General features: G+C 34.3%; 7 protein-coding genes across 11 annotated transcripts; 4 read left to right on the top strand and 3 right to left on the bottom strand.

Moving 5' to 3' along the window:
• The first annotated feature begins 3,413 nt into the window (after positions 1-3,413).
• On the top strand, positions 3,414-14,633 carry LOC115440080 (regulator of nonsense transcripts 1 homolog). The gene is given in 11 exon segments (XM_030164236.2): positions 3,414-3,753; positions 3,849-4,036; positions 6,542-6,742; positions 7,849-7,919; positions 8,188-8,255; positions 8,588-8,703; positions 8,977-9,186; positions 9,339-9,509; positions 10,190-10,349; positions 10,464-11,984; positions 11,987-14,633. Coding segments are annotated over 11 exon segments (3,108 nt in total). The 5' UTR covers positions 3,414-3,573; the 3' UTR covers positions 12,209-14,633.
• A 1,146-nt stretch (positions 14,634-15,779) lies between these two features.
• Positions 15,780-25,003, bottom strand: LOC115440082 (arrestin domain-containing protein 17). Its single transcript, XM_030164239.2, has 8 exons — positions 24,799-25,003; positions 24,516-24,671; positions 23,611-23,822; positions 23,234-23,416; positions 22,498-22,686; positions 18,680-18,868; positions 18,329-18,428; positions 15,780-18,029 (listed from the first exon to the last, which is right to left on the bottom strand). Exons 1-8 carry the CDS (start codon positions 24,911-24,913, stop codon positions 17,884-17,886), a joined length of 1,290 nt encoding a protein of 429 aa, XP_030020099.1. The 5' UTR covers positions 24,914-25,003; the 3' UTR covers positions 15,780-17,883.
• Positions 25,004-25,181: 178 nt separating this feature from the next.
• On the top strand, positions 25,182-26,832 carry LOC115440081 (UDP-GlcNAc:betaGal beta-1,3-N-acetylglucosaminyltransferase-like protein 1). Its single transcript, XM_030164238.2, has one exon. The coding sequence runs from the start codon at positions 25,534-25,536 to the stop codon at positions 26,569-26,571; it is 1,038 nt and encodes a 345-aa protein (XP_030020098.1). The 5' UTR covers positions 25,182-25,533; the 3' UTR covers positions 26,572-26,832.
• A 687-nt stretch (positions 26,833-27,519) lies between these two features.
• On the top strand, positions 27,520-33,715 carry LOC115440079 (stress-induced-phosphoprotein 1). Its single transcript, XM_030164235.2, has 5 exons — positions 27,520-27,989; positions 29,757-29,910; positions 31,015-31,115; positions 31,910-32,033; positions 33,279-33,715. The coding sequence occupies exons 1-5, from the start codon at positions 27,750-27,752 to the stop codon at positions 33,377-33,379; spliced, it is 720 nt and encodes a 239-aa protein (XP_030020095.1). The 5' UTR covers positions 27,520-27,749; the 3' UTR covers positions 33,380-33,715.
• Positions 33,716-33,773: 58 nt separating this feature from the next.
• Positions 33,774-39,019, bottom strand: LOC115440077 (integrator complex subunit 3 homolog). 2 transcript variants are annotated; one of them, XM_030164233.2, is made up of 5 exons: positions 38,771-39,019; positions 36,004-38,607; positions 35,545-35,670; positions 34,955-35,083; positions 33,774-34,600 (listed from the first exon to the last, which is right to left on the bottom strand). In XM_030164233.2, exons 1-5 carry the CDS (start codon positions 38,843-38,845, stop codon positions 34,532-34,534), a joined length of 3,003 nt encoding a protein of 1,000 aa, XP_030020093.1. In that variant the 5' UTR covers positions 38,846-39,019; the 3' UTR covers positions 33,774-34,531. The 2 variants fall into 2 exon arrangements, with proteins under 2 accessions (XP_030020093.1, XP_030020094.1); XM_030164234.2 differs by lacking the exon at positions 34,955-35,083 and having other exon boundaries at positions 34,363-34,600.
• Positions 39,020-39,963: 944 nt separating this feature from the next.
• LOC115440088 (heterogeneous nuclear ribonucleoprotein M) lies at positions 39,964-48,936 on the top strand. 4 transcript variants are annotated; one of them, XR_003938333.2, is made up of 14 exons: positions 39,964-40,160; positions 40,300-40,494; positions 41,788-41,950; positions 42,480-42,561; positions 42,689-42,806; positions 42,917-43,063; positions 43,146-43,487; positions 43,705-43,924; positions 44,079-44,203; positions 44,670-44,805; positions 45,235-45,298; positions 48,456-48,565; positions 48,643-48,781; positions 48,863-48,936. XR_003938333.2 is itself a non-coding variant. In XM_030164245.1 (12 exons), the coding sequence occupies exons 2-11, from the start codon at positions 40,309-40,311 to the stop codon at positions 45,288-45,290; spliced, it is 1,575 nt and encodes a 524-aa protein (XP_030020105.1). In that variant the 5' UTR covers positions 39,964-40,160; positions 40,300-40,308; the 3' UTR covers positions 45,291-45,298; positions 45,730-45,981. The 4 variants fall into 4 exon arrangements, 2 of the variants coding, with proteins under 2 accessions (XP_030020105.1, XP_030020107.1); XR_003938334.2 differs by having other exon boundaries at positions 44,091-44,203; XM_030164245.1 differs by lacking the exons at positions 48,456-48,565; positions 48,643-48,781; positions 48,863-48,936 and adding an exon at positions 45,730-45,981.
• LOC115440089 (sodium channel protein Nach) lies at positions 48,918-56,922 on the bottom strand. The gene is made up of 10 exons (XM_030164248.2): positions 55,987-56,922; positions 54,100-54,178; positions 53,898-54,016; positions 53,498-53,609; positions 52,704-52,873; positions 51,487-51,592; positions 50,648-50,799; positions 49,994-50,118; positions 49,464-49,754; positions 48,918-49,099 (listed from the first exon to the last, which is right to left on the bottom strand). Exons 1-10 carry the CDS (start codon positions 56,157-56,159, stop codon positions 48,918-48,920), a joined length of 1,509 nt encoding a protein of 502 aa, XP_030020108.2. The 5' UTR covers positions 56,160-56,922.
• Between the last annotated feature and the right edge of the window lie 14,919 nt (positions 56,923-71,841).

The raw sequence follows: 71,841 nt of genomic DNA on the forward strand, positions 1-71,841 counted from the left end.
CGGGAGTTACATGTGTTATTGTGAGTCAACCATAAAAGATAGACAGATGCTGTCGTGGGATATTTTTACATAATTTTAAGGAGAACATTTCCGTCATACATGATTTCTGTGTAGCTTTAACCATTAAGGTTGCACACGCGACGGAAGCTTAAAAAATGGAGTAACTTCTCCCGTTTTCCCAACATTTCCCTTCACTGCTCTGCTCCTATTAATTGTAGCGTGATAAAAAGTATATTATAACCAGCACAGGAGTATGACAAATAATTGTACCAAGTTTCGTTAAAATCCGTCGAGTAGTTTTTGTTTCTATAACGGTTATACAGACAGACAGACAGACAGACAAAAATTTTACTAATTGCATTTTTGGCATCAGTATCGATCCCTAATCACAACCTGATAGTTATTTTGGAAATATATTTCATGTACAGAATTGACTTCTCTACAGATTTATTATAAGTATAGATAGAAGAAGATAACAGACTCGGAGGTAATACCTAATAATAATAATAATATTTTTTTATTGTAAATAACAGAATTTGTTTACAATTTCAATGGTTACAAATTACAAACTTACTATAAAAACAAAAGTTAACATATTTGCCAGGGGTACCCAAACTAGGCTAGGCCTGTACCTTGGGATACCAGAAACAATTTAAATATAAAACACAAATTAGGTTTTCTATAATTTGTTTGCTAGGTGTGCACTAACAGTAAATAAAATTAAATAAATAACAAAATTGAGTGAGGTTAGAACTTCTTTAAAACATAATATGGTAAAAAGGTAGCAAAATAATAATAACTTATAATTTATTTATGATGTTACATAACAATAATTCCGTTTCTTCATAATTCAAATTAAATAGCCAGCTAACAATTGTATTTTTTATTTTATTAGGGCTATCGTTCTTGATGTTACAGTGTTTTGAGACGTTGTTATAGATAAACGAATGTGAGTAATTCGGAAATCTTTTAGCAAAGATGGATTTAACTGACGGAAGACCTAACCTGTAAACTCTCCCCGCCAACACGACATTATAATCATGGGAGTTATAAATATTTTTGTGTGCAGATACACAAGCTTTAAGTATGTATAATTGTCGAACCCTGAGAAGCTTCAATTCTTTATACAACGCATCCGTGGGGGACCTAAACGGTTTGGACAGCATGACCTTCAGAACGGCACGTTGTGCTCTTTCAATAAGTAGCATGTGTGATTTGGCTGCACCACCCCAAACACCAATGCAATACGCAATTAGGGACTGACAGAGAGAATAATAAATAAGTTTTACCTAAGTAATTATCCTTTGAAAATCTTCCCATCAAAACGTGCAAGTTTACCTCTAACTTAGATGGTTTATACGTCTACCTATTTATTTTTTCTAATCGAAAAAACTCGATTAGTACCTATTTTCATGAACGTAGCTTGTAGAATTTATATGTATAGGTTACGCTTTGCGGATTTGCTAAAATATACATACTTAGATTTATATTAAATATGTTATTATTGGTACGAAAATTCATTATTCTATAATTGATATTACCATAATGCATTCAGTTGGGTCATAAAATATAATTTGCATAGGCATTTTACATTCATTAGTCATTTGGTACCTACCAATTTCTATATAGTGTTACATGAAACAAACCCGCTTTAAAACCTTAGTTTATGCATAAGCTGCTTTGTATCGAACTTCATTATGATTGTTGAGACGTTGATTGACTTATTGTTTCACTTTCAGACCACGCCTTAATCATACCAACTGAAAATAGAACAAGTGAACCAGAACCAGACAGCCAGACTCGCCAAATTAACTATAGTCAAGTGTAGGTAGGTTAATCTTATCAAGTGCTTGTTGAGCGGTCGTGGGCTATGGCACCGCTAATATTTATAAATTATAACTTTGTTGATTTCTTTTTAGCAAGTAGATATTATACTTGTCTATAGAATAAAATAAACGTACTTACATTTTTCCTATTAGGTGGTAGTAAATCTTGTAGGTAAGTATCTTTAATATGCTGAAATTATTATTATGGAACTATAAATAAGTCATCAGGCAGGCATGATCGCAATAGATTAGGCAGTGTTGTAGCGTGGGTTCTTGTTGCCCGGAGGCCGAAACAGAACCAAAGTTTGCCTCCCAAATGCATCGGGCGAATGCAAAAAAGGTGATGTCACAAAATAGGAATCATGCATGTACCTAGCCACTTATACATGAATAGATGTATATGTACGCGGTAGAATAATGGTCAATGGGTTTATGCGACAAAAGTTAAAAAAAATAGTTTTATTTTACGCACTTTCACGTCGACTATTGGTTGACTTAAGAAAACGGCTTATGGAAACGACTATTAGTACAATATGTAGCGGATTTTTCAGCATGACGTGTAATTATTGTCGTCGCGAGGCAGTCGATTGCAACATGTTTTCTATTTTCATAATAATTATTTTAGACAGATTTCGACTAGACGTAAGGTTCAATTTTGTAAAACACTAGCGCCATCTCTGTTGTACTTATGGGACACTAGTAACCGCTTGACGTTGAAAGAAAGGAAATATTTAATGTTTTTTATGTATAAGAACTTACGTAAAAGGCCGCGACAACATTAGATTTTTTATTTATTTTAGACAAGGTGATTTAGTACCTAAACAGAGATTTAGTAACTATACAACAGTACAATATGGTTCGGCTCGGCTTGCTCGACGCTCAACTTTACATAGTTGAGTGTCAGCGTTGGGTCGCCGTCCCGCCCATCTTATTTGATGTTTGATCAAACCATTAGGCCTCATTTCAACAGTAATTAATAGTTTTATAGTCATCGTAATTATCAAACTTTCTATACCTACCCTAATATTTTCTTTTCTACTTGTTGTACACAGGGGGGACGAATTACGTATCATATAGCGGAACCTCGCACCCCCCCCCCCCCCCCCGCCCTCTCACCCGATGTGAAACACTATAGTTTAACCATTTTCGATTGTACTCCTATTTGGAAACATTAGTGAATATTTTTTTTTGAAAACAGTAAATGTGTAATTCTTTTAGGTAAGTAGTCTTATTTTTAATTTACTGAACCGTTACGCGATATTTCACGGTTAAAAAGAAGCGGAATTACGTTTCTCAATTTAGAACATAAGTGAGCATTTTATTATTTCAAATCAAACACTTCACTCCATAATATTTCTTCCTCAAAGAATATAAAAAAAATTAATAATAAATTTGTTACCTTAAATTCCACCTTCGTTTACTATCCAAGATTTTTTAAATATGTCAACATTATTGCATCTATGGTCAATGTTTTCTTTAATTTTGATTGGTGCTCACGTTTCTGCAATGAATAGAATTCTTATGGGACTGGTTAGATTACAATACGCCATAAAAGTAACCAATAACGGTTGAGCTTGTGGACGGAAACAACCAGAAACAATCCAACTGTTAACATGGCGATTTTCGTCATTCCCCGCATGTCATTTGGTAATTATTGCGTGGCTGTTATGGGAAAATATTACAATTGTGCAATATTTTTTTCTTTTTGACACATTTTCTTTGTTTTATTAACTATTGACACTGAAAAATGAGCGTCGACGCCTACGGTCCGAGCTCCCAAACTTTAACATTTTTGGATACTGAAGAAGCTGATATTATCGGTGCGGATACACAAGGATCGCAATATGAGTTTACTGACTACACGCTTCCTTCGCAAAGCCAAACACAGGCCTCACAACATGACTATGGACTGTCAACATCGAATCAGGTGTTTAAAATATCCCCGTTCTGTTTATCTGTCATAACCTAATTAGACAACTTTTTACTCTGCATACTAAATGCCCTTGACGCCTTGTCTTTCAGGTAAACGGTTTAGGTCGTGTGGATCTCACATCCAAAATATCGAATGTGACTAACGCTATAGCGGAGCTACAGTTTGAAGAGGAAGATGAGGCTTTGTATAGCAGCAAGGAGCTTCCAGAGCATGCATGCAAGTATTGTGGCATTCACGACCCAGCCACTGTGGTCATGTGCAACATCTGCAACAAGTGGTGAGTCATATGAGGGAAAAAATGCAAATATATTTACCTAGCCACTATTTTTGTGTTGTAGTTTGCCAAATGTTCAGTGAGTAATGATTTTGTGAATTAAATTGTTTACTACTAGGTAAATCACTTTTCGATGCGATTGTTTGTATAGTGAATAACACTATACAAACAATTGCAACACATTACATTGAAAACTGGTGATTAATGATGTTTTTATTATGAATAGAATTATACTCTATATCTATTATTATGCACTTATATATATATGAAACTGTGGCCCAATGTTTTTCAATTAAGTTCTTAAGTTCTTTAATGCTCTTGGATTCATATGCAGGAATTATGTTCATACTAGCTTTTGCCCGCGGCTCCGCCCGCGTTATAAAGTTTTTCAGGCTAAAGTTTTCCGTTATAAAAGTAGTAGTTTCCCGGGAGCCTATGTTCTTCCCAGAGTCTCAAACTGTCTCCAAACCAAATTTCATCTTAATACGTTGGGTAGTTTTTGAGTTTAATACGTTCAGGCAGACAGATGCAGCGGGGGACTTTGTTTTATAATATATGTTTTAGAACTTTTTTAGAGGCACAATCCCGTCATATATTATTGTTGCATAACTTTAACCGTTTACGCAGCGCACGCAACGGAAGCTCTCAAAACTAATAATTTTTCCCGTTTTTGCAACATGTTTCATTACTGCTCCGCTCCTATTGGTCATAGCGTGATGATATATAGCCTATAGCACTCCAGGAACAAAGGGCTATCCAACACAAAAAGATTTTTTTCAGTTCAAACCGGTAGTTCCTGAGATTAGCCATTACTGCTCCGCTCCTATTGGTCATAGCGTGATGATATATAGCCTATAGCGCTCCACAAATAAAGGGCTATCCAACACAAAACGATTTTTTTAGTTGAAACCGGTAGTTTCTGAGATTAGCCATTACTGCTCCGCTCCTATTGGTCATAGTGTGATGATATATAACTTTGAGCACTCCACAAACAAAGGACTATTCAACACAAAAATATTTTTTCAATTCGAATCGGTAGTTCCCGAGATTAGCCAGTACTGCTTCGCTCCTATGGGGTATAGCGTGATGATATATAACTTTGAGCACTCCACAAACAAAGGACTATTAAACACAAAAATATTTTTTCAGTTCGAATCGGTAGTTCCCGAGATTAGCCATTACTGCTCCGCTCCTATTGGGTATAGCGTGATGATATATAGCCTATAGCACTCCACGAACAAAGGGTTATCCAACGCAAAAAGATTTTTTAAGTTTGGACCGGTAGTTCCTGAGATTAGCCATTACTGCTCCGCTCCTATTGGGTATAGCGTGATGATATATAGCCTATAGCACTCCACGAACAAAGGGCTATCCAACGCAAAAAGAATTTTTCAGTTTGGACCGGTAGTTCCTGAGATTAGCCATTACTGCTCCGCTCCTATTGGGTATAGCGTGATGATATATAGCCTATAGCACTCCACGAACAAAGGGCTATCCAACGCAAAAAGAATTTTTCAATTTGGACCGGTAGTTCCTGAGATTAGCGCGTTCAAACAAACAAACAAACAAACAAACTCTTCAGCTTTATATAATAGTATAGATAACCAATAATATTACATTTCAGCACAATACTACATGGATTACACCATTTTGAGTTACTTACATTTAATACTGAAATTTTAATAACCATTTGAATGCTTCATTTTCAATTCAAATGCAATAAAATATTAGTTGTTGTAGGAATTTTGTTCTATCACAGGATATAATAAAAACTATCAGTTACTAACAATTTATGATGTCCAATTTTCTCATGCTTATTAAAATTTTAATAATTTTTATATTTTGTTTAATGATTAATATTCTAAAATGCTGGTATATATATTTTATAATGAATAAAAGTTATTTTCCTGTCCCCTAACTTGAGCTTGGGCCTTATTTTTATTTATTTAATACACAGAAGGCATACAGTTTGGGAAAAATCATTGTTATGGACAAATCTGAGAGCTAAAACTAGTGTATTACTTATAATTATATATACATTTTGTTTTCTGAGATAAAACTCGCCTATTAAGGAAAATACAGGCTGACATAATACTGAACATAAAAGGAAAACAATTTAATTATTTTGTTCATTCAAATGTAAATTTTTAGGAAGCTATAATTTGTATGTTGTATTATTTTTTAATAATATTTATTTGATGATTAATTACATAAAAAAATGCTAAAGATAATTGGTGAAACTTAATGTAATATAAATCCAAAAAAAAGTTTATAAAAATATATATTTTGGTTTTTAAACTGGAACAAGGAAATTTTTTTAGCAAGCTTTTGCAGATAACACTTTTGGGTACAAAACTTAATCACCTAGTTCCAGTCCATTACTTGTAACTACATATCTCCAAAAGATTTAAGTTACTTTTGAGATACAATTCTAATAAGAGAATGATCCACATCAGTATACATAGTGTAAATGATGAGCCATTATTTAGTACCACTATATCTTTTAAGGTTCTGCAATGGACGAGGAAATACTTCCGGATCTCATATTATAAACCACTTGGTCCGGGCAAAACATAAGGAGGCTGCTTTACATCGTGATGGCCCTCTAGGAGAGACATTGCTTGAGTGCTACTCTTGTGGTGCTCGCAATGTCTTTGTTCTTGGTTTCATACCTGCCAAGGCTGATTCTGTCGTGGTCCTATTGTGCCGGTATGTAAATGCTTTTTAACATTACAACACTCTAAAGTCATTATAATTATGAAACAATATATTATGTTGAAAATGAAAATGATTTTATTTACAGCATCATTATGACATTGTGTTACTAAATGACAAGTATATATATATTCTTGAAAACAATAAAATAAAAAGTATGCTTCTAATAAATACAATGAATATCAATAAAAAGTAATTTTAATTTTACACACCTTACAGCCATTACTACTGTAAGAGAAATTGTTGCAGCGGCAACATCACACTTTCATTCAAAAATTACACAGGCACAGGCTATATTCGCGTTAAACTACAAAATGATCAAAAAATCAGTCAAGTAAAACCTGGATTTTACTTGTCAGATTTTTTTATCATTTTGGTCATTTATTCATGGATGATATTTGACATTATGTTGGTTGCCATAAAGATGATTATATTGTTTCATATATTAAGGTGGTAGCTCAAGGTCCATTTTCATACATTTTGTTTCGGCTTTAATCTGGGTAACTAAACAAGTATTGGCAAGTAAAGAATTTAAATTCACGTCTAGTTAGTGATTAGTTCTCGCAGTTGAAAGAAAAACGTAAAAATAATTAATAATCATGGATATTTCGGCCTTTAAAATTTAATATGACGAAATTTTAAAGGCAGAAATATCCATGAATATTAATTATTTTTACATTTTTCTTTCAACTGCGAGAACTAATCACTAACTAGACGTGAATTTAAATTCTTTACTTGCCAATACTTGTTTAGTTACCCAGATTAAAGCCGAAACAAAATGTATGAAAATGGACCTTGAGCTACCACCTTAACATAATGTAAAAATAACCCTGTATACATACTGCACAATATGTAACATTGTGCTATCAAGCAAGCAAGTTTGGTAATATTCAGTAGCGTAACATGGGTTTTTTCCATTCAGACCTAACCTAAAATTTGCCACACCTAGGGCGAGAGCAGAAAAAATATCATACTGGGAAAATATTAAATACAGGATAGTGCAAATTTTTTAACGCATTTATTTTTGATATTTTGACGTCCCTTCCGCCCCAATTACGCTACGCCCATAGTAATATATATATATATATTTTACATTTTAGCCAACCTTGTGCAGCTCAAAGTTCATTGAAAGACATGAATTGGGACCAAGAACAATGGAAACCACTGATAGGTAAGCTTTATAATATTATAATGATATAATATTGATTAATAAGTATGACGCACAGTACCACACGAAATCCTGTTATTTTGGTTTTAATTATTTTAAAATAATATACTATGTCAATGATTTAGAACTCCCATAGGACAGACTTGATCTTTTGTGAGAGTCATTTTATGAAATATCTCTATTACATAATTTTTTTTCTTGCGAACTTCCATTAATAATTACCATCGATATATATGTACTACATATTTAATAACTGACTTTACTCTTTTAGCTGACCGCGCGTTCTTGTCTTGGTTGGTGAAGGTTCCATCGGAAGCTGAACAAATGAGAGCTCGTCAGGTATGAGATGTTCATACTATTTTGATTATCATTAATGAAGCTCTAACACTTTTTCTTTTTAATATGTTTAATTTACATTATTATTTTTTTTCTTTATAAGCAGATGAGTAAGCTTACTATTATAATCATCAATGCCAAAAAATGTTTAACATGGTTGGATGTTTATTTATAACTAAGTTCAGAGGCCATGTCTTAGTTTAATATAATATAGACTATTTTATTTATCCGAAAAAGAAAACCTGTATCTAGCAAAGTTTTACTATGCGGCCATACAAGCTATACCTGTATATACCAAATATAAATATTGTAAAATTTCATTTACACTATTTTAGGTGACTCCTCAACAAATAGGACGCTTAGAAGAACTGTGGCGGGATAATGTTGATGCTACGTTTCAAGATTTAGAAAAACCTGGAGTGGACGAGGAACCTCATCAAGTGTTGTTGAGGTACAGACCTAATATTTAAGCATTACCTCTTAGCTAAATCTTATCGGACAAACCATTATGAATATTAAATTGTTGTTAAAAATAAACCTCTCGAAACCTGAGTGCAATTAATTATAATTATAGCTCAACAATTTGCATTGCTAATTGAATTGAATGAATATTCATTATTTAATTGCACTCAGCCATGACTTGGTTGGACTGTGCCAAACAATTTATCCATTGATGAATACTTGTGTGTGAAATTGATTAATCAGCCATTCATATTTGTTATAGATATGAAGATGGTTATCAATATCAAAACATCTTTGGTCCCTTAGTCAAGCTGGAAGCTGATTATGACAAGCGTCTGAAAGAGTCTCAGACTCAAGAGGGTATTGAAGTCCGCTGGGATGTTGGTCTCAACAAGAAGACAATTGCGTACTTCACATTGGCCAAAACTGATAGTGACATGAAACTCATGCATGGAGATGAGCTAAGATTGAGGTAAATTTTGTTATAGTTATTATTTACGTAATAGTAGACCGACTTGCACGTGAATATTACAGTCGGTTTATAGCACACATTACATTAAAAACACTTCTCTTTTCTCATTTGATTTTTTTACACTACAAAAATTTTTGATATTTTTTTTTTAGATATGTTGGTGAAATGCAGAAGCCCTGGTCTGGCGTTGGTCACGTGATCAAGGTGCCTGATAACTACGGAGACGATGTCGGTCTTGAGCTCAAAAACGGCGCCGGAGCACCGCTCGACTGCACCTCTAACTTCGCAGTCGATTTCATCTGGAAGAGCACGTCATTCGACAGGTTCGTCAAATTTCATCAAACATACAAAGCAGTAGCTATAAATTAGTTTACTTTTTATAGCAGTTAAATGACGAGACAAGCATGTCAATCGCCTGATTATAACCTATAGGACTCCCCATAAACAGTAGCAACAATATATACAACTTTGAACTACAAGATACTGCGTGGGACTCCACTGCGCTCCAGTAATAACGCTGGCTACAATAGTTTCCAAATCAGAACACAACAGTGCATACTAACTACTCCTTAGTGGTAGAAATAAGCATTGCAGTGGTACCTACCCAAACAGCCCCTTTTACATATATGTGAGACCTACAGTAATATACAGTTACTGAACATAATATAAACAACTGTGCCATTGGTGGTTTTGTATAGAACGTTATATTTTTAACAAGCTGCATATTTAATCATGTTGCTCACCTGAGGGTAACTGCCACAATTTCCCATAGATTAACATTTTATAATTTTTGACAATAAGAAATATTTTTCATCTTATTATGTATATCTATAGTTCTATAACATGAAATAAATTATAATATAAATACTTTACTTATATTATAAATTCTGATGACTATGATTTTTATACAGTGCGATGTTATTTAACTACTGGATTTATTGTGACATAACCAATATTATAATTTGTACTAAAAGATTTTTTTATTCCTCCCAATTCATTTCAGAATGCAGTTGGCTCTGCGTAAGTTTGCTGTGGACGATTCATCTGTATCGGGCTACATCTATCGTCGCTTATTAGGTCATGAAGTCGAAGAAGTGCTGTTCCGCGTACACTTGCCAAAGCATTTCAGTGCGCCTAATCTACCTGATCTCAATCGCTCTCAGGTAATATACTACTTACATAAATATTAGGCCCTTTTTGAAAAAATGAAATATAAATAAAAGAGTAGATGAGTTATAAAATTGACTAATATATTTATTATTTTATTGTTATTATAGGTGTATGCAGTTAAACATGCCCTTCAACGCCCTCTCTCGCTGATCCAAGGGCCTCCTGGCACTGGCAAAACGGTTACTTCCGCAACTATCGTTTACCAATTGGTGAGGCAAAATGGAAGTCCTGTCCTCGTTTGTGCACCGTCTAATACTGCCGTCGACCAGCTGACGGAAAAAATCCACAGAACAGGGTTGAAAGTAGTGAGGTTATGTGCCAAGTCACGTGAAGCAATGGAATCCTCAGTTTCTTTCTTGGCACTACACGAGCAAGCCCGCGCCCTTGGCTCAGCAGACAGCGAACTGCGAAAGCTAACCAGACTAAAGGAAGAAGCTGGGGAGTTGTCTGCAGCAGATGAGAGAAGATACCGTGCTCTACGTCGCGCAGCAGAGAGGCGTCTATTGGATGCTGCAGATGTCATTTGTACCACCTGTGTGGGTGCCGGAGACCCTAGAGTTGCTCGTATGCGTTTCCAATCTATCCTTATCGATGAAGGTATGCAATCTACGGAGCCTGAATGCATGGTCCCCGTGGTACTGGGGGCGAGACAACTTATCCTCGTCGGCGACCACTGCCAACTCGGCCCTGTTGTGATGTGCAAGAAAGCTGCCAAGGCTGGTCTTAGCCAAAGCCTTTTTGAGCGTCTGGTCGTTCTGGGTATTCGCCCATTCCGTCTTGAAGTTCAATACCGTATGCATCCAGAACTGTCGCGATTCCCGTCCGATTTCTTTTATGAAGGGTCATTGCAAAACGGAGTGAGCGCCGAGGAGCGACGTCTTCATAAGATTGATTTTCCATGGCCAAGACCCGATCGGCCTATGTTCTTCTATGTAACACAGGGCCAGGAAGAAATTGCCGGGTCTGGCACATCATACCTAAATAGGACTGAAGCAGCCAACGTAGAGAAATTGACGACGCGTTTCCTTAAAGCAGGCGTCCGTCCAGAACAGATAGGCATCATCACGCCGTATGAGGGCCAACGTTCTTACCTGGTCCAGCATATGCAATACCAAGGGAGCCTGCACGCAAAATTGTATCAAGAAATCGAAGTCGCCAGCGTCGACGCATTCCAAGGCAGAGAAAAAGATATAATCATAATGTCTTGTGTACGATCCAACGAGCATCAGGGCATCGGTTTTCTCAGTGATCCGAGGCGTCTGAACGTCGCGCTCACTCGCGCCAAGTACGGTCTCATCGTCGTCGGTAACCCGAAAGTGCTGAGCAAGCAACCTTTATGGAACCATCTGTTGGCCTTCTACAAAGAGCGGAGAGTGCTAACTGAGGGCCCGCTGTCCAACTTGAAGGAGTCTGCGATCCAATTCGCCAAACCAAAGAAGCTGGTGAACGCGCAGAACCCCGGCTCGCACTTCATGTCGACGTCGATGTTCGACGCGCGCGAGGCGATGGTGCCGGGCTCGGTGTACGACCGCGCGCGGCCGCCGCGCGACCCGCTGGCGTACGTGGCGCCGGAGCGCGCGGCGCTGCTGCACGGGCCCGTGCCGCCCGCCGCCTTCCCGCTGGCGCGCGCGCCGCGCCCGCCCCGCCGCGCCGCGACCCGCGCCGCCGCCCGCCGCGCCTGTCGCAGGAGCCGCTGTCGCAGCAGCCGCCGCTGTCGCTATCGCAGGGCGCGTCGCAGCCAGACTTCAGCCAGGAGTCGACGGCGCCGGAGTGTCCGTCGCAGCCGGACGGTCTGCTGTCGCAGGACTCGACGTACCAGGGCGGGTTCCGGGCGCGGTGCAGCCAGTACTGAGAGCGGCCGAGGCGGCGCGCCGACCTCTCGCCCGCGGGGTGAAGCAGCCGCGGCGCTGAGCCCCCGCCCCGCCGACGACGGCCCCGCCGGCGGACTCCCACCGCGACTGGAACGTTAGTCTTCGCCCGTCGACGCTCGAACCGTAGAATGACGCGCGGGGGACGCTCGCGCGGTAGATGCGTGGGTGAATTGTAACCATACAGGGATAGTATTTTATAGGGTGTTCGATCAAGCCGAGAACGGAAATTGTACAACGATCGTCATATCAGCATTCGAGTACCGCTCGACTCGTGGCAAGAGACCGCTAGATATCAGACACGTGATACTGTAAAATCGACATTTCTATAAATTCATTACCTTACTATCCTTTTAAAGATTTAACAACTAATTTGAAAACGAGTGGATTATAAGGTAGTACAGTGTCGTCAAACCACATTGTAGATTTCTTGATTGTGATGAAGCCTTCATTACTGAGTCAAATAAATTCAAATGTACCTATTAAAAAATATGTAGTTCAAACCATTCTTAAATGTGTTGTATATTTTCGAACTTTTTCTATATTGATAATATCATGATACAAATATTAAGTGACTGCATGAATATATTCAATAAAAAAATAAATATTAGGACATTTTTGCAGACAACCTTTGACTTTTTGTCGTGTCGTCCTCTCGTTTTTAGGTCTATACTACAACCACTCATGGTACTTTTCACAAAGAGTACGCAATACGACCATCTGTATTAGCATGAAGTATATATTTTTACATTAAATTAAAAATCAGAAATTTGTTAACCACAACGTGTTAGTGAATATATTGTTTATTAGGCGATACATACAATAATTATTGTAATGGTTTGTTTTCGTCATAGGGGATTTAAATGTTCACAAAATTTCATTATAAATCATCAACTACATCCAACAGTGTTAGATCTAAAACTGTCTTACTATTAGACGAAAAATCGAAAAACATCTTTATTGTTTTTCCTTCCTTCAAATACACATTTTAATATTATATACAGTATAAACGTATTTTTAAATTGGAAACAAATATATGTAGCACTATGTTGTAACAAGTATGCGTAAATTTTTGGAAGTTACCATTTCAGACATTATACTTTGGAAGATTTTGTATGAGCCTTGTGACAACTGTTAAAGTAATAGATCAGTGATTGGAAGCATGTTTTAAATAGATAATTAATATCGATAATTGTTATAATTTTTATCCATTAAAAACATGTGATAATGAATAGTACCTAACTAATAATATTTCAAAGAAATAAACCAGCGGTAATGTGTAGTAAGTTTTCTATTTGTTTAAAGGTTTTGGGTTGTACACATTATTATTTACATTCAAATAAATATTTCGATTAGTTTTGTTTGCTAAATCGATAACTTATGATCGGTGCTAAGATTAAAGGCTGCTTACTATTACTGCAGTTGCACCAATAAAAAAATATATTTTCGCGTACGTCGTAACGTTCACGAATACGGAAATCATAGTTGTGATTCTAATGACAGCTGCCACAGGACTTGTCCAAGTCATTATGAAATTTATGTCTTGACGCACACGAGCGTCCAAAATCTAAGGGTAGATTCTGATCACAAACGGGATGTCAGACAGGTAACATCAAAATTCTTGTGAAGTATTATATGAGTAATAACTTTCGTAATATACTTGTGTAGCATCTTTTGTTTCTTATCTTACGCTATAAACGACGGCATGTGATCAAAGCTATCCTGCATAGATTGTTCGAAAATAAAACAATGATATAGTAAAAAAGTAATAAAAATGTTTTATAGCAAGCCTTTATGCAAAAGGAAGCTGTTCTAGATTAGTAAATTTTCCACATTAAAGTATAATATTTCACTAAAATGTATGAAGTCAAGTCACTTTTACTGTAATAAGCGTAAACACAATGCATTGCTATACTTGTATTTATTAATACGGTTTTTCTGTTCTGTTCCAAATCTGTTACTCAACTCACATTACCAAATTTACCTCTGATATTGAAATTCTATTTTCAGATATACGATTTACCGCCGTTTTCAATAAACGATCCTATATATAATTTTTTCCTATCTGCCGCAAAAGTGGACCAATAGAACAAAGGTTTTTGGACATGCTTACAAATTACTTTTTTAATTGGTTTACGCTTCGGATCGGCCGAGAATTAAAATTGAGATCATTTATTGAAAACTGTTGTTAGAAGATTTTCTGGTAATTTAATTCAAACTTATTAATTTAAAGAAATTCTTGTTTACTTATACTCTTTCAAAAACACTTAAGGCTATTAAGATTATTCTCACTGTCAATTGTAAATTATGAACACAAATCTCAATGTCATTAGATTGTATTATTTATTATTATATTCTTTCTTGTTTTTGTTTGTGAAGGAAAATCAATAAAGTTGTTATGATTTAATACTTGGTTTATTTTATTTTTCTAATATCCATATGCATATAAATACTTAGATAAGTAGAGATTATGCTTTAAATAAAAAGCCTTAAAAATATTTATGTGGTATACTCCACTTACAGAACATGAATCAATGAAAAAATAAGTACCGAAAATTACACTTTTATAATATAAATATTAATTAAAAATAAAACCAAGCGTGTAATGGCAAGAACCCCGACTCACCCCGTGTGGCATCGATGATTTTCGCGCCACACAGCACACACACAAAGTGCTTTGACTCGCGCCGCGGCCGTCGCGACTAGCCGTGTCTATTGCAAACAGCTGGTACCGTCTGTGTGTGTATGAGCTATTCGCGTTGCCGTGGGGTCCTACTCTGACGTGCACGTGCACGTTAGAATTAACCTAAATCATCGTAAAATAATTTAATTAAATATTCGGATTCCAGTTTGAGGTAGGACTTACATTGTATTATTGCGGGGACGCAAAACAACACCTTGTATATACAAAAACAGTAAAGTAAAATTCTGTTCGATTTTTTCAATCAGAATGTTCAATTGATAGCGATATCGAAAAGTTAATAAATGAAACTAGCAAACCGCATTGTAATAATTCTATAGACATTATGGATCAACAAATACTACAATTCATTACTTAGTAGCCTTTCTTTCCAATGATATACCTGGCAGCTTATTCTTGGCACATTTTAATTCTAGTTCAATCGAGTACGATTCGGCTTCAAGCGTTTTGGTATCGGTAATTGGAATTTGATAATTCGAAATCTACACTAATGCACGATCGACCCAGGCTTCAAAATGGAAATAACTGGGATAAAAAAAATCCTCTACTCTTTCGTACGGCCGTGAATCGAGTTCTTATTTTGTCAATTTTATTACAATTATGTGTTACACAATAAATTCCATTACTTTCCTTTATAGGCATTAAGGAATTATATATATATATTTTTAATTAGTCGATGTAAAACATCGATATTCATATTTGAAATCAATTTTGTTAACTGATATAAGCACTTATAGAACAATTTTACTATTAAATTGAGACTACGTCGGCACTATTTGAATTACATAGCTTTAAATGATAATTTTTCTAATCAACCACACAGGACAATCACAACACAAATAAAAATAACGTACAAATTTTGATCACCATTTTAATAAAAATAAAATACATATAATAAGCAACTGCTTTTCGCCTTTAGACACTTCAATCAAAAACATGAATATAAAATTGTCTTAAAATTAAACAATGTATATGAATAGTATATTAAAATTTGAGATACATGAAGTCCATCGTTAGTAACATAGTAACTATAATTGCAAATAAATTAATATCTTTCAATTATAAAATATCTTTATTATTAATTTAAGCTTCTCATAACGAGTTTTAAGTTATATCAATACTTATTTTAGCAATTAGCTGTTTTTTCCTGTGCCGCATAATGGCACATCGAGTTTATCTAATATCTAATTTTGAAAGCTACTGCACCTAACATTGATATTTATGGCAGCATGAAGTTAGTACATCTGTGCCCTTGATTTTTTTATCACCCCTGCAATAAATTACATGCCACTTGCGGCTAACTTTATGCCGCTTATAAAGACGAATATCAATTAATATCTTGACAATAATAACTAACGTCATATCATGTGGCAACTTTCTATATTTTTATAATTAGACATTATTTAACACGCAATAGACAATAATACTAAAAGGAAATCTTACTGTGAAAATTGCGTCAAAATGTCTGAAATGCGGTTCATTTATTGGTACTAAGAGCAAGAGCGGGCGCATAATTGGAATATCGTGCTGCCTCTCTCGCCTCTGAATTGAAATAGCGGTGACGTCAGGAAAATCCAAAGTGTGAAATGTGCATGTTTATCAGTAATTTGATGATGAAAAAAATATTTTTCCTATATTTGAGATGCTTATAACTTATACTAATTAATTGAGAAAGGAATTGTGAAATACTATTTATTATAAATCTTTTAATAAAAAAAAATAATATATATAAAAAAATTCGAGACAACACATAAGGGATTAGTAATATTTCAGAGTAAAAAGTGTATAAGGCAGTAAGGCAGAGATTAATGTCTCCGTAGTTATTTGAGCGGTTTAATTTTTTTTAGCAAAAAGTTTTCTAAAAATGTAGTATTTTGTACAGTGTAGATACTGATAACCCTGTCTTATGTCTTTCAAGCACCAAAGCCATTACTGACACTACACATAGATCAAACTACATACTAAATGCGTAACGTCTAATAAAGTCACATAATATCCTTTTAACAATGAAATTTAAATGCCATATTATAAGTAAGCATTTCTGTACTAAAGTTCCACACTTTACTCATACATAACGAAATTACGCGAAAAATTATCATCGCAACATATAATCTGATTTTGTGTAAATAATTTGAAAAGGCATGATATAACCAATTAATACCCTCATGAAGCTATAAAATAACTGTTCAAAACCTAGTAATCCAAAGTAACATTCACAACTTACATAACATGCTTTCATAAAAGTTAAAACTTATTGCCGAAAGATTAGGAAATACATATTATATTATACATTTTTTAAAACAATTTATAAACATTAATGTGCGTTATATGCGTACTTGTTTCTTACATAAAATGTGTGCGCTTGGTAGATATTTGCACTAATTTGTCAGATTGTCGGTTGAAACTTAAATTTCATGAATATGGCTCAAAATGGCAACATAATATTATATACCTCTTTCATTGAAAAATTTTATATGAGGGTGTACACAAGATTATATTATAAATGTTGCCAGTTCAAATCACATTGTATAACTTTAGAAATTGTAAAGAATTAGCGAAACAAGTCGTTTACTCTGTAGCGCTAGGTCGAGCTCATAAGCTGTGCATGTTGTTATCCACTTTGTAAAATTATGAAAACACATTGTTTGGAAATGTGTGCCACTGTTTAACATGGACAAATAGTATTGCCGCCATATAACTTTTACCTTATTTGGGGACGGTATTTGGACGGTGTTAAATTAATGGCATCGACATGAGATAAAGCGCGAGAAAGCCGGGTGATGCTATGATTACCGGCAGTGTAAATGCGTTCATACATACATTCATATTCGTGATATACGAAATGACGTACTAGGATTTTTTATTAACTTGATAACTGGAAAATTGGCAGCTTATATCTGGTGTGCATGAGCGTATTTACGTAGGCAAAGGACTTGTTTCGCTAATAGTGTTACAAGTTTATTGCGGTAACGGAGGCGGCTGGACTGCTGCGTATGTAGGGTAGAACGGCGCGAAATTCCCTCCTCTTATCATTGTGTGGCTGTTGTCGCCACGGTCCTGGATTGTGCGAGCCGTATACGGAGATTCCTTGTAGACGGGTTCAGCTGGAAAATAATATCTAGTAAGTACCCTGCCACTGAAGTCGAGAAAAAATCGCACATGTGATAAAGAAGAATGTTGCTACTAGAATAAAGAGGAAATTAATTAATAAGTATTCTATACCATTTATTTGTTTTATTCATATCTATCTAGTCTCCGTAATACTTAGACGGAACCTATTAAAAATTATATGGGAAAATAAAATCACTTGACTGGAAGGGAAAGGTTAAAGTGTTGAACTTTTAATCTCGTTTTCAGTTGTGCGTAGTAAAGACTGCCGTGGTTTAATATATGCGATACTTACTAAGTGTCGGGTAAAGTGCTTGGTAAGGCGGCGCCGAGGGCGCAGCGCCCGGCGCCACCCACCCGCCCGGACCTGCATCACCGCCCGCCGGCGAAGGCACCTGCACACCATAAAACTAAACAATCGACTCATGAAAATTAGCTACCATACCTACTATTATTTTCCTGCACGTAATTACAGTTTACTTCCAATATCATTAGACTTTAAACCTGTCGACTGTATCTCTGTTTGCAAGAAGAATTTCCGTTTTACAATAGTAAGGCACTAACCGCAGTTCCAGTCTTATTTTATAAGATATGCAGAAGATAATATATAAAAATGTTAAAAGTTATTACAGTAAAGTATACAAACCGGTTGAGCAGGTTGTCCCGGCCCCACTGGTAACACGGCGGGCTGACTCGGCGAGTACTGCCCGTTGCTGGCGGTAGGGGAAGGCGCAGGCGCAGGTTGACCCGCCATACCGACGAGCGGCACCGTGCCGATCGTCACATACTTCTTGTCATGCATGTTCAGATGCATGCCGGACACCACGCATTCCACCTGCAGATATAAATATTAATGTGTTAAATAATATTTTTTTCCTACAATTATTTTATAAATACATATTCTGTATGTATATGAAATATTAATAGTAACAGCAAAACAGGTTTATCTAAGTCTATATTTAAATAGTTGTTGTTAATAATATCTATTTTGAAATAGTCAAGGAACAAATGTGTCACAACAGAGAGCAAATATTAGGTTTGTGGTATCACTCCTTCATTGGAAATGAGACAGTTTGATAACATACCCAACTATACATAAACAATTGTACTGAGTAAGTAACTAATAACTATATCCAAAAATATATTCTGAGTAATAACAATCAAAGAGCTACTCGTTTATTAAACATGACCTACAAATGTAATTCTTTCAATGTTATCTTAAGATTTGCAGGCAATTTCTGCTAATTTAATAATTAATTATATGTAATTTTCAGCAAATCTGTCCGTTCCATAGATACATTAAGTTTAAAGAAAACAATATTTTTCATACAACAACAACAACAAAGATTTAAGTACTACATTTTATTCGTGTAGTATTGCAGTATATCGTGGTCCATTGGAATACTCATAGCATTTCGACACAAAAAGACATGCGACCTTGGCGGCCATTACATCATCACACAATAATAGTCGTGAGATAATATCACACTGGATGTGTGCATGTTCAGCGTGTTAGTAACCTTCAATAGAATTAACTGAATTGGATTTAAAGATTTTTATTTAAAAAACATCAAAGAGTTTCGTTTCAGAAACTGCGGTTTGATATTTATGGCATGTTATGATGTACTATTTGCGGATAGTGATAAAAAGTATGCTTCATAAGATTTTATTAAATTATCCAATATATCTTGTATATTAGATTACAAATAGTGTGTTATTTATTCATTTATATTTATAAATTTTACTTTCAGTTCCGCCTACGTAAATTCTTTTCCAAGAACGTGATGCAAAAAAAAATAGCCTCTCCTACCCGAGAGTGGACTTACCTATCGCCATATGCTTCCTCTACCAGTAGATACTTGAGTAGAATTTCGAAAGGCCAATAATCCGTTGTTATTATGTGAGAATTTAACGATAGAAAAAAACGACAGCGAAAAGCCGGCCCACATTTGATCACTTCTGGCGCCTACCCATTTCTCAGAAGACTATCTATCTCTATTTGTAGTAACCGGAGGCAATAAATAACAATCTGGTTCATCCAATAAAAAAACCATTAAAAGTAGTTATTTTATAGATCTTGCTGAGTCTAAATAGATATCCCCATTTCTAATATTTTGTTCCCTAAACAGCAGCATTTAAGCACTGTTGTATTGCAGAATATACGAAGTCGGTGTTATTGAGTTATTAACGGACATCTAGACTTTCGATAAAATAAATAAAATTAAAAATAAATTATTTATTTATCACGTAGGCCAACAATGTTGCACTTATGATACGTCAAAACAAGTTATAAGAATAGTTATTATTACCAAAATACATTCAAATCCATAATATAACAACAGCCATTTTAAATTATGGATAAAATTAATAAAAACAACACAAAGTAAACCGAAGAAGCCAGCTTTAACTGGCAGGTAAAAGAAAATAAAAAGATAACGCATCGCGATCCTCACTGGTGAAGTCGATATAAGCCCTAGCCTAGCTAACCTGCCAACCTTTCATTAGCTAAGTGATGGCTATCCGAAGAAGAAAGGTAAAAGGATTTCATTTCATTTCATCAATTGTCTTTTTCTTGTATACAGTCACATTAGTTATGTATAGGTTAGCTGACACACGCATATCACTGCTAACACAGAATGATTTCGATGAGAAACCTAGACGTACATGATGATAATCTTGTCAAGCATAAGATGTACATATTTGGCAATGTTGAGCGTCTTTATTAATAACTCAGATAAGGTGCGCAACAAGTAGGACCTTTCGTGATAACAACGCTGTTGTGATTTGTAACTATAATCAGCATTACTCTTGCAATAATAAAACAAAACAAACAAACATCACACCTTTATCTCCGAGGAGGTACACAAGAGGACACAAGATATAGGTCTTATAACCTCCTCCTAGCCGAATTTCGACCACGGCGGCCAATCTCAACGAAGATCAGCCAGCTACGCAGGATATATTATAGTGCGCAAGTGTGTGCGCAATACACAGGTGCACGCTCTGTTCCTTCACTTTCATAGTTCGGTGAGACGGCAAGCCGACATTAGCGGAGAGAGATCAGGCGCAGGACCAACGGGTTTACGTGCTTTCCGAGGCACGGGGGTATCACACCGCCAACTTCCTGACTCCGAGCTGCGACTGAGTAATTTTTAAGATGGAAAAACCCAGTCACAATTATTTTGGCCCGACCGGGGATTCGAACCCAGGACCTTAGCGCGGCAGTCGTACTTGTACCGTGTACAATTGCAACTACGCCACCGAGGCAGTAGGTCTAATAATATGTATTAATGTGGTCTGCAAATCGTTTTACTGATAATTAGATTATACATAAATTAAGAAAGGGAAGTCGGCGGGAATCGGGTAATGCGGACCGTTCGCCATTGGTAGGCAAAGATGTAACCAGCAAAGGCGAAGGTTGAAATATTTCAAAAACATGCTTTAGTTAACATATCGCGTCCAATTTTATAGAAAACAAAAACTAAGACAAACGTCAATTAACCTAAAGGGAAGCCGATAGGAATCGGGTTGTATGGAGGCTTCGCCACTGGTAACCAGTTTTCGCCTGCGTGTTCCGTCCCATGATGTGATAGGAGGCGAACCTATCGCGATATCAGGCACAAATTTCAGACAAACTACCACAGTAATTTGAAATTACAACAAAACCCAATATCACGTTGCAATAATATTTTTCTATAAACTAGTAATACTTTATGATACTGTGAATGTGATGTACTTGTGAAGAATATACTAACAACGGAATAACTAGACAAGTGCAAATTCATTGCTGCACTGCACTACGGGCGGAACCGCGAACAAAACCTAGTGTTACCATAAAGTTGTAATTAATCCACGAAATTTCCGCTAAAACAACATGTGATCTAGTTTAAAATATAAAACCTGTTTTCGCACATATTTACATTTCAAAATGTCATCGTATCATTATACAATACGATGACACGCTCTGTAGAGCGTTTACGCACGAGTAATAATACTGCATGATACTCGTCATTCGTAACGGAAGACTATAATATTATAGTTCATTTGTATAAACGAAGGCATGATAGTTATTATAATCTTATACAAAAGCAAAAACTTGTGCCTAAGATGATTTATTGTCGACGATTTTAGTATCCATGAACATTAAATAAGAAACCCGCGTACATAATATCGTGTTTTTAGACCAAGTCTCGCCAAACAATGTCGATCTCATAGCATTTTATTGTGTAGCTAAGGCCTCCATGAGGTCGTTGTAAATTACTGTTATTGCTTTTGATTGGCAATTAGCGATTTCCTACTTCCAAACAATGAAGACTTAATGATAAAATTGGGACTTAAAAATTACGCAATTTATCAAGAAAAGGCGATCACAGTCAGGAATTTGAAAAATGGAGCGACATTGTTAAAAACACGCAAAGCTATTGAAATAAAAAAAAAACTATTTTTACAAAAATGTAAGCATACCTTGAGGTCATAATCCAGATCGATAATATTGCAGTTGACGAGATTCGATGGCGGTATTGGTGGTATCTCCATATTAAGACTCCAGTGTTTAGTGGTGCCTGCTGGCGCGGGACCTTCTTGCACAGTCAAAATAACACTTTTTATCTTCTTTGTTGCTGTAGATGGAGATGTTGCTCTGTATGTTACAACCTACATGGAAAATAATGCACAAAATAATAAAAGATATCTATCGAAATATTGATGATTAGAATATTTTGTTATATTTTTACTTGTATATTTTTAATTCTGAACTTGAATGTGCAAACATTTTTTTTGAAATACAATGCATTTAATTTTTATGTTGCTATTAGATAGCAGAGCAATTATTATCAACTTAGTAGTAGATTATTTATTACTTGGTTCTCTTCATTCTTGAATGGTTATTTTACCAGAATAAAAATAGACTCTATGTACTTTTTCAGAACAAAATTATGTTATATTACTCCTATATGCCACAACATAGTCTATGTGTGTGCTAAATTCATATTATGAATCATTCACAAATACTCTTCATTGTAACCATTGTTAAAAAAACACTCAAGCAAGATTTATACATCTTCTTAATCTATGTAAATTTATGGAATCATTTACTTGTTAACAAATATCTAAACATCGACACAAACTTTTACATTTATTTTATATAACTACTAAGAATAAGCAGTAGGATATGAAATACATTTAATATATCCAAACTTACCTTTCTTAAGAATATCTTGACAAGGTGTAGTTGCACATTACTTTTATTTTCAATGTCAATTGTTAAAGGTATCACCTGTCCAGGACAATATCCTGACACAGGGGCTTGAACATCCACTGATAAGGGAGGTGATGCACAGCAGAAACAGCAAAAAGTCTTTTCTAACTGAATGTGTATAGGTTCCTAAAAATTACAAAATGTTTTATTTGTATACAAAAAATAGTCAATGTTCCCATTATGTGATATTTTTTTTTACTATGCCATTATAAAAACTTGATCATATTATGTTTATTAAAGCTTTGGAAAACGCTCAAATAATTAATTTGATTTTTATAATATATTTTTTTAAATAAAAAATGAAGACCCATTTCCATTACCTTGTAATTAGGATTGAGATTCAAATCCAGTGCATTGATGACTGTAAATGCCATTTTAGTTTCCTGGTCAAACTTCCATGGTCTGTCAAGTGTGACTTTGACAGTGTACCTAATGTACCCATGTTCACCTTCAAAAGAAGATGGCAGCACAGGTGGGAGTGTGAAAGTGAAGTTATATGTGTGCTTCCCTTCAGGGATTTCTATTTCATTTCCTGAATATGGAAAATAATAATACTTAATATCATTGATTTTTGGAATAAAATATTTATATTGCACAATAATCTGTAAAGTACTGATATTTAACATAGAGAAAAAATATTTTGCCTCAATATCCCAAAACCAAAACCAAAAAAAAATCAATATACATTCCATTACTATTTATTGTACTTTGCACTACTATTTAATATCAAAAATACATTTGATAGACTTATTTACATGAATATATTTTTGTAATCCTTCTTTAGGGAACTTGTTTTTTAAGTTACAACTATGTTGTCCCATACATCCAGTTTGATTGGTGCCTACATATTTCTCCTTATTCTTTTAAAATATTATTTAACCAAAACCCTAGCCCCCTGTGACACAGGACCATACCATAGATATTTCTTATATATTTTAAATTTTTTACTATAAACAATATTTCAAACTATATAATCTATTGGAAACTATAAACAAATATTAATGTTACTTTTTTTCATAATTAAATACAAAAAATTAAGGCTGGAAGGGAGTTTTACAGTTGACGGAAGTAAACCCTACTCAGTCATCACTTGGTGACCTCATTTTCCAGGAGCATAATTACATTGTTGACCTAGTCTATGGAATATGCAACACTTTCTAGTCACTACTTTTCTTTACAAGTGGGACACCTATATTGAATTTTAAATCAGAATTAAGTAGTTTACCTGAGTTACTGCCAAGCAAATAGTACGATATTTGGAAATATTCCTCATTGCCACTGTGCATAGTATCCGAAGATTCGGTCTTGCCTTCAGAATTTTCTTGTTGCTTACTTTCATACCACTCAGTGTGGGCCTCTCCCTTGAACTTAACGTGGATACCTAAAAATGTTATTTAGTATAGATGTATGATAGAATACTATAGGTTCCATATGATTACGAACTTTTATTTACATTATATATCAAAGTATGAGTCACATCTATAGTCCGAAATAAAAACTAGGCTTACCTCGAACTTTTTTTGGGCTATCAAAAACATATTCTATTCTACCGTTAACTGTTTGTCCGGCATAATAAGTATTCCACTGGTTGTCCAAATAAATATTAGCTTCCTTAAGACCCATTTTCAAATTCGAAATAGGATTTAAATCAATCCAATCAAATAGCAGTCGGCGATGCACAATTTACATTCCACAAATGACAATTTTGACATATGTTTCCAGTGTTACAAAAGGAAAATTATAAAAATACAGAGAAAAACCAGAAAATAGTGAGAAATCGGATCGATTTTATTACTTAATTTGTTATATTCTACGTTTGGAAAACTAATGAGGGTTACTCCTTATAATTCAGGATTTAATTTTTCTTTTTTTAAGTATCATTACCTCAGAATCATTACTCACGGTAAAAAAAGCTTTTGACAGCTGTACAGCGATTGAAACTTATAGCATGACAGTTGACACATTACTTATTTATTTATTTACGGAATTTATTATAAAAGAAAATTGTAATTTGAAAACTAAAAAGTTGTAAAATATTGTAAACAATTAATACAAAATATTATATTTTTTGTAGAGTACTTGTCTTCCCTACTATACTTTATTTAGGCTTTGTGTATATAATACCATTGTATTTATATTATAAGATTTCTTTATTGGAAGAAAATTTTGAAAATCTACAATAAATTATGGCATTAAGATAAAGATTTAGTAGCTATCATCTAATATAAGAGAAGAAAGACGCAATGGTTGATGTATCCATAATTATACCAGTATATAATGGTGAAAAGTGGATAGACAACTGTATGAGTTCAATCGCCACTCAGACTGCATTCGATGCCGGATTAAATATAGAAATTGTGGTCTTTAATGATGGCAGTACTGATAGATCAGAGTTAATATTGGAAAATTGGGCTAACTACTATAAAACACGTAACATATTGTTTAATTTCACTAGCTCTGGTAATTCAGGTGTTGGTGCAGCTAAGAATGGCGCTGTTAAAATAAGTCGAGGAAATTATTTATGTTTTCAAGATATTGATGATGTGATGCACCCTGACAGAATAATTTTGCAATATGAAGCTGCTAAGGGTAACCATAATGCTCTTATTGGTAGCAGAATATCTAGGGTACCTGCTAATTCTACGCCACGTCTTGTTCGCTGGGCAAATAATCTCTCGCCAGCACAACTTAAAACTCAAATATATACTGCAAATGGTCCTACACTCCTCATGCCTACATGGTTTTGTCATAGATCTGTGTTTAAAAAAGTTGGTGGTTTTACTGAGCAAGGCCATGGAACTCCGGAAGATCTCATATTTTTTTATTCTCACATTGATTTGGGAGGAGATCTGCACAGAGTTGATAAAGAGTTAGTTGTTTACACATATCATGAAGATGCAGCTACATTTTCTGTGACAAGGAAAAAAATTTGGCAAGTTCAATTAGATAGACTTGAAAAATATGTGATATCTAATTGGAAATCATTTATGGTTTGGAATGCTGGTAAATGGGGAAGAAGGCTACTCCGCTCTCTAACTCCAGAAAACCTTCATAAAGTGACAGCAGTCTGTGATGTTGATAAAAATAAAATAGGCACAATGCTGGAGTTATACAGTCCAGTAGAAAGAATAGTAAAAAATAGATTGCCTATAATACACTTTTTAGATGCAAAGCCTCCTTTATTAATTTGTGTTAAATTAGATCTAACTAATGGACAGTTTGAAAAGAATCTCAACTCATTGAATCTCACAGAAGGTGTTGATTATGTATTATTTAATTAATATGGAAATATTTCAATTGTTTTATAGTGACAAAATAACCAGTGACCTGATAATTTCAACTATTTATTAGATTTTATTTAAAGTATTTAATATAAATAACTAAATTAAACAACTAAAAAGGATTAAAATGTGCATTTTGATTAACCATGTTTAGACAAATTGCATTCTGCTGTACCAATAAATATTGAACATACACAATATAAGGTCCTATTTAAAATTATTAAATAAAAGCAGAAATATAGTGAATGAAAAGAACCCATACATAGTTACTAGTAAGTCTTATCAAAATGGAATTTTATCGTAATTATTAAAGTTTTTTTTTTGTTTGCATGTAACCCTTCGGAATAAAATATTACTAACACTCGGCGACAGCTGTTTCACAGTTCCAGCTATTTCAAAGTTTGGCGCTCCGGAAACCAGAATTCGTAACTGATAAGTTATTATTTATTTGTTTTCATGCAAGTAAAGGTGCAAAAAATTATACTCGAAGATATACAAATACTTCGGTCAAGTATATTTATTGTAATTTCGATTTTCGAAGTATGAAATTAATTGCCGAACAGATCTTGATGTCCATAATTTTAATCTCAATCATAATTTTTATATGTAGGTACTCTTTATATTCTATTCTATTATACTACTTTGTATTCTACTCAGGAAAATCCATAAAAGAATAATCTGAGGAAAAATCATCGACTGGATAGCATAACAGGCATAACCTGCTTTATAAAATGCCTTGATAGTAGATTTATATTATTCTCGAAAATACTCCCTAACAAATGATCGCTTAGATTATTTGCATGTATATTTTTTCTTTATTATTATTATTTATAACATACGAACACCTACTTTCTATATATATTCTAATTCTCTTTGACCTACAATTTCTACCTACTATGAATTATTTTTATAATTTCTCTTTATGTATTAAACATTAATACTAGCAACATTGATGATGACAGTTTCGAATTGACAAGCACTGATAAACACAAGATTTCCTCCAAAAATTACCACAATTTTTACATAAATAGGTACTGGAGGTATTGCTTTGCATTACGCGTTTACGAGTGTATTTTACTTTTTAAGCTAAAACCATTAGGTATGTTATGTATGGTCAATATTTGTGATTGAAAATATTTGTACATTTATCATAAAATTACTTTATTATTTGTAATAAAATGGATGAAACAAAGAAAGCGCAACCAACGGTAGAAGAACTAAAAAATAAGGGGAATGAATGTGTTAAGGATGAGAAATTTATCGAAGCCGTATTGCATTATACGCAGGCTATTAAAATGGATCCCAATAATTACGTTTTATACAGCAATAGATCATTTGCCTTCTTGAAGTTGGATCAACATTATCTGTCACTGCAAGATGCAAATGAAACTGTTAGACTACAACCTAATTGGGCTAAGGTATGTTTTGAACATTTTTGGCTCAGCTTAGTAATAATATAATTTCTTTAATGTATCAATTGGACCTACTTATGCAAACAGGAACCAATACACACATGTGCCAAAATCGAGTTAAGTATGTAGAGAGCTTTCAAAATGTACCTTCTATCCTCTCTGTAAAGATCAAAATGATATGACAATTTTTACTGAACAAACCGTTTTCAACACAAGTTTACCAACCCACATAACACTAGTTGTTCAATAAACTAACAAGATCCAAGCCCCATGGTAACCGGAAAATCTAAAAAAATTACGAAATTGTTTTGTTTTTACAAAGAACCATCCCATAAGACTTCGCATGATTTTTCACGTCAAGCTTGGACGGAAATGCAAATATAGAAGAGCGATCTGGAAGGTTTTTCGGGGTCAGTCTGATTTTGAAGTAGAATAATTTTTTTACAATATTGTAAATATTTTTCGTCCAAAATAACAAACAATTGTCTTGTATACAAAAATTGGACAAAAACAGCTTTTTCTCAAAACTATCATTGTGTGGGTTGATTCCCTTTTGCGTAAGTAGGTCCAATTAATGTTGAGTACACATGACATGACATGACGTCAAAATGTAAGAGTGGCTCAAAATTATATATTGTACTACTTCAAATTTTATGTCGCGGCAGTCGCGTTACTTATTCTCCGTCTCTGGTAAACTGTAGGACGAAGACAATGAGGTAGAGAACCGCATGCTACAAATTACAATAGGACGTTATTTTACAATGCACATTACATTACGGCGTTTTGAGTCGCGAGCGAGAGGGAAATATTTTGAGGGTTAACATTACAAAATACTGTAAGATACGCATTGAAGCACCGAGCCTCACTACGCCTCGCATCATTTGAAGTAGGACGTTGTACCGGCTCTATGCTAAAAAGAGGCTACTCTTACAAACTCTTTTTTATGTCATGTCCTACCCAACTCTAGTATCAATAGACAAAGTAACAGTCTAAATTATCACTATGAGAAGTTTTAAATAATTTAAACTGTTGATAGGAATAACACACAGTAAATATTAGGTATTCATCTTAATATAAGTTTTCATAGGTATATCACAAAAAACAGCCCAAAGCCAATCTTCACTGTTTACTGTCACTGTAGAACCTAGATTGTGATAGTTACAGTAGCTGCAATAGGAAATAAAAGGCTGCAATGTCTAAAAAAACAACATGTATTACTAAGTAATATGTTGAACCCATTATCATTATCTCGTGGTCTTATTTCTTAATCTGTAAAAAACATGTTAAATATATTGTTGAGTAAAATTAATTCAAAGTATATCAATGGTCCCCATGAACAAAATCTCATCTGCAAAATGCTCTAGTTGCAGTATGAAGCTTTTAAGTTAAGTGAAAATATAAATAACAATTACTCATTTCAAAACTATTGATTGTTAGCAAGAATAAATTTAATTTATATTTTGAAGTCAGTAATTGATATTTAATAAAAGAAATATGTAATATGAAAATATAAATAACAATTACTCATTTCAAAACTATTGATTGTTAGCAAGAATAAATTTAATTTATATTTTGAAGTCAGTAATTGATATTTAATAAAAGAAATATGTAATATGAAAATATAAATAACAATTACTCATTTCAAAACTATTGATTGTTAGCAAGAATAAATTTAATTTATATTTTGAAGTCAGTAATTGATATTTAATAAAAGAAATATGTAATGTAATATGAATTTAGAGCCATAGTTGAACACAAAATATTTATTTATAGGGTTATTTCCGAAGAGCAGAAGTGGAAGCAGCCAGTGAATTATATGATGAAGCCATTATATCTTACACAAGGGCTTTGCAACTCGAACCTCATAATGTAAAATTAATGGAATCCATAAAAAACATTACCAATATGCAGGAAAAGAAATTAAAAGGTATGAATCTCTTTTGACACAGCCATGAAATGAATTGGCTTTAACCAATGTATTTACCTAGCACTGAAATGGAGTGTTGAGATTGAATTTGAAAAGTCTGAAAATATAATTAAACCTGCTTTAAAAGATCTGATGATTCAAGATATAAAAAATAATCCATGAATAATCAATGTATGCTACATGAAGTTACAGTTTTTATTTTATATTTTTAATGTTGTAGATAATTTAATAATCATCTAATATCATTAGATATGTTTTGTAAAGTCATGGATGGCATGTCATATGTGACTAATTTAATATACAAATATCATTAGTTGTTTGTTCATATTTTATGTGGTGTCATATCATTTGTCTGCTTGAGATATAAAGGCTACACGCATATTACAATCAACTTACTGTAAATGGTGCAATAATGATTTCTTATGTTTATGCAAATGTAAGACATTTAAATTAAACAATGTTTTCTCCCAATGTTTTGAAGACTTTGAAGCCTTCATGGTCATGTAGGGGGCCTGACCACTAAATCATTACAACCACAATAAAATCTGAAAAATAGTTTAATTTTAAAATAATGCAATGTCATCCCAGCTAATCTCAGAAAAAACTCAACCAATAATAATTAAAATTTTCTGAATCTTTATGGTTAGTACCAATTTGAAAGGCAGGATAGTTTTGGACTCAACAGATGGTGCTGTTTTTGAAATCTAAAAAGTTGATCATACTTCATATACAATGCAGCCTTTGTAGAAGGTGGTCTCTAGCACAACATCTGCTGGGCACATAGTAATAATAGGCAAACCTTTTATTAATTATTGAATACAAAATTAGTTATGACCTATTGTAATAATTCTATAATTAAAATGATTTAAGTGTCTTAATATAGGTGAGCGTTGAAAAGTGTAAATCCAATTTTTTTTTTCAACATAGTTTTTCAGTACTAATTCTCTAGAGAGGTTAAAGTCAGACAGTTGTATAAACATAGTCTAATTTTTGTTTTTAATATGATTGGTCATTTTTTTTGCACCACCAGTTTGAGTGGGATGTGTGCAGGTGGAAGAAGAATCTAATTCTTAATGTAATTACCATGATCTTTTTTATTTTCAGATAGTCAAAATACAATATGGATTTGTACATGTGTGGGTCTCATCACTGGGATTGCTGTGGTCATATTAGATTATAGTTTTACTGCCAACCCTACTTTAACTGTAAGTACATAAACTACTTAAACCTGAATGTCCTTTGTTTTCCATTCTAAGAATTATATTTAAATTGTTAAAACTGTAAAGTGTGTAAAAAAATAACCTGTATGGTTACTGAGTACAAGAAATAATCAAGGCCTTTAATTTACCAACTGTCAATCCACCTATTTTGTCTTTACTCTCTACTTGTATACTGTAACTTTTATTTATGGTTCTTAATTACCCTCAACAAATAACAATAGGAATAGAATATTTTACAAAATATTTTTACTAGACTTGTGCCAGAAATGACCTTAGGTGAAATTCAACAAACAGTTTGAAAAAATACATTGTGTTTTGTAATCTTGGCAGTTTTCCTTCTTACAACATTTCTTTAGGCTTATCACGAAGAAGACTTTCACGCAGGCAGGACCGTAAGGTAACGCCAGAAAAGAATACCAAATTCGACTACTATTAGTTTGGAATTTCTTAGACTGGCGTGGCGTGGTTGGCGCGTGCGCCAAATGTAACATAATTTATAGTTTAAAACATTTAATCGACATTGCTGTAGTTTTGGGCCAATCTATTAATACTTCTAAATATCCAATAATTTTTCCTCAAGCTACCATGTTTATAACATTAGTAAGATTAAATTGTTTCATAGTTTGAGTGAAATTGGATTCCTGGGAAACTGAAATAATTGTCGCAGACTTTTATTATATGAATATATTAAAATTATTTCATGGATTGGAACACTAATTTTAATTTATCGTATTTTTAGTATTCATTTTGTGTAATAACCTTTGTTCTTTTTATTTTAGCATCCATTCAGTATGATTGCATTCTCAATGGCACTATCTGGTATTGGATTTGCTGTTGGTAAAACGGCAGCTATGATGAACACATGGAGTGCAGGGAAATCTCTTCAACCACCAGAAGACTTAGGTAATTATTATTTGATTACGGCGATTGTCTTCCACTTATTAAATGAGTTGAAAGGCGAATTTTGAAGGTATTACCACAACATTAACCCCTTTATTCATAGACATTATTTATCTAAGGACGGAGCATTGCTGTGATAACAAGTCTGTTTCTCAGTGCTGACGGCATGGCAGCCTTCGCAGTGCGTAAACACACGGCTGTTGTGATTGGCTTATATTGAGATACAACTTGAATAAAATTGGCTGCCAGATAAACAAAGCTGAGAAACAGACTTCTTATCATAGAAATGCTCCGTCCTTAGATAAGTAACGGTAAAAAATAAAATATAGATAAACATGTATGTTTCATATCCAAAGAAGGCGCATGAGAGCAAACGCATACGTTTTCGGGGCTGGTTAATTAACTTCAAATGTTACTGCCATTGCAACCTTAGCCAACGATATGGTAGTCTTCTTTCATACCCCAAGCAATGCCGCTAAGCAGCAGTGTATAGTCACTGTTGTGTTCCGGTTTGAAGGACATTGTAGCCAGTGTAACTACAAGACATAATAAGACGTTAATACCTCATGTCTCAGGATGGCGAGCACAGTGGAATACCTAACAATATTTTATAATTCAAGGTGTTAGATGGTATTTCTACTGTTTATAGGCGGTCGTATCGCTTACCGTCAGGCGAACGGCAAGCTCGTCTAGCCATTCAAAGCAATAAATAAAATGTACTTACCATAATATTGTGGTGCATTTCTGAATCAATTGCAAAGCGGATCAATATAACTTGATGGACCCATAGACTTAATAATAACGCACATATTTGTGCACTGACCAAGCACATTGTAGGAGGAAACACACTATCTTCTTTTATTTAAACACCACATTAAAATAAATCTCTTTGTGCATCTGCGTAGATAACTGATAGGCCTCGCCAGTGTGACGCCTTACTCATATGATTAATTAGAGACAAGACATTCAAAGCTCAAGGTACTCCGTGAAAAGGCAAGCTTTATGTATGTGTTTCCGTGACAATCGATAGAAGAAAATCATTTGCTCAACTCCTTACACTACAAAATATAACAATGACGGTCCGCCATATTTCAAGTTCTGATTTGAACAAAAATAGTAACAGATCGTACAATCATACGGTTTTAATAACACCATACGTAATGTAGACTTGTAAATTCTTACCATAGAATATTTCTCTCTTCCTTTATTATTCATAAATGCATAATGAATGTTTATTTTTCGTTTCAGGAAATGACAATTCGAATGAAAAAGACAACACAATGCCTGAAAAGAAAACTAAATATAGCAAAGCACAAGCCCGACAAAGATATAAGCAAGGGAAACTATAGTTTTAAGAATGTTCATTTTCTCTAGTAGATTATAAGCTTGCATATTCCACATTTGGGTGGCGGTTCTCTTTCATCAAAGAGATGTGTTGTGTTCAGGGCTTAGGTAATTCAGAGTTTGTTACTGAAAAAGACAATTTTATAAATGTGATTAATAAGCAAGGCCAAAAAGTTTCCATCATACCTGAAAGTTTATTAATATTTGATAATGTTTATAATATTATGTTGTTTTATATCCAGATGAATCGAATTTGTTGTGTGGGAATAGTTAAAAAATTGTAAAAGTTAAATTATCCTTATATTCCTCCAGTTAAAAAAATATATCAAGTTCTAAACAAAGTTCGTTTTTAATTAATCCTATTAAAGTTTTTGATGCCAGTTAAAGAAAAGTAAGAAAGAAAGGGGGAAATACTTTATTGATCCTAGTGTAAAATGTTTTTCGAAAATTGCATCAATACAATAATATATCTTTTGAATAAAATCTTGGTCTCATACCTTACACTTAAAATAAGTCAAACACTGTATTGGGGTTAAAAAAAACTGTACAACAATAAGGTACCTACTTTACAATAAATGACTATTAACTGCGCCAAATTTACATTGCATGTTTGATAACTCTAGAACACTTTTTCTGATTTTACAGCTATATGTATTTAAATAACGAAGGAGCTTCAGAATTTAAGTTTACATATTGTTCTTTAGCACATCATGACATGCTAACTTCATGGTTTTTGATTTACTCGTGAAAACATTCATTGAGCAAAGAAACATGTTCAGTGATACCAAAGTATGTATGATTTTCAAAATATGCAGTTACAACTTATGTAAATATTAAATTATTTCTTACTATAACAACTTATTTATTAGGATTTTAGGCAAATAATGAATATTCTCTTATATAAATATCTCAATGAAAGTCGTTATTAACCGAAACTAAAGTACATACTAAAAACCATGGAAGCCGAATTTTAAAACATAAAATGTAACGTTTACACAACACAAAATGACGTAATGGATCAGGGTGCGATTCTTAGAATGTCACCCGCGTAACAACGTAAGGTAACCAACAATGTATTGTTACATGTACTAAGATTTATTGTATTGTAGAGTTGCACTTTGGTGTTTAAAATTACAGTTCTTTTTACTCGAGATATGTCAATCACTGTCCGAAATAGCCTTCTTTCGTCGCTTGGCTTGTTTGGGTTTTACTACTATTTCCTCTTCCTGGAAAAAAATATATGGTTTATTATCGAAACAGCTTTACGGATTATATTGTTATAATTATTAAAAACTGTAAATGAAATGTATGTACAATAGGATTATTTACATAAACTAGCAGGGATTCTAGAAATAAGCAACGAAAAATCGGATAATTTGTATTTCTGCCAGTCTATCACCACATCAAACACTAATCTAATAGCATTCAAACTCGGGACCACAATTAGATTGCGCATCAACATGAAAACATAGCTACTTGTATAGAAAGCTGAATTGTAACAAAATAAAGCGTGCACGCGTTTGGGACTCCAACCTTGGCGGAGTCGCTGGAAAAGCTAATATATTAAAAAGGAAATTTACCTCACTGTCTTCATTGGAAGAATGTAAGTTTTGATTGATTGGTAAGGAATTAGAAACTAACTTTCTAGCTCTTCTGGATATGGGCAATTCATCTTCCCATGCCAACGAAAATAATTCACTATATTGTCTCTGAAATTAAAAGGAGTACGATTTAGTACTACCTTATACTTTCACTATTCATGAAAATATTTTTTGATGATGGGATGATAGTATAATCAAAATTCGCGAAGCCGTTAGCTTTGAAATAAACCATGATTATAGGAATACAAAACTTCACAAAGATGTTTTCGTATTCGCAAATTGGCATAATACATCTTCGTATGATGTGAGTGAATCATAATTATGTTCATGAGTAACATAAAAAAAATCATTTGCATACAAATTTTAAGCAATAAGAATAATTGTATCACATGCGTGTTTAAAAATAACATGGAATATACGTAATACCAGCAGAAACTTTCTTATCAAATATCCTGTACGGTGTTGGAATTACAAAAGGCTGTATTGTAATAAAACATAACATATGATAGCACTACGCTTATCAATGGGAGCTACAGTACAAAAAGAAACTGGTGTGAAGTTACACTTACCCTTAAATTATCGCTACTATTCGACTGTGCTTGTTGTAAAGCCTTCTGCATACACTCCATGTTAAAAATTGACATATCATCTTGCTCTACACAGCATACCCTCATTTGCTCCAAATGCCCCAGCACCTTTTCATAAGGAAATAAACAACGATAGTTTATATAATTGTATCGACACATGTTATGATGCTCATTGTGAATACAAACATTTCCTTAGGTGCAAGTAAATAAATTTGTTCCTTATTATATCATTAAACTAGGGTTCAAGCTAGAAAAGTTCCGTTTGCCGATAGATGTATTTATCTTTACTTTTACTTACCTAAAATACACTAATATAATTTGTTAATTTAAACTTTTTCATTTCAATCCAAAATGTTATTGTATGTTTTCGCTTCCTAACAAGATATCTGGCGGAATGTGTTAGACTATTATAATAATAATAGTATTAATTAAAAAGCTTACCAATTCCGCGGATGGTGGAGCATTTGGTGGGATACTGTGTTTCCCCGGGCGTTTTCTCTTGTTGGGGCTAGTGCCTGGATATCTTGTACTCAACAGAGTTGCCACCAAATCACCAACTTTGTCTTCGAAGTCTTGGCACCAATACATAAGGGTTGAAACAACAGATGTATCGTCCTCATCGAGTGTTCTGCAGAATAACTGTCGCAGAACCTCGGCAGTCGGCCGCTCTTGTTTCAGCATTAGGAGCACCGACGTGAGCGCTTCGGCGTGATCTTTATACGATAATTTAGGAATGATAGGTAAAACATCTTCGACTGATATATCATGCGCAGTTAAGAGTTGCCAAAGGCAGTACTGCTCGAACGTCTCCCAATTCAGGCTTGTTGATAACATTGTCGTGATATCATCGGATTTAAACATCATCAAGTTGCCCTGCAAGGTTAAACACACTAATCTCTGCAGTTGTCGTGCATCTAACGTGGATACAATAGCGTGTAGTAACCTTATATGGTTTTGAGCTTGATCTTTAAACTCCCTGTACACGTCGGGTATCAACCACACTAAAACGTTTGAGTCGCAATCCTGACATCTTTCAAAATCATCCGCTAAACTTTCTCCTATTTTTAATTCTAAATAACTACAATATTCTTTATATATGTCTGCTTTGAATTTCACATTTCTTCTTTTGGCGGCATTGCGTTCAGCGCGCCGGTCTCGCTCGTAACATACTTTTAGATAAAACAGCAAACAGTAACCAACACAGTGTAGGGTATTTTGAGAGTGTATTTCCTTAAAGGTTTCTAATACGAGTTTCCTCTTTGCTTCGTCGCTGTTCGGCGTCAGGTAGGTGAACATACCGAATATTGGTGAATTTAATGCAGATTCGAGTTCGGCAGGTGTCGGATTACAACTTATACGTAGTGGCGGTACTTCTTGCACCGTTGCTGTAAAGAGATCAGCGAGCGCGGTGGCAGTCGGTGTTGGGGAACCACACGCATCGAGCAGAGCAGTGGCGGAGGCGGACGTACGGTCGTCTAACAAGGTTTCTGCCAGCGGTCGCAGAACTAACGGAAGCGCGGCAGCTAATTCAGGACGTTCTCGTGCCCTAACTTCGGATAACGGTAAATCGTCGTCATCAGTGTCCTCAGCTATGGTTGGTGGAATATTATCGTCTTCGTCGTCAGAAAATGCTGGTTCGTCAGGTCCGCCTTTGGGCATAAGTTCGTCGTTACCTTCTTCTCTTAAGCCGGAAACCCCCTCACCATTGCCGTTTGTGCAAAATTCTTTGAAAGTATCTCTCACAGTGGCACGTAATTCACGATCCAATTTCGGTGAGTCAAACAATGGATGCAAGTTAGGTAATACTCTTTTCTCAATAATTTGTTGTAGTGAGTTGAATATGCCTTGCCTGACTTTATCAGCATATGGAGGGTAAAAATTTGGAATTATCCTGCATAGAAAATCTAACAATGTTGCAGTGACAGCAGGATGGGATCTCATTGAATGATGCATAACAAGTATTGCCGGTTCAATATTCATTATGTTGTCTTTTTCAGGGTCGTAGAACAACCAATCATAAAATAGTGCTAGCTTAGCATTGGATGCTGCTACATTTGAAGTACATGTGGTAAGAAGCCATCCAATGACTGCCCATCTTGGTATTATATCAGAGCATAACAGTTCATTGGTTGGATGTATGACACCAACTATGAAACGGATCATATCACTTCTGAGAGATTGTGACTCCGGGGTTGCAAGGTACTGTCTTTGAAACCACTCTTGATATTTTTTGTGGTGACCAAACCTAACTTGTGATGTAAGAAAAACAAGTTTCCTTTCCATATCTGGTGTTAGCCTGGACTGAAGATATCTCCGGGATGTCCTTGTTTGCAACAGTTGTAGTACATTAGTAAAAGTAGGGCAAAGCATTTTGGGATTCATTAATATATCTTGCCACAATTGATTGAATTCAGGAATGCGGGCAACATTTTGCAGTAAACGAACTAAATCTCTACCTAAAGTTAACACATCTGAAAAGCGCTCCCTTATAAGAGTGATAACAAAATTAACTTCCTTTTGCCTTAAACTCATCAATTGTGCAATATTATGATCTTCTATTAACCTTAAGTATGTATATACCACCATACATATAAGTACAGGAAATTTGTCCAACCATGACCGATTTTCTATATAAATATCCAAAAGAGATTCCACCAATATTATATTTTTGGGCGTTATGTCTCCTCCTGAAGCATAACGCATCAAGTTCCAGCACACACTGTCCACTCCAGTGACTGCATTTCTTATCATTTCCTTAATAAGCCACAAAAGTTGATTGCGTGTTGTATCTTGGAACTTTAAGTACCTTTCTAGTATTAAATTGGATAAATTGTTAAGCACGCATGTTAAGCCATCTCTGGTGACAAGAGTGAGATCTCTGTAACATTTAGTGGCGTTGTGGGGCTCTGTTAGGATCGACATGAGCATGCCAAGCGACACTTCCTCGTGATTCTTACATACTGCGTTGTTGAGAGCATCGTGCGCTTCTTTTTCACTGCAGTCGGCCACCAGTGATTGAAAATAGTTGTAAGCTCTTTCATATCTCTGAAATAATAAAAAAAAACTCTTATAAGAAAATGATAACCAACAAATCAAAAATTCGCGCCATGTAAACAACAGCGCCACCACTGTCAATGTTGGAAATTACGACTTTACATGGCCGACTAAACGATTCTTTGTTGGAAAACTGCAATAATTTAGACAGTACCTCTTCTACTTCGTCCTTGTTTTCTATAGCGGTGCTCACGAATAGTTTCGGTGAATTAGATTTACACTGCTCCATAATTTGTGGATTGTTAAAACTACTTATTTTATTGAAAATGCAGCACAAGTTGCCTCCTGCATGGCTATCGTAAGCGAAAAATATTTATGAAGCAATACAATCAAAAACATGAATGTGTGCGTGTATATGTCAGGCGTCAGCGTTTCGAGAAAACAAAGGTTTAAATACCGCTAGAGAGCGCTGTATGGTACAGCGTGACATTTAAATACCTATCTATAGTTGTAGTATCTTTTTTTAACATAGCAACATTATACAGAAACAATTTTTCATTGGTTAAAATTTGGTTTATCATTCGCTCCATCTACCCGGATTCGTTTTCGCAAACATCAAATTGGTAAGTTTGTTATCCACAAATCCACGAATAAAAGATGACATTCTCGCTTAGTATAAAGATGAATTCTTTTGTGTAAATTGTATACTGAAATAAAAAAATACTGTAATAATAGTTTCGTATCATAAACTAATGATCAATCTCAAGCATATTTAAAGCAGTTTTCATGCATGTTTTAAGTTGCATATTATGTTCTGCGACATACCGCGCTCTATCATCACCATAGGCATAAAAAAATCATGGTCTATTAGGGATGAAAGTATAAAACTAGTATCGATATGTTTAAAAAGTTATCGATGAAGAATTTAGTTATACAAAAATAATAATATGATTCTTTAAATTTACTGTTAGACTAGATGTTAATAGTTAATATTCTGTGGTACTAACGACCCTACGTGATCTTTAGTCTTGTTTGTATATTTTATCTTACAAAAGCGTAAATTTGCCATGTCTGCAAAATTTCATATTTTTGAAAACAAAAGGCATAGAACCGAATGCAAACAATCAGTAATTAAAACTTAAAAATATAATACATTTTCAAATGTTGGTATTTTTGTATATATGTGTGCTTGTTTAATGTTTGCTCAAATCTTCATTGGCGTGTCACGCCAAATACAATTCTGTGGATTCAAATTCGCATAACTGAGAAATATAAGTCTTTATTTTGTGTAAGATAACATAGTTCTCATGCTATTTTTCAAATTGTTAAACATGTGCCAGGCGTCAAAAACAATAATTATTTATTTTACCTCATTTTGCAATATAAAAAAAAACACCTCGATATGTCATATTTCCTCCCTAGTTTACTTAACGCGGCATAGAGGAAACGCGGCTCTGCTTATGGCATCCATTTAGTTCGTTCACTTGCAAATTGGTATCTCGGAAAATCAACAATAATTAGTTTATAAATGTTGAGTTAGCCATAAGAATAACATTACGCAATACAAATAATATAAAACACTAGCTACGTCGTTTATCGCCCACGTAAGTTAATTGAATACGCATTTAAGGATATCTACAGAATTGTTGATGTTTGCAATGAAATCAGTGGCAAACGCATGGAGATTGGTTCTCGTATGTAGGAAAATTTGTATATTAAAGATGCAAATGTGTTATTTCACAGATTTCCAATATGATGGACGCACAGCGTGAAAAAGAACGCGACCGGTCTAGACGCGGGGACAGACCTTCAAGATTTTCTGATGTGACGCGTGACCGGTCTTCGGATCGCGATCGTCCAGAGGGCAAACGCTTGTTCGTGTCTAATATACCATACGAGTTCCGCTGGACGGAATTAAAGGACTTGTTCAAAGAAAAGGTAAGATTATTGTTTCGTGCAGTCATATGCGTGTGAAAAAATATTGTTGCGAATATAATTCGCCGCAATACTCTAGTATGCATATTAATTTTAATTCTAAATGAAATTGTCATGAATATACTGTATATCTATAATATAAAAATGAATCGCTAAATGTGTTGGTAAGCGCATAACTCAGGAACGCCTGGACCAATTTGGCCAATTCTTTTTTTTTAATATTCGTCGAAGCTCAAGGATGGTTTTTACGGCGAGAAAATATCAAATAATTGCCGGAAAAACCCTAAAAACAGTCCTTTTCTTTATCCCATACAAACGTTTTCTAACTAATACGTAGAGTAAATTTGAGCTTTATTGCTATTATATAAAGTTCACTGTTGTCTAAGCAATGTAGGTGTATTCCTAACATCAAAGCAGTGTGTGTTGGAGCAAAGAATATAATAATGTAATGTCGCGTTCTGAAACTCAACAAAAGTGATATCGCGCACTCGACTAAATTGAACAGTCACAAAATTTATTATATCATTAGTTATTTGGTTGGCGTCGCGATTTTATTTCTTTTGTTTTACTTTAAAATGCATGTTTTCCCGTCATTACATCATTCAAACACAACTGTTACCAAAAGTCGTAATCTTCAATTCAATTTGTCAAATTAACAAGTCCCAGGGGCAATCATTAAGTGTTTGTGGTATTAATCTGGAAAACCCATGTTTCTCCCATGGTCAATTGTATGTTGCCTGTTCCCGTGTTGGAAAACCATCAGATTTATTTGTCTATGCGCCAGGGAATCAAACAAAAAATATTGTATATCATAAAGCACTAAAATGAAAATAAAACTGATTTTTGTTAATAATTATGATGATTACCAATAAAGCGATTACTTACTTTTAAATGCTTATATCTGTTTTATTTAATAATTATTTTTTATTCACAACGCCCTATCACTAGGGTGAAGGTTCTGTTCAGGAGAATTTTTGCCCCGACAATAAAATATATAGGAACCAGAGACCAATAAACTAGAATAGGAACAAAAAACTGTCATATTACAAATCTTTTTGACAGGACGAAGTCTGTCGGGTCCGCTAGTTTAAGATAAAATAAAGCTTTTGCAGTAATTTGTGTTTAAAATAAGATGGCAGTATCAGTAAAGAGACATGGTTGATTTGTAATAGTTAACTTTTGTTGCCATATTACATTCTTCTTTACCAAGCACTAAAAATTTAATTATTTTATAATGATGTTATTTTTTTAGTTAATCACACAGCTTGTGATTTCATTTTACATAATTTATTTAAGGTTGGAGATGTTGCTTATGTTGAGCTCTTTAATGATGAGAATGGTAAGGCGAGAGGTTGTGGTGTTGTGGAGTTCACAAACTCTGAAGCCATGAAAAAAGCCCTTTTTGTAATGCACCGCTATGAGCTGAATGGACGCAAACTTGTATTAAAAGAAGAAACTGGTATGTAAACTTCTTTGTAATCTACCTTCACACTTAACATATACCCTTATCCATACATACATACACACAAACACACAAATGTATATGTAATGGTCTTCACAATTTTACACATCTATTTATACTTAGATCCTTAATTTATCATATATTGGGTCTTAAGTAGATAGCAAACCATAACACATTCGGTCTGTATACAATAATATAATTTACTGTGCACAACTTGTAAGGGTATTTGTACCCACAACACAAGTTAAATCTTACCTTGGGTATTCAATATACTTACTACAATTTTTTTGTTATAATGCATTTTACGACTGAGCATATTTATTGTCAGTTTCATATTTATAACATACTTTGTTTTTTTTGAAAATAAATAAAATAAAATATTAAATGTTAGAGTAAGATTTCCCAGTCTTATAACTTTCATATAAAAAAGGGTAATTTTTTAAACTTCTCTTCATCCACATAAGTCTTAAAATTACATGCTTTTATCCAGTAGAAATAAAATGACTATGCTTGGTTTATCTTACAGGTAATGAACGTAATCGCCTTAACTCTACAAGATCCACTGGAGGTGGTGGTGGTGGGAGAATCAACAGAGATGATAAAGACAAGTAAGGACACGTTATGCTTGTATTTGTGCTTGCAATATGTTCTCTAATATTGACTAAGTTTATTTTCACTGATGAATACTTACTTACTTACTTACTTTGGTGTGTAAATTGACAATTCCATTTTCAGTTGGGGTATTAATAAACCAAGGGAACCAGAAAACTTTAACACATATGGGTTGAGTTTGCAATTCCTGGAGTCTATCAATGTCCAACCACCTCTTGTGAAGAAAGTATTTGTAGCCAATGTAAGTAAATATGTCATATATATTGTATACTCATAAATATTACTTATAATGAATAAAAATTTGCTTCTGAAATAGGTTTGTGTACTTATTTTATATTTTTTATTTTTCAGCTTGATTACAAAGCAGATCGTGCTAAAATAAAGGAAGTTTTCAAAATGGCAGGAAAAGTGCGTAACATTGATTTAGCAGTTGACAAGGATGGTAATAGTAGAGGATTTGCAGTTATTGAATATGATCATCCTGTTGAGGCTGTCCAGGTGTGTTTTATGCAATTCACTATGATAGTTGTTCTGGTTTGTGCTTTTTAAATAAAGTATTATAATTTTTTTCATATTGCAGGCTATTTCAATGTTCGACAAGCAAATGCTTTATGACAGAAGAATGACTGTTCGCATGGACAGGGGAGTGACAGACAAAAGTGAAGTGAGGCTACCAGAAGGGTTGAAAAGTGTTGGTCTAGGATTAGGGCCAAATGGTGAACCTCTAAGAGATGTTGCCAGAAATTTGGCACACACTACCCCCACCAATAATTTGAATCTGACAGGAACGGCTCCCACTTTGGGTGCTGGTGTGTTGGGAGCAGTGCCAGCCACCAGTGTCACTTTGAATGGTCTTGGCACAGGATTGACAGCAAATACATTGAACACTAACACAGCATTAGGAGGTGGTCTTGGATTGCAGGTATAACTTTATATTTGATACTGGTGGAAATATTGAATTATGAAATTATTTTTTGTTAAAAACCTATTGGTATAATGTGGTTGAAAAAAAAATAGGTTTATTTTTTGGGATAGAGTGAATTAAAACATAAATAATTTGTACAAATGGCTAATAAGGATGCATATAACAATAGCTTTATATTTTTAAACTATACTAATATTGAATATTTTTTACTCAGGCTCTGGGCTTAACTGGATTAGGAGCACTACAGAACCAACTTTTGCAACAAGGGTTGACTGCTAACGATTTAGCAACAGTCTTAACAGCACAGGCGGCCAATGTGAACCAAGCTAATTTGAACCTTGGCAATTCGGATTTAAATACAAATGTGCTTAACAACACTGGTCTATCATCTAATTTGTTGGGGACAAACTCTTTGAGTTCAGGACCATTGTCAGGTATGAGGTCATTTCATTTTGCTTTTAGATAAAAAAGTATTTAAGGTTTATTTTATATTAAACAGATCCCTTGTCAATTTTGAATGAGAGTTGTGTAATATTTGTTGGCATAGTTTTTATTTTATTGTCATATATTTTTCTTCCAAAAATATAGAATTTTCTTTAGGCAACAGCAGACAGCTGGGCGGAGTGTCGGTTCCCAATCAGGGATACGGTCGCGACCCGGGAATGCAGCAAAATACAAGGGAGAAAACTTCCGACATGGTTATTATTACAAATGTAAGTAATTCATTTATATAATAATAATAGCCCTAGCAATTTTAAGACCAGAATAATGAGCCAAGAAACTACTGGCGTAAAGTTACTGGTGTTAGGTCTCTCAGATGTGAGAGTTCACCTGGTTAGGTACCACCGCATTGTCTATTTCTGCCGCCAAGCAGCAATCACTGTTGTGTTCCAATTAGAAGGACATTGTAGCCAGTGTAACTACTGGACATAATGAGACTTAACATCTTATGTCTCAGGATGGCGAGTGCAGTGGAATACCAAACAATAATTTGTTATTCTAGGTGTTCGATGGTGTTTCTACTGTTTATGGGTGGGCGTATCGCTTATCATCAGGCGAACGGCAAGCTCGTCTCGTCATACAAATGAATAAAAAAAGGCATTTATGGGCACTTCTGCCCAATATATGCTGTCAAAGAAAAGTGACATAAATGTGACTAATGAATATTTATTGTTATAGCTTCCACCGACGGTAACGTGGCAGTTGATTCGTGAAAAGTTCAGTGAGTGTGGGGACGTGAAGTTTGCAGAGATGACAGCGCCGGACACCGCCATAGTTCGCTTCCACAAGGAATGGGATGCGGAGAGGGCGATCAGTATCCTTTTACAAACTATTTTTAATTTTATTCTCATAGAGAAATTAACAGATAGGTTATTTAAATTAATATATATTTATACAAATTTAGAATCAATTAAAATTTTCCACAAATAAGTAATGAATATACATAAAGTTACGGTGGGGTGAAAGATAGCACAACAACGGCCAGTTTACTTATCAACTGCAAAGGCATAAGTTATTAGTTATTACTTGAAAGTTTTATCGCATGCATCGTGCTAACATTTTTTTAGTTTTACGTCGATGCTTGAGTGACCGCAGCTGTAGCACGGTTCTCACTCTTAACGTGAAGTTGTATATTAGGTTCAATATTATATGAATTGGAGATAAGTAGGTAATTGGACTTCCATTTAACTTATTTAGCATGTTTACTGCGATATTAGCAATATTTCCTTAGCATTGTTTTCAGAAATGTTTGACAGAACACGCATCGAAGGCAGGACCATTGACGTCCGTTACTTCTGATTGCAATGGTGAGTCTAGGATAGTGAATTTATTCCAGTTCTCTTTTTCGCGTAGTGAAGTTGTAGCAAAAGTTATTTTGTAACGTAGGCGGAGTCATTTGTAATGTTTATGAGTAGATTTTTCTGAAACATTACGGCAAAATTGCACAAAGCGGAAAAAGGTACAAAACATATTGTTGTTCTTTCCAGTTATATAGTAATGATTTGTATTTTCCTGCTATGGCTCCCTCGTTCAGTAGTTGACTCGCGGACCTACGGCATTGTTGTTTGGCAGAACTCTTGTTCGACTAACATGAGCGCGCATGCGTCGCACGTCATCATTATTTGCATATTATCATTGAAAAATCTACTCATCGTACTAGATTTATAAACTTAACATCACTGATCGGCAGTTATTTCCAAATGTTGCCAAATGAAATTGTAAATTTTTGTGCTTTCAGGAATATCGCTATTGAAGTCGTTCTGTTGTGGGGTTTGTATAAGATCGGCTGCCTGGATAATTGCTGCTTTTCATTTTATATTCAACTTCGTTTCAAATCGAGTCTGGTGATAAGACGTGCTGACATTTTGTTTCCATTGATGTTTATCTTCCGACAAATACTTGTATTGTAGGATAATTTAGTATAAGCGTGTCAATGTTTGCTGTACTCTTAATGATGTATTTCAATAAATTTCTCTTTATAGATGCGATATTATTTGGTGTGATTTGTCCAGATATCTTTACTGACACATAGCGCGGTAGTCGAAATGGTTTCTATTGAATATGTCGAACATTTTAACAGTTGTCTTTCTCTGGCTGGGCACATATCATGCTATTTATAGTAGGAGTATCAATTTATCGAACTCACAAACATTTATGCTAAACACTACTATTGGCCTGTATTAATAAATTTAATTTTGTCACGGTAATCAGTTATTGCAGTAGTGAAAGTATAATGAATAGCCCTATCAGTTGGCAATTGATTGTGTATTTTGGATTGGCAGCAATTTCTTGTGGTGCTTAAAAGATAGGTGTCCCAAAATTGTATATCTGGTTTTGGATATTTATTTAATGTGACTTATCTGATGTGGCACTATTAACGGACGATTTTAAACGACCTCAATCGATAGCAAAACTGGACCAATCAGAAGTTTGTGTGACGTGTCCATTACAATTGGTATTTCTTTCGATCAATCCAAAGATAGCGATTGGGATCGTTCATTGATTTTGATCGAAAACATGTTGTGTCACATTCATTTTAGCGCTCCGGTTGTGCTGTTTATATTGTTTCTTCAAGATGAGTTCTGACTTCTCTACACAGTGATGTGTAATAGAACAACGCCGTTCTATGTTTGTGTGTATGTTCAGTGCCACCTTGGCTTGCGTAGTTTTATAACGTAGACTGATTAGTTTCAAACGCTAGGCCGTTTATCTGGTTTCCGAGATAGCGTGATGTTAACTTTACTTGCGCCCTAGTGTCTTGTTTAAAAATGTATGATTTATTACAATATCATTTACCCATAAAAGTGATTAACAATAACTGTAAATATAAGTGTTATTTTTGGTAGTTCATCAATAAAGAAAAAAAAATCATCAACCCAATAGTAGTTTTTGATATTTTTTTTTGTTTGGTTTTATTGTCTTGTAACTGGTATGTAGCGTATAGCAATTTTGCCACTGCCAAGTAACTACGTAGCAAATGGGTCAAATACGTTTACGACGATGATTTTATATTTACTATTATTTTATAATCGCTTTTCTGATTTGATTTTTTTTGTGTTATTAGGTACTATTAAACTACGGAGCATCCCCCCTTTAGGTTTTTTTTATACTATGTTTCGGCAACACCCTGTAGACATTTTTGAGATTCGCACAAAGTATGTTGATTTCCATTATTATATTATAATTATGAATTACGAGTGGGTCACTCACTGCATCCTGAAGCCCGAGTCATCCTGCTATCTTGGAAACCGTCTCAGAAAAATGGTAGGCATCTTTCACGGGACTTTAATACAAAAATCTTACCGCCTATCCAAAATGCATAATTCGTATATATTTTTTTATCAACTTGGTTGGACTGGAGTTTGTTTGGCACAGTCTCCTACCGACGGAGTGAAATACTTATATTATGAAATGTATTTCAGTCTGATGCATTGGTCTTGATATATTAAGTTTTACTTCACATCTTTCACTGGTTTTTAACGATTTGATACATTACGGGCACGTATTGCGTTTATAATTAGGGCTTTACTTCTGATGGTTTATGGAATGTTAAATAGTTGAAAACGGTGCCTTCATTAGCTGCATTCATTATATAGATTTGGTTTGTTTATCGACAAAAGCGTTAGCCCGAAGAGCTAGCGTTGTCTAAAACACTGCTTTAAATTGTACATATATCCAAAATTTTGTTATTTGTTTCGCTTACTTGATTCACACACTGAGAACCTCTCGCATAACGTGTTATTTATTTGTGTAATTTTAAAACAACTCATTAGATTTTTATGGCAATGGTTTGTAATTGAAAAACTGCGGAGTAATCTCCGCTTCTCGGTCAGCCGTTCTGTTGGGAGTTTCCAAATCTACAATCCGTAATTTAACTTGTAAAGGAGATATTCAAGATCGCAAAATCATATCGAATGATGCAATGGCGTTGTTGTCGAATGGCTTGTGGCATTTTCGTATCGAATGGTAAGTCATGATAATCGAACATGGTCTTTGTTTTCCTGGATATGCATGGGGTTTTTTTGTAGTTCCTACGTAGGGTGTTACGGCTAGTAACATCTTGATTTTGATCTAAGTTAAATTGAATTTTGTTTATATCGCTGACAATTTATTTATATACGACAAATCTTCTATGCAGTTTAACTGTTACGGACGTGGTTGGTTGTCCTGTGTTAAGTTTAGAAGATTTGTTGGGTCGGCTGAAACTAGCTCGCCAATTGGAACGCCAATTGTGATTGCATCCCGTCCTGTTGAGAACTTTGTCGCATTAGATTCCCGACCAACATATGCGATTTTCCAGCGATTCCTTTGTCAAATTGACGTAGGTCTCGCAGGTGCGTGGGTTTCGTGGTCCATAGAAATATCGAAACTTCTACCTCCTTTAACTAGGGAAATGTGTATACATTTTTTGACAATTGCTTGGCGCGATTTGTTATTTGGATATAATAATAGTTTAATTTTCAGGGATGAGTATGAGGATTTTTTTATGAGAGAATCATGAATCTGACTCTACACATCCATAAAATTGATTGAGCCAACCTTCAATGAGCAAGCTTGTAGTGAAAAAGTATTTGGTAAGTATTGTGGTGCCTTGTGTTTTTCAATATTTTTTGCATAATGTACAAGGTACTCAATTTATTGTTGATTTTAGTGATAGAAAGAGGACAGTTTTGGTTATAAGGAAAGAGGGTAAAAAGGAGGTAGATCTATAGAAAGAGGACATGGTGATAAATAACAATAGTTTTATCTACTAACGAAAATCAATTTATTGCACGCACTGAATACATCAGGTAAATATTTTTCGTGGATAATCTTAAGATTATCGTTGCACAAATGTCAATTTATTCTACAAAAAAAGATTATCTTTTCAGGTCTTCAGAAGAAAGAAGACGACAACTTGACACGCGAATTTGCAATAATAAAAATTTATTTAATTTTGACTTTCTTTGATTTTTTAACTAAAGCTTTTCCCTTTCTACTATTCTTTCGCCACATTTGTATCAGCTGTACTACTCCGTAAATCGGAATTCTTATAGCAGTTAATAGTAGCTCCATTATTGAGATGACTGAAGTACCAATGCATAAATTCACTACACCTCCACTTCTGACTGAAAAATAGTCATATTGAAAATTATTTGAGTATCGAATTAAGAAATAAAAATGTTTTACATTTTTCCCAAGTTATATAGTCATTTGATTTTGTTACAATAGAGACTAATTAAGGGGTTTGATGGTATTTGTTCCGTCTGTCACTAGAGGAAACAATTGCTAGGATTATGCCAGGGTACATCAAATTATGACGAAAGGCAGAACGAGCTATATATTCATTATATGGTCGTTAACTAGTCTAGTACATAATACCTACTCTCTTATCAATAAAATTATGGTTTAAGGAAACAAATATCTATCAAGAAACTGTTTGACAACTTTGGGCAATTGTTAGTGATTTTAGCAAAGATATTTATTACTTACCTATAATATCATAAAAGCCGAATATTATTTCCCTCACAAACCTTACTTTTGGGAACGAAGAGACGCTGATCCTCAGTCTATTCATGGCCTCTTGTGGGAGAAAGGTCTCATGATCTTTATTGTACACAAAAGCCTCACAGTCGCCAAGACAACCGCATTCACGGAATACGGTAGGCAAGCCAGTTACGTCGTCCATCGTTGCCATTGATTCGTTTGAGACCGCAAACTTCATGATTTCTTTCATGTGGAAAAGAACGCAACGCATTTCGGCTAAGCTGCATACTTTTTCATCTAGAAATATAGTATGTGCAACTATTAATGAAAAAAGAGACGCACGAAAGAAGAAACTCATGCAACCATCGTTTTTAAGCTTATTTCCCATTTTGGTCTCATGTATTGGGAGGAGAGAGGGAAAAAAGCCATACGGTGTGATCTACGATAAAAAAAAAGTTATACATATTATATTGATATCACAATTTTAATTTATTTATTCTTAATTATTATATGTTCTTATGTTCATAATGCCTTACCCAAAGGTTTGTAAAAATATGGTATACATCCGCAAAATTTATTTATTATATTTATCCTGCATTCCATCATACAGCGATTGTATGAGTACACGGGATATCTTTTACTATGAGTCTCCTCCATAAATCTGAAAACATGTTATATAAGAAACAAATTATAATTAACCTTCGTGATGGCGTATGTTAAACAGAAGGTACAATGATAATTTCTCGCACTCAGATAATATATTTTTGGGGCTATCGTCATTTAATTATGCAAGCCTGTGTGAAACCAGCTATACACAGGCTGACCCAGTAACGCGACACTTACGTGGCTCACTATGGCGAGTTTCAACCCATATCCTTGTACGGTAGTCACTACCGACAAATGTCCTACCACCAGCAAACCGAACCATGTTTGTCTCAGTGTCTTACTTAAGTGGAAGGTATAATGTTTATAGAGATATAGATTACGGTTCACTGTTGTACAGTGGGACAAGTCCATTGACATTATCGAATTACGTAGGTTTGGCTTATAAATACAGTTATTTATATGATTATACGGCTCATATTATCTTTTATACTATATCAATGGATATTTGGACATAATGGTAAGGGAATTCTTTATCAGTCAGCTTTAGACCTGTAGAGGTCTGTTTACATTTTTCCTGTTCTCACCTGCATTTTCGAAGATGAATGGGTATTAATCTTATGTCCTGTGACGCTTTAATGCTCGATGTATGAACACCAAATGATAAAAATCCTTCTTCGTTATACTTCAATTCTGGAGCGCCGGTTAGTATCAAATCGTCTGGATTGTTTATATAAATCTAGGAAATGAAGCTTAGGTTTGGATAACATATTAGGTAATAAAAGGCTATCAGCAATATCATCTAGTTAATAATAAAAGACTGTTATTGAAATAAAACTTTCGGATTTTATAGAGATTTTGTATTATAATTTTCTAGCGTTTCGAGACGGCGATAAAATTCGAAGAATAGTTTCATTTCAAAATAATATTCGCGTAACATAAAAAAAGCTTTATAAGACTGTTCTATGGATGTTGGATTTTGGATCGATCTGGATATGATCGAATGTTTTTCCTTATGAAAAACTACGCTTGTTCTTAATTAGCAACACTGCACTATTTGGCGATTCTTTCATATGCTTAGAGCTCATATTAGATCATCTAGGAAAAGATCGCTGTATCGGCTATATCGGTGTTTATAATTCAAAGATCAGAATAGTTTTATTACTGTTTATATACAAACATGGCGCTAAAAATAAGGAGCGTGTCTTGCTAATGTACTATATTTATAAATACAAATCATTGCCATAAGTGTCATATTGGCTTTTAATTACTACCTATAAAAGCTCTAAATTTTAAAATGCGGTTTATTGTTATCGAGTTCTTAATATTTGGCTATTTGCATTTCATTTTTTTATAACCACGCTCACTTTTTTAGACATCAAATAACATCTTATATTTAATTTATTTAAACTGTGTTTATACGAACCTTGTACTCATCAGCATAATTTAATATCTGAACAAAGAAATCTCTGTCGTGATAAGAGAGCTCAATGTTGGTTTTAGCGTATGTTAACTCGCTATTATCCCAGTTGCTGGAAATATAATACGAACCATTTACGTAATTGAATATTTTTAGCCAATTATAATAAAAACCTGGTAAGTTAGTACCTATCCAACTAAATTGATACCATCCTTGAACAGTTTAGAATTTAGATATTTTCTTTTTTAAATTTGACTCGCGAAGTCCCCATGAATGAAAATCAACGACTTTAACAGTATTGTTAGTTATAGATCGGACATCAGGACGAAATTTGTGCTCCAAAAGTTGTTATCAATTGGTAATAAGTCGTTGTCTTATTTGGAATGTTCGTGTGACAAGATCACAGTGTCCTTAGCTATTAACAAAATAATAATATATTTATAAATATGCTAATATATGGAAATAATATGAAGTATTTTATATTGATGTTTTGTTATTTCACGGTAGATTGAACAACGACCGCATGAGCGATTTTTTTTTTAGATGGACTATCTTTCTAATATCACCTCTATATAATTTTAACTCTGATGAAAATAAATTCAATCAGAGAAGCCCATTATTAACAATAACTGACGTCATATTTGAACGTTTAAGAAACGATAGGTACTGATACACGTACAGCTTTATAGTTAGTAGTGTGTGCCGTAAAATGACCTTTACACAAAACATTGAAATTTTGCTTAAGATTTATTTGAAACGTTTCAGCGAGGATTGTAATAATTAAACAAGTATAAATACAATATATTTCTATTCAAATTACGTAACGAAGAACGAGATTCGTCAGAATAAACTTGTATAACTTTCTCGTTTCCTTCTTAAGTTTGCGTTCATTAATCTTTTCGAGCATTTAATTCGTTCTGGTTAGAAGTGTTTGTATTGCAATTCGTTTAGGTCCTTTGTATATAACCGACAAAATATATATATCTAAAGCTACATTAGTAGGCAGATGTGTATTCATAACATACCTAATTGGCACGTGAGAGAGGCAGAGAGACATGCCGATTCGATACTTATTGTAATACGTCGGTATTTAAAGCTATTCCACCTAGTACTTGAACGAAGGACTTCACTGTTCACAAATGTTAGTAGGTCTACATAATACTGTGACGAATAAATTAATGATATTTATTTTAGTTGGAATGTAATATTAAACATTATAATACTTAGGATTGTCGAAAGTAGCAATATTCGAGTTAATAATATGGCACATTCCCATTTCTGTCATGGCAGTCTCCACCGACATTGGCCATTTCGTAACTGTGCTTAACGAAGTGTTGTCAAATTTTTTAAATAAGTCTGCTGATATTTTCGCATAATTCTTTGCTTCGATGTACTGAAAAATCAGAGTTTAAACATAAAAATAAAGGCCTTATTTAATAAGTGGCCACCAGTTGTATGCAATACTTTTCTACGACTATAACAAGGTTCTGATTTGCAAGAAAATTTTACGTTTCCAGTTACTGACTACTGCGAATTTTTAAGCAGGACTTGCGAGTTACCAAGGCTAGTCGCAGGTGTATAAAATAGTGCTACTAATGTAAACGCATCTAGAAGTTCTTGTGCCATTCATTGGTGGAAAAACTTGCAAGCCTAAACTTATCTTTCTGTTTGTTTTTTATTGTCACGTTCATTTTCAACTTAATCAGTAAACTGCATTTACGGTAATTTTGATTTTTTATATAATATTGTTCTGTTTAGGATTTAGTCTACTATGCTGGTCTGTTGCGGGTTGGCAGACTACGTTGGTATCACCGAAATTCTTATGGAAACTTTTTAGGTGTGCAGGTTTCCTCACAATGTTTTACTTCGCTATTAAAGTAAGTAATAATTCACAAAGAATACACATAAAACTATAGAAAAGTCACAGGTTTGTGCCCTTAGGTTTTGAACTTGCGGACATTCGTACTTAGGTACCTACCTAAGTACGAATGTCCGCAGGTTCAATGTACCTACATACCGATAAAATATCTGCATCTGGCATTCGTAAAAGATGAAGCGATTCTAATGAAACTGACATTAATGCTCGTATATAATCTTCAAGATCTTGTCCTATTTCTTCTCGGGTATCGCTATAAGAAAAAAAAAATGTTATTCAGTATGTGCAAAAGTCGTAGTTAAACATATATAATATGAGCCTCGTATCACACTGGCCCAATGCTGGGCACGGGTCTCCTCTATTACTGTGATGGCTTAGGCCTTAGTCCACCACGGTGGTCTAGTGCGGATTGGTAGATTTCATACACCCTCAAAATTCCTATTGAGAACTTCTCAGGTATGCAGGTTTTTAACAATGTTTTTTTTTCTTTAAAGTAAGCGATAATTCACAAAGTTAAACATAAAAATATGAAAATACTCACTTCAAGAACACTGCAAGAGAATCATTATCAATCTTATCCAAAGGACACAATATGATAGCAGGAAAAGAAATATTCCAATTAAAATAGTCTTTTTCCACGCTCATTACTATGGGTGCTTCCTGAGAAAGGTAAGTAATGTAAATAGATACTACGTTTGGTTATATTTGGTTGTAAAGATAAAAACATATTTATTTGTACCTACCATATACCGTATATATTGCGAAGACAGAAGAACATAAATGATAGCAGTTGCAGACACGAAGCTTGCGGCCCAAAATAATCTGATAACAAATAGTAATGAATACGACCATTATATCTGCATTGCAGTGATTGTAGTAACCCTGTTGCCTATGGGCTAGGTTATTGTTAATTTATTATTTTTTCTGTTGATGTACGTAACTATTAAGGTATAAGTTGATATTGAAAATTCTAATGCAATTGGGACTATTACGCTTTGGTTAAGCTGAAGGCATTAGGTGCAGGAGTCACGCTGCTGGTAGGATATATTTTATATCCACCCCGATAGCAAACAATGTACACAAGGTGATAAAACCTGCCATTGTCGCCCACAGAAGTGTGTCGCATTCTGGTATCAGCCTGTGTACCTATATCCGGTAACAGGTCGGCATAATTGTGTCGCCTGCCGAGGGGTACTCATCTCTCGTCAATCAACATTCTATTTAGTCCATTGAAAAGTTACATTTGGGGTTGCGTTTTTTAGAGGACGCAATTTTATTTTTTTTAAGAGTAGGGGGGGTCAGTCTAAAGCTAAAACCAAGTTTGTGGGGTCGCCGCCCTTGTCCCACGGCCGCCATCTTGAAAATAGGGGTTGTAATGGTTTTTACGATGTATCTCTTAAAATATTTATCTGACAAAAAAAATGTATAAACATGTTTTGTTGCAAATTAAATTCTCTACAACTTGGGTCCAGTAACTTTTTGTCGTAGAACTATAAATAAAAAAGTTATAAGCGAAAATGTTAAGAAATTCAATGTTAAGCAATGTCCATTGCAACGTCATCAGAAAATGTGTTTATAAGGTTCATAATACTTTTTTTGTACTCTCATTAGTACCCAAATACCCAAGGGACCATTAGGGAAAAAAAGAACACATGCCTGCTATTTATTATTATTTCTAACCTCTCTTATTGTAAGAATAGCTGATAATATTATGTTGAAGTTGTCGTTCAACTTATATCTTTTAGTTGTGCTGTGCTTTAAAAGACTTTAAAAAAAAAATGGTTTAAAAGACTTTTAAAAGTCAAAATGCTAATAAAAAAAAAGTAGTTTTCACTAAAGTTAAAATCGTGTCTAAAATTATTCAAAATCGTCTTCACAATTAAAAACAGAATAAAATACATCCGCACGTACAGAAATATGTAGCACAACTAAAAGATATAAGTTGAACGACAACTTCAACACAATATTATCAGCTATTCTTACAATAAGAGAGGTTAGAAATAATAATAATAATAGCAGGCAGATGTTCTTTTGTTCCCTAATGGTCCCTTGGGTATTTGGGTATTAATGAGAGTACAAAAAAGTATTTTGAACCTTATAAACACACGTTCTGATGACGTTGCAATGGACATTGCTTAACATTGAATTTCTTAACATTTTCGCTTATAACTTTTTATTTATAGTTCTACGACAAAAGTTACTGGACCAAAGTTGTAGAGAATTTAATTTGCAACAAAAATGATTATATATTTTTTGTCAGATAAATAGTTTAAGAGATACATCGTAAAACCATTTCAACCCCTATTTTCAAGATGGCGGCCGTGGGACAAGGGTGGCGACCCCACAAACTTGGTTTTAGCTTTAGACTGACCCCCCCTACACTTCAAAAAAATAAAATTGCGTCCTCTACAAAACGCAAGGTAAGGCCTAAAAAATGTAACATTTCAATGGACTAATTGGACGTTACTACACTTGCCATCAGGTGCAGTCACTTTGCCGTGCAGGTATATAAAAGAAATGTTATTAAATGCTAGAGAAGGTATAGTTGGCAAGTTTAAAAAATACATTTCTGAGATTTTATCGTGATAAGTCATGGTTACGTTGCGTTTTATCGTGTCTAACCAACATACCTTTCGAACCAGTGAATTTCTTGGTTTACAATATACGGAAGTCCATGTGTTGTGCAATCTTTTAGTTCTTTTCGTAGATATTCCACAAGTTTTTTAGTGTTAAATAGCGTTGAACAGTTGGCCCGTTTTTTCTTAAATGTAACTTTTTTCTTTTGGTTCACTTTTATTTTCATTGTCGGTTTTATTCTTTGCTGGAGATAGTATTATACATTACATCTAACATTTGGTATCTCCTGTAAATGAATATTAAATAGCCACCGTGTTCTATGTTAAAAGTAGGTGCCACAATGTGTATAATGTTGAAGCCTCTAGCCTTTGTAGTGGTTATCCTGAGAACAGAGACGACTATAGAGTGCGCCATTTCTATTTTATTAGCGAAAAAAGTTGTAAAACCATCAAAAATTTACATTAAGATTCTTATTTGGGTATATTTTATAGACGGTAAAGGTGTTTTTCATTAACACAATAAGAATAAGTCGTTTTATAAAGATATTTTATATAAAATATGCGAAACAAAGTAAATTTCGGTTTAAATTATTTAGATAAGTAATATGTATTAACAGGATTACCAGTCACAGTTATTTTAAAATATAGGGAGGGAAAAGTAAATATATCTATTATTAAGTAAATATATTTAAAATATATTATATCATATTATTTACCAACGACTTTTAGCAATTCACTTTATGTAAGTACTGGAAGAACATTATACAAACTATCTTATAAAGCAAGACACTTCAGAATTAACCAATCTGTATTTTATTTACTTAACTATCCACCAAAATTTATTACTGCAGCTAAAATCATGAGATGTTTTTAAGTAACTACCTACATCGAGTATTTGGTTATACATACCTATACTTTCAAATAAGGACGTTGATAAATATGAAAAGTAAACCCACTTAATAAGGTACTGTCTTTAAAAATATATGGTATATTTATATATATTTGCTAGTTTCACAATTTCCATTTGCTTAAAGTCCGCGTTCTTTTATATTGTTTGTTTGATGTCGATTCTAAGTATTTAGTGTTGTTAGAATCGTACCTCTCACAATGTTATCTGAATATCTAAATAATGTAAGAACCATTTATCAATTTGCTCTTTGTTGTGATTCATTCAAATTATAGTATTTTTGTTGAAATTTTTATATTAGACACAAAGGTAATGGATTATATTCAATAATGCTCAGATTACATTCCATAATTTTTGTTATAAGTAGATATTTTAAACCCACACTCCAACTTCTCCGTAGAAAATATTTCATCCTACGATTTTCTGGAAGACATCGCTTTTAGCGGTAAGACCGCCTATTGTTACACTAGGTGTAATTAATAACTATGAGTGTTTTTTATTTTTTTATTCATGTGGTGTTCATTCTCTAATGAACCCTCGTACATCACTCATGCATTTCATACGAACTGTCGCACACTACTGGCCAGACACACCGCGCCGCAACGCAACGGAACGCACTGTGGAGTCTCTTGCTAGGCGTATTTTTACGGTGATGCAATGTGATGAGATACTGAGGCCTGCCTCAGTGTGCGTTGAATACATACAACTTTTCATCAGAATAATTCATAAATTTCAATTATTGTCTAGTTGCGCGCTACAATGCGTCCCCTTGTGTGCTTTAGCGCAAGTCGCAAGTATAGCTCTTTAGCTACCTATCTATTTTTGTTATCACCTAATGACCTCTTGCTATGTACGAGTGTTGTATTAAATTGTCTATATAAAGCTGAAAAAATATTGAATAGGCGGCACTCTGTGACAGAGTTTAGTTTTATAAAACCTCGCGCGTGCTACAGTTGCGACAGTTCGCATTGCAAACTTGCGCCAAAGCACACAAGGGGATGCATTGGAGCGCGCGGCTAAACAGTAATTGAAATTGATGTATTATCCTGATGAAAAGTTGTATGTATTCAACGCACACTGAGGTAGCCCTCAGTATCTCATCGCATTACATCACCGTAAAAATACGACTAGGAAGTGATAGGATTCCACAGTGCGTTGCGTTGCGGCGTGGTGCGTTTGGCCAGTAGTGTGCGACAGTTCGTATGAAATGCGTGAGTGATGTACGAAGGTTTTTGTTACTCGATGCGGTGCGATGTAGCCCACCATAATGTGTGCGACCCTTTAAGGACTGAGTAACATATTTTAGGCGTTGGTTACAATGTAGGCTTTTTAATGGAGGCCACAAATTCTGGAGAATACGAACAATTCGGTAGCAATCGGGTTACCTTATGTAAAATGATCTCTAACGCCCTTTAATACCCAATAAGTACCTATATCAGAAAAATCATGGATGCTGTTTTGAGGGAAAATAACAGAGAGTAGAGCCGTTCAAATCTCGGGAAATCTCAGCCGCCTCGTGAAAAGGAAGCTCTCATTTCACGTTCCTCTTCTGCGAGATATTGGTATTACTTTAAGCAAACGGACTATTTATGCTATAGACAAAAATATTATGTTTATAGCTTTGATCTATCTTTTATAAATCCAATTACTGTTTAACAAATACAACCGGTTTAAATTTTAGAACGCGTGAGTGATTTAAAGCGATTCATTCACCATAAAACCCATGAGACTCGTTGGAAAACAAATGCTAACTTTATCAGAATGCCCGTGTTGTATTAAGGAATGCCCTAATCGGCCATTTGCCAGCGTTAAGCCCCTATTTATTATCGTAACTAGTGAACCACTATCGTTTTTGGGTCCAGTCTAAGATCGTTCCTGTTTCTTACATGCCCATTTGTCTATACCCTCTTACTAATTCAACAAAACGCAAGCGCCGCCAAGATAACAACTGGGTTTCGAACATTGCCAATTGAATTACTTGGCATTGTCGTTATGAATTGTGTTTGTCATTTGTGTATGTAGACGTGTATAAGTATGTTTTAGAGTATAGTAAAAATGTTCCTTAACAAAATACTTATTAAGTGAGAAAATACAAAATAGGACATTATGCATACATAACTTAGGGATACCACAGTGATAAATAAAAAAAAATGTCGCAATGAGATAAAAAGAAAACCCGTCACTAGTATCAATTTATTAGCTCATTTAAGTCTTCTTCTATTTATTAGGTAAAAACTACAAATGAGCTGATTATATTTAGCCTTACGGGCGTTACTGGTATTAGATCATTACTCTTTGTCGAAGTTTCTCGCTCGTTTACCGGGATCCCGGCGGCTCAATCTCCGGTCCCGGGACTCCTCACGTAGATTGCTGCATCGCGAAACCTATTTAAACTTAAATAAGAATTGCGGTCCAGAGTAGGCTTTGCCATGTCCGCTGCCGTCTTTATGTACAGTACAGCTTGCATTTCCTAAAACAATTTGTGTGCTCATTACTGCAAGGAACAAAGGAATTTCATTCAGTAAATGAGCTAATATTTGTTATCATTTAGGTACGAGCAAGTCCTTTATTAGCATTGTATTAAATGTAAGTCATCTTTTGACTTATATCTTTAAATAGCGGTACTACAGAGCTCCATTCCCAAGCAACCCTCTAAGAGTCTAGACAAATGCGTACCTATAATGGACTGTCTAATAATAACAAATGACTATGACTCTACCATTTTAAAAAGTATACTTAGCAAATTTAAAATCTTTTATAATCATAAATTGTTTTTTAAGTCAATCAATAAATGAAGTATTGCAATATTTAACACATAATTTTTGTATAAAATACTGAATTAATACTGTTATCCCTTTTGTCTTAATTCGCACACATTTCAAGAGTTCTTTAATGTTTTACTTTACTGGTAAATACATTTGAACGTACATACTTCTATTTTCTAAGTGGTCAGAATTTATTCAGACAGATGGAAGAGAACTAAAGGCTCGTTCAGGCGCGGCTCTAAATCTTTACTGGACAGCTTAAGGCTGGGATATTCATGAATCACACAAATACTGGTTTATAAGTAACGTTAAATAAATTATAATGGAGTCTCAGTACCATTTTTTTCAAGTTTCAAATAATTTCTACTATGTTTAATTTATACTCTTTTTAATATGTACTAACTGAAAATAACCATAATAAAAAATATTACGAAAACACAGAAAAATCGTAATTTGTTTCTGATAAGAGTTTTAATTTGATATTTATTTTCACCTCCGCGCTTTATCACTACTAGGGATTGCAATCCGGTCCGGCGGATCCAGTAATCCGGCGGATCCGGTACGTTTTCGTTGCCTACCGGATCCAACAATATCACCGGATCCGGTGGCCGGTTCCGATATATTAAGAAAAACGTAATTTCTCTTATCAAAACCGTGCGAAAGTACTAAAAACTTAAGAAAGAAATGAGCGCTTATGAAACTGAAGGAGATAGAGGGAAATACTTGTCTCTAATATATGACTTTTTGACTTTAGTGAAACCAACCAGTGTTGAAGCTGAAAGGGCTTTTTCGGCCGCTGATTATATTTGCAGTTCCTTGAGAAGTAGGCTAAAGGATGATACTATTAATACAATTTGTTTTCTAAGAGCGTTTTTCCAACAAGAAAAGTGATCTGTGCTGTAATGAATGCATGGGTATAGTATCCATAAGCTGTTGATTTTGAAAATTTTAATTTGGATTATAGAACAATATGATGTTGATTTAATTTAGTTTTTATGAACGGGTTTAACTTAATTTAAACCATAAATTATTTATGGTTTAAATTAAGTTGTTGTTGTTTGTAATCTTTGAGACAGATTATTATATAATAACTGACTGATAATAATTATAAATAAATAAGAGTTGATTTTCGTACAAAATCGTTTCTATTTTTTCCCCGTAGATTATTCCTTATATTATGCCATGAAGTTACAAATATACGCTATGTTGAACACCCAAAATACCAATCCGGATCCGGCGGAATTCTCGTGATTCCGGCTGAATCCGGCCGGATTTAAGTTTGTACCGGATTGCAATCCCTAATCACTACGATAGACTACTAAAGGTATAATATTTAAAATTTTAAATGAGACAATTAACGTGAATCTTGTTGAAAAACAATGTAAAACTAAATTAACTACGTTTTAAAGGATAAGTGCAGTCTAATTTAAAACCAACTAATTATTCGATTAAAAGGTCGTAAACAAGAATATTACGATTAAAATTAAGTTATATAAATCGTTCGGTTAACATAGTTAATAAAATTTATATCCGGCCCGATGATCTACGATAGCAATTTGCGCTTTTAATTAATTAAAGGCGCAATATATTTATGAAAGACTGCGCAGCGCCGTGTCGATATTTATTGCTACAGTAATATACCTAGCTACCTAATTCACGTTTTGTAAGAACGCATAATATCTAAGTAAAATTATTATTAACTCAATAAAAAGTTAATATTTAATCTTCTTATAGGTAGGTATTCTTTATGTTTTGAGCCGCTACTTCTGGTTGTTGAAAACAAATCCATTTGGCGGTTTATAAAGGACAATGCCCAAAACCAGGCTATCTTTGCGTCAGTCATGCGTCTTAACCAAATAACCATGTAAAATCATAATTTTAATTATTACTTCATTTGTATTTATATCAGTCATGAGCAAATAGGGGGTTTTAAAGATATGAAAAAAAGTTGTTTAATTGTTGCAAATCAAACACCGGATAATTTACTGCCAATATGGCGAATTGATACCAATTTATAACAAATTCCCTTTTAAATGGAATAAAAAAGTTTATATGCACAATAAATGTGGTTGTACTTGAATCTATAATATATGGATTAAATATATTATTCATTAAACAAAAATATTGTTATAAAAAAAATATATTTTACTTAATAATTATGATCAAACTCCAACTAGCTGGTAAAAAGATAAAATATTAATCCTTCTAAAACAAACAAATGGCGACTTGTACTTGCATTGACAGAAATACTAAAGTCAGCTAAAACATGTCTGGACTTTATTTTTAATTAAATGAATATATGGGTACTGATTTTTATTACACTGGCAACTGAAATTAATGACATTTTGACACTTTAGATTTGTCTGAATGAAAATATTTTTTAGTGTTATTCTTATGTATTTTAATGTTGAGTCGAGAAATTCACTGTTTAGAAACAAGGTGTATAGTGTGTGCTCCGAACTTTGAGACGGGAGGCTTTTAGTTAGCAGCACAATGTCGTCTAGAGCCTAGACCCAGGACTGTTAATCAAGACGACATATCCCGGCGGTGTATTAACTGCACCATTGCGATGCCACAGCAACGATAAGTATATTTCTTAGACAAGCTATCCAGTTTGTAGAGTTATGTAGATTATTATTAACCTACCCGCAATGTGGGAAAAATCTTGCAAAAACTAAAGAAAACAGTTTAACAATAATAATAATCTGAACATGTTTACTCAACTTCTACATTATATTTTAGGTTTCAAGGCTGGAATTAATTTGTGCTGCCTGCTGGAGATCAGTTAATAGAGAGGTTCACAGACAACAGCAACATGACATGATCCGACCAGCACTGCAAGAAGTCATTCACTCATTTCGGCAGTATTATAAGCGTGTTGCGGCCACATCAAGTTCTTGTTTGTTTTCTGGGAAGCCATATCTATCAAAAATACACATCTATATAAAAATATACATCGGATTTCGTATTTCTTGTTTTATTTTTCTTTTCCTATGATAAGTAACTATTAGCCTAATCAGGCTGTGAAGTTAGTTTCTGGGTTCCTGTTCGATTTCCAGGCCAATCAAGATTTTATCTCGGTGTTTCTAACATGACTTGCCTGGGATCGGAATCCTCCAAAGGGGGTTGGCGTCAGGCATAAGGCCGGTCATAAAACTAAGGTGAATCTGTTCTACAATATGTGTTGACTCCATATTGAAATGAGATAATGGTAGGTGAAAATAAAGATTAAGTTAATCCACGTAATAGAATAAGTCATAAGTCAGAAAAATATGTACTTACACAAAGGGTCGGGTAGTATATGCTCAGTGGAAAAACTAATATTCCGCTATACTATCTTAGAAGTTTTATTGGAGCTTCGTCTCATCAGATATGTTAATACCTATCAGTTTCTTATAAGGGCGATTAATGCTAAGTGAAAAGAATGTCCAATAATTGTTTATAGCATTATCAAGTAGCTACTGCAATATTGAACTTAATTAGGCACGTAGGTAATTTCTACCGTACATTATTGCACTCCATACTTAACCTCAAAATAACCGAGTTATTAAAATTCTGATTACTCCGAACTCCCATCGAATATCCAATTGTTTTCAATTTGTATAAGATTTAGGATATATTCCCTATAGTTTAGTGAAGGTTTTGTACAGACGCAAGCGTAGCCCAACTTTCATACAAAAATGGGCATTCTCCTTTATAATTAATAAACCTCTAAACATTCACAAACTTCGGCGTTTATAATATTAATAGAATTTCACCGTTATAAATAGTACGCAGTAAAGATACCTGTTACAAATGAAATAAAGTTCATTCTCTAATAATATACCGGCATGAATATAATTTGTAACCTACTGAAGTACCATACAATATGAAATGTGGACTATGGTATTTAGGTCATCCTATGAGCTAATTTCTGCCAGCAAATTGAATTAGCGTAATATATTACGAAGTTTATAATTACATTGGCTTATTGTCTAATGCGCTGGACAGACACAAAAGACGTAAGACGCGGCCGGGGCGCGGACATGTGTTTTTTCCGTGACCCTTTCATACAATATGTATATAAACGTCGCAATGCAAAACATACAGAAAAGTCAGGTGATAGTCAGGACTTTGACAGACTAAATATGATGTCCTTAAGCGCGGGCCACACAGAAAAGATGTGGGGCGCCGTCATGGCACGGACTCTCTATAATTATAATACTCTAGTCTATTATAATTATAAGGAACTGGATGATTTTCAATTAAACTACAAAATTGAACGTTGAATACATAATCATCACGCATTTTCACTTAATATACAATCATCTTCCTTCCTAAATACCTCGCAACTACTCAAGGACGCAGGTAGTTGTGTGACAGGGGCGCGCGAGTACCGGCAATCGCGCCCATAGGCGCTCGCGACGGTGACCCGTCATTTCTGTATGTTTTACTATAGTCCCAGTTTATGGTCATGACGCGTACCCTATAGAGTACGCGTCATGACCGTCTCATGTCCGCGCCCTGACTTTTCTGTATATTTTGCATTGCGACGTTTTTATACATTTTGTATGAGAGGTTCACGGAAAAGACATGGTACTGGTATATCCGCATCACGCCTGCGTCTTACGACTTTTCTGTCTGTCCATTAGACCGGCCCACCGCCACAATCGGTTTCCCTTGCAACGGATTCCCAATAGGTATCTACTTAATATGCCTAATTAGGCATATTAAGTAAGTAATGTATTGTTTTTTATTTTTTCTAAACTTACACTTTTTTATTTATATCTACGGTTCAAGTAACTTATTCTAAAGTGTTATTTTCTGTAAGATAAGTATTTGGTTTCATTTAGTAACCTAATGTCAAAAGGACCCTCTATACTCACATACATTCGAGAAACTACATGTTGTCTATTGAAATAGTCTCGGTTCCAGTAACGTCAGAGAGACATTCAGCGGTTACAAGACTAGACACCGGAAATTGGGTAGATGTCGGAATGAATAAGCCTTACAACATATTCGGTATCTTATGCGAACTAAAACATATGTATTTCAATATGTATAAGATCTTCAAGCTTGTCTCATAACTTGGGCAAAATTTAGGTCATGATTAATTTGCCTTCTTTGCAGGGTCGACAGGTAATGGCAACTTGATACGTCTATTTGTCAAATTATGTTATTAAATTGCTGCATCCACACAAGAAATATTTTGAGACTTCTCTTTTTGTCGAAATCTAAGATGGTTTGTGGTTGCAGCATACCTTACACATAGCATGCTTATAGTATTCTGATTATTACCAAACATGGCTTTTGTCTCTTGTCAAAATTACATAGAATACCAAGCCACCTCGCTTGTGCAAAACGTCTAAATCGCTGACAGTTCGACAAAAATATCTTGAAAGACTTTGTGCATTGACTATCGTATGAATTGATAAGAGTACTCTAAGTCATTTTGTAATCACAAGGGAACTTCCAATATCTATATTTGGCGCGAAGAGCACTTGAAGCAGTGAAATATTCAGCGGAGCGTGTATTCAGTGCACATTTGCTGGGAATGTGCAATAACTGTGCGGAATAAATCTGAGCTGTTCTTGCTTTCGGCATTGGATTGGCATCGACAATCCGATACAGAGGCCGTTTCACGTTTTCAACCCAGACTTGTGAAATTATTTCAATTGGTTTTGTATCTTAGACTGCATTTAATTTATATTTTTTCCAATATGTTAGTATAGGAAGTAGTGATGTGATTTAAGTAGATGTTATCTTTTAATATTAGAGTTAATAAAATATATTTTTAACAGAAATGTTTCGTCAAGTTCAATTCAAATTCCTAAATAAGTACATTGTTACATTTGTATTCTAATAACAAATTTAATTAAAATTTAGCTGTTGTTTAAAACTGAATGCAATTTGAACCACCGTGCGGAGCGCAAATAAAGACATTGTATGTCAACAAGACTCGGGGCCGGGAAAAAGCTATCTTGAAGTTAAATTAGTTGAAAGTTTGCGCGTTTCGATTGCTCCCCGCTTTTATGCGACGTCTACGCGTCATTTCGGTTGGCGACATTGTCGGCTTGTCAAACACACGGAATTAGATTGTTCTTGTAAAATATTGTTTATTTTAATCAAATGTATTATAAATGAATGTTAAGTCAGTTACTTATAGTGAAAATACTTATTATGAGGAGAGAGCCGCGTTTCAAAGCTATAAGGTTGAACAATTTTGTTTTCAAGATAACTTTAGACGTCACCATAGTTCAAAAACATGTGCTTTCATTAGGAATACAATAAGACCGACAGTCCGCGTTGGTGGATTAGCTATGGCTTGACAGCATGATAAATTCGACCCCCCAAACCGACGGCCAAAATGAACTGCATCTCATTTACTGAATAAATTTATGAAATGGTGTATTACTGTATGGAACGGGCGGATCCATTGCCATGACAAGCCGTTTAATGCGAGCAGCTACGGCTTAGGTTTACGGGTTGTTATAAGCAAGAAAAGTTTTGCAGGCAATTTATATACTACAGTTAATTATTTTTTTATATTCATACTCTATTATCCTTAGATAAGGAATCTTTAGTGTGAAATTTCTTAACGAGTATATTCGTGTTTAATATTATTGGGTCTTAGCGGAAAAAGCTTTAAGTTGTCATTCAAAGAGTCTATAGGAGAATTCTCATTTAATACGGTCCGTAAAACTTATTACAAGACGTTGCTATGGATTTTTTTCGTATTGCGCCTTGAAGATTTTATCAACCACAATATTAATGTTAATATCCAGGTGTAATATCAAAGTAGAAGCTATACAAGTTACGTAGTTATGGCGACGAAAGCGACAGAAATTTAATTACAAACACCGTATCTGAAATAGTATTGGCATATATTACAAGTTTGTAGGTATAGAGCCCGAGTTAGGGAATTCGTTACACGTGTGACTACTAAGTTGGGTGATTCGAGGTTACTGTTTCATATTAGTTGGATGTATGTTTGTATACACATCAAACATGTCAAGTGTAATACAAGAAAGCTATTGGATAACGTCGAAATACCTTAAGGAACTTTAAACGATATTTAGGTACAACTTATGAACTTAAAACTCGTGGATGTAACGCTGTAAAGTTGCTTTGGTAATTTGAGACGTAATAATACGAGATTAAAGCCGCAATTTTTATAAATTAGTTAGTGTGGAAGAAACTATACCCGAATATGAATCATTGAATCGCCCACATTAATTCACAACTTCAACAATTTGTTTTCTGCGGTACAGCGGTAACTTTTCAGTCAAGCCAGCCCATTTCACAACTATAATAACTTTTATTTGATTATTTAATAAGTTTTATTTTAGTGTTACCTAAATTTTCTTCGAAGGAAGGGCTTTGATAGTTGTAACACAGTTTTAAGCTACAGCAGCTACTATACTGCACTTTGTTTCTGTAGTTTTAAATATGGTTAAAAATAAAAAGATTTTATTTATGTTGTGGGTAATCTTGTAAGAGCTCTTTTATCATATTATTGTATACACTATTTTATAACATGGTTGGCTTCTATTGGTGAGAGTCCGGTCACGGTAAAACAAGTGGTAACTGATTTTATATTCGTACCACGCAAATTGCTAGCTCTATTGAAGTAGTACCATTGTTATACAAAAAACTGATGTGAAATAAAAACTTTGTACAAAATTTCATTCATTTAAATTCTGCAATAGCTCCGGTTACACCAGTATGTCCCTTAATAAGTAATTCGTAAGATTTTTTATAGATAAAAAATATATTTTAGCTTAATATAATAAATTGTCTTCTTTGTATCTGATATGGCGATAGGCTCGCCCCCTAATAAATCATAAGACGAATCACATACAGGAATAACTGAGTGCCCTAGTTGCACTTCTGCCCACCCTTTCGGGGAAATTGGCGCGATGTGTAAATTATCTACGCTACTATTCGGCCCAAGTTTCATCTCGAGAGGGTAATGGCTTAAATCAACTAAGCCACTATATCTCTCTGACGTTGAAATGGTCTTATTGTAGGATTATGAATCCGCTCCGCAACTGGAAATATACAAATAATTGGACTGTTACCACAAACGACTGACATAATAGTTTATTCTTGATTGAAGCTATTATTTTATAATATGGTTTATATACGAATTCTAGTGGACGCGAAGGCTATTGTCCAGCCACAGACCGCCTTCTACGTACACTGAATTTTATATCGTCTATCTTTCGTATTTTAGATCTAGACAACTCCAAAACTACATATTCTATCTTTCAATTTAGAACCAAATATATACATCAAATATTGTTGAAATCGGTTGGACTGTATCTGAAATTAGCGTATATAAACATTGTGACATTTTAGAACGCTCGCGGCTCTGTCTGGGTGAAACATTTTTCAGGAGAAAAGTAACATATAGCACTCAGGAGTATGAAGCTTCCTATTAGTGAAGAAAATTCAAATCGGTTGAATAGTTCCGGAGATAAGCGCGTTCAAACAAACTAACAAACTCTTCAAATTATATAATAGTATAGATTATAGATAAGATATTAAAAAAAAACAACATACTAGCGTAAAATGTTCCCACTCCGTATATCATTTGACGAAACATTAAACTCGGTTGAGGTCAGTTCGGAGTTGCTAAAACAACAAACAGAAACGAACGTGTCGCAGTCATCGCCCGACCATCTCTATTCCCGAAATGTTGTTAGTTGGACACGCGTGTAGCGAAAACTGTGCAGTAGTATTGTACAAACAATATAATTTGATTATCATGGACTATGTGTTTGATAAAAACTCGGTCGCGTCGTACATTGACTGAACAACAGAGGGATTGCTCTTAAAAGTGTCCGAGCTAAAAGTTGTAAAATGCAAAATGACTTGTAAATCAATTGCAACAAAGTATTAATTACATCTTCCTTTTACATTATAAAAGGACGAGACAGAGAAAAGGGATCACCTTGACCTTATGTCCTTGGCTTACAATAGGCTAAGGCCTATCGAACGTGGATTGTAAGCGAAAACAGAGTACTTAATGGAATACAATAAAGATTAGATAAAATACTAAGTAATCGAAACACTTTTAGATCAGGCTTTATAACAAAGTTTAGGTAAAATACGTTACCATGACTGCTATCTTTAGACCATTTAAAACTAACTACTAACATTTAATTTAACCTTATGGTGCTAGTTGCGATCGCAATGTATTATGGAAAGACATACTTGATATATTGCCCCTAAGGGTACGATGAGGGATCGTGCAAAACATATGCTCTACATATTAAGGATTCCTTTCCAGGACTTATGAACATTTCATTTTCTAAAGCGCTTTTAGAAACATTAAAGTAGACATGAATTATTTGTTGTATATCAATAAGGTACAAAAAAACTTTATGTATAAAATATACGAAAGAAAATACTTGTTTTTAAAATTCAAAGCCAAGTATTTATTCATTAAATAATCGCGTTACAAAAGCTATATAATAGAAACCCACAACATCTTAGCACTAACGGTGTTTACGTATGGATTGTGCTCTACCAATGATCTAACAAATATTTTAGTTCACATGCAGCTCAACGGTTCCCAAAACCGTCCATTGAGGAACACGACTGCAGAAGTTTTAATAAAGAGATCTTCCCCGGAATTCCCATTGCGGTTAGACTTGCATAGTTTGTTTACACTGTCTTTGGCTATCTCTGCAGGTATTCAATATACACGACTGACTTCGCCGAGTGGTATTCCTGCTCTTCATTTACTGGAATTGTTAATCAAAGTCGATATTGGGCAGCGTTTCTAGCGATAATACTTGATGTGGATAGATATGTAGAAATAAGTATTGATCGGTGTTGCAAGTTTTGCTTGAACATTATACTTAAAGACTACATTGTGAATGGTACATAAAAATATATTCCATTTAAAACAATAATTTATGGTAAATAATTTATGATTTAAGGCAGTACGTTGGAACACTTACTTATATTAAATCATGTCTGATAATATGAAACATAGATAAGGTAAATTCTTTGACGACACTTTTTAGCAGTATTTTTATTAATTTTTTTCAAAGAATACTTTATGAATTAAAGTGATTATACAATAGATAATTCGTCAAATGGCGTACAATGATTTAACAAAAGCATAGAATTCACGAAGTGAATATATGTTATATTATATTTACACACAGATACTTACGCCTTTTATCCCAGAAGAGATAGACGGAGGCGTAACTGATGTCCCCACTTTCCGCCGTGAGTACTGTGTCCCATGTTATGATAGCGAGCCTATCGCTATAACGGGCACAAATTCCAGATACCAGGAATACTGAATAAAAAAACCCAATATCACTTTGCCCCACCCGGAGATCGAACTCAAGAGTTCAGCACTGAATCCGCACTGCGATACAACTATGTGTCTGTAAATTAATTTTATTTCATTGAAGTTTAATTATAAATTGCGTTACAAAAAACTTAAAAAATATTTTATGTCAAAATAATTATTACTGGCATCAGCCATTAAATGAACTTTGTACCTAGAAGTTTGTTACAGCGTCGCTCATCTGTAATAAAACTTATCGCAGCGCCTTGCATTTTGAAGCAATATTTTGCAGCGATTTATGTTTTCTAAGTTTAACCATGTAATAATTTTCTTAATAGATAAAACTTTAAAATTATACATACATACATAACATCACGCATCTATCCCCGAAGGGGTATGCAGAGGCGCAACTAGGGCACCCACTTTTCGCCAAGTATGTTCCGTCCCATGATGTGCCTCGGTGGCGTAGTTGTATTGCATGCCCGGTACAATAGCGCTCTGAGGTCCTGGGTTCGAATCCCGGGTCGGGCAAAGTGATATTTGGGTTTTTCTGCTCAGTATCAGCCCGGAGGCTGGAATTTGTGTTGTAGTTTCCCGATATGGCGATAGGCTCGCCCCCTTTGAAATTATAACCAAATTTAAAATATATATATTATTGGTTTTTAATTTTGGAATGGTTCTTGGTGATGTTTGAAGGCGGTTTAATATTTTTTTTGTGTTAGTAAAAAATAGACTTTCTCGATGGCGTTGTGTGGCGGTACCAGTATCGCGCTGAGGTTTTACACCTCTGCCTTCGCCTGAAAAGCGGAAAAGGTGTGATGCTACGGGCACATGTAGAATATGATCAAATCATACAGACTGATTTCAGTTATTTTAGTTTAGAAACCAATCTACGATAATAATGAACCAACCTGTAAAACAAAAAAAAAATCGAAACGGTTAATAAATTACAGAAATATAAGGTACCAATCATAAACAAAAATACATGTGGAATAGATAAGCTCTTCCTTTTTTTGAAGTCGGTTAAAATTAACCTAAACTACACAAAATTCAAGTTTCATGCTAATTGCTACAGAGACATTAAATTTCATACTCAGATTTCAAAGGAAATTATACAATGAACACATGCGTATGTATCGTGTATAGATATTTAATAGTGTAGATACCTGATGCCTACTGTCAATAGGGATATGTGACATCTTTATATTGCCAAAAAAATCCTAAAAAACAGTTATTTTCTTTACCTATTGTTAATCGGTTTAAGCTTTAAATACTATTCATTATTTTAGTTTTAAAATACTAACTAGAAGTAAATACCCCATGATAAAATACAATTAATCATAAAGTAACTAGCGCTCAAGTACGGTTGAACCGCACTACAAAAATACCTACATTTAAAGCTTTCGAAACTAATGAGCCATAACTCTTGTTAGCGTAAGATTTATACACTGTAAGAATAGTGAGGTGAGGTAGGCCCCCACTGCGCGGGTTCCGACCGATACCACAATATATCAATGTGCGGTACCTGCTTACTCTGGGTCACGTATGTTTTTCAACATATAGATTATAGACTTCATTGTACTAAAAAGGAAATAGGGTTCCCTGTATCGGTCAGTTTAAGAGCGAAGTCCTAGGAAACGTGATTTCTATATTACCGATAGTGCTATTTCTTGTTACTATTTTCTTGCTTATATTCAGTTTTTACCATAGGTAACTAGTTGAAATTGTATTATTTTTTTAGATTAATTTACGGGACTAACAACAATTTTGTCAGTTCAGTAATCTTGGCCATATTATATAGAATGAAGAAATAAGCCAGCGTGTTGTTTTATATTCCTAGAGTAGTACTTTTAGTTGACAGGACTGCGGTCAGCGTTAATTTAGAGGCAATAAAGCTTCCAACGAACGAAACCGAAGCAACAAATTAGAAACTGAACAAAATAATG

Source organism: Manduca sexta, chromosome 8, assembly GCF_014839805.1.
Source record: "Manduca sexta isolate Smith_Timp_Sample1 chromosome 8, JHU_Msex_v1.0, whole genome shotgun sequence".
NCBI lineage: Eukaryota > Metazoa > Arthropoda > Insecta > Lepidoptera > Sphingidae > Manduca > Manduca sexta.

What these genes read in the sequence shown, in the direction of transcription:
- LOC115440088 (XM_030164245.1), top strand. Translation starts at nt 40,309, where the DNA reads ATGATGGACGCACAGCGTGAAAAAGAACGCGACCGGTCTAGACGCGGG. An exon ending in TGTATTAAAAGAAGAAACTG is followed by an intron (nt 41,951 to 42,479) that starts GTATGTAAACTT and finishes TTTATCTTACAG; the next exon opens with GTAATGAACGTAATCGCCTT. An exon ending in GAGGTGGTCTTGGATTGCAG is followed by an intron (nt 43,488 to 43,704) that starts GTATAACTTTAT and finishes TTTTTTACTCAG; the next exon opens with GCTCTGGGCTTAACTGGATT.
- LOC115440082 (XM_030164239.2), bottom strand. Translation starts at nt 24,913, where the DNA reads ATGGGTCTTAAGGAAGCTAATATTTATTTGGACAACCAGTGGAATACT. An exon ending in TTTGCTTGGCAGTAACTCAG is followed by an intron (nt 23,823 to 24,515) that starts GTAAACTACTTA and finishes TTCCATATTCAG; the next exon opens with GAAATGAAATAGAAATCCCT. An exon ending in ATCTGGATTATGACCTCAAG is followed by an intron (nt 18,869 to 22,497) that starts GTATGCTTACAT and finishes TTATATCTGCAG; the next exon opens with GTGGAATGCGTGGTGTCCGG.
- LOC115440089 (XM_030164248.2), bottom strand. Translation starts at nt 56,159, where the DNA reads ATGAAAATAAAAGTGAACCAAAAGAAAAAAGTTACATTTAAGAAAAAA. An exon ending in GAAATTCACTGGTTCGAAAG is followed by an intron (nt 54,179 to 55,986) that starts GTATGTTGGTTA and finishes ATTTGTTATCAG; the next exon opens with ATTATTTTGGGCCGCAAGCT. An exon ending in ATTCATCTTCGAAAATGCAG is followed by an intron (nt 50,119 to 50,647) that starts GTGAGAACAGGA and finishes ACATGTTTTCAG; the next exon opens with ATTTATGGAGGAGACTCATA.
- LOC115440081 (XM_030164238.2), top strand. Translation starts at nt 25,534, where the DNA reads ATGGTTGATGTATCCATAATTATACCAGTATATAATGGTGAAAAGTGG.
- LOC115440079 (XM_030164235.2), top strand. Translation starts at nt 27,750, where the DNA reads ATGGATGAAACAAAGAAAGCGCAACCAACGGTAGAAGAACTAAAAAAT. An exon ending in GCAGGAAAAGAAATTAAAAG is followed by an intron (nt 29,911 to 31,014) that starts GTATGAATCTCT and finishes TTTTATTTTCAG; the next exon opens with ATAGTCAAAATACAATATGG. An exon ending in TCAACCACCAGAAGACTTAG is followed by an intron (nt 32,034 to 33,278) that starts GTAATTATTATT and finishes TTTTCGTTTCAG; the next exon opens with GAAATGACAATTCGAATGAA.
- LOC115440077 (XM_030164233.2), bottom strand. Translation starts at nt 38,845, where the DNA reads ATGGAGCAGTGTAAATCTAATTCACCGAAACTATTCGTGAGCACCGCT. An exon ending in ACAAGGACGAAGTAGAAGAG is followed by an intron (nt 38,608 to 38,770) that starts GTACTGTCTAAA and finishes TTATTATTTCAG; the next exon opens with AGATATGAAAGAGCTTACAA. An exon ending in ATAGTAGCGATAATTTAAGG is followed by an intron (nt 35,084 to 35,544) that starts GTAAGTGTAACT and finishes TTTTAATTTCAG; the next exon opens with AGACAATATAGTGAATTATT.